Source organism: Ovis canadensis, chromosome 2 (assembly GCF_042477335.2).
Source record: "Ovis canadensis isolate MfBH-ARS-UI-01 breed Bighorn chromosome 2, ARS-UI_OviCan_v2, whole genome shotgun sequence".
NCBI classification, from domain to species: Eukaryota; Metazoa; Chordata; class Mammalia; order Artiodactyla; family Bovidae; genus Ovis; species Ovis canadensis.
In genome coordinates, this window is record NC_091246.1 from 151,855,632 (window position 1) to 151,927,720 (window position 72,089).

Genomic DNA, 72,089 nt, shown 5'->3' on the forward strand with positions numbered 1-72,089 from the left:
AATTGGCCAGCAAGTTGGCATGTCTGCTGAGACAAATCATGGACAACATGTCTCTCAACAACAAAACTTATTTGTTTTCTCTTGCCAACAGATTCATCACTGCCCAGGCAAAACAGGCAAAATACATTAGTGTCATGGTAAACTGATAAAGAGAAGTGCCTCAATCTAGCATCCTCAATGGCGAAAGTCTTAGGGCAGTATTGATCTGTGTTATATAAATCTTGTTTTCTGTCTGCAGAAGTGAATCAGGAATGACCCGTAAGGTTAACAAACATTGTAATGTCTTTCAACTGGGGCGGATGCCTGTGAGTTCCACACATTGTGTTTGGTCAAGTTCCATCTTGTCATTTTTACCTCCAAGGAGCTTAACTAATTGCTGGCAATCATAAGAATGTTTGATGGAAGGAGAGAATTCCTACAATTTTTAACCCCTCTCACATCCCCTCTTTCCCCCCCCCACCCCCCGAAGTCTTAACAAGCAGTCAAAGCCAAGTAGCGGAAAACAATCAACACTGAATTAGTCAGCAGGAGTCTTCACTTAGTTGAAAGTTTATGTAATTGGCATGTCATGTTCCTGCATTGCCAAGAACAGACCTGATTAAGCTGATGCACTTTGTTTCAGTAAAGTATGACAAAGGGAGCTTCTCATCCTTTTGAGTTACATGTCAGGGTATGTGCTTAACATGATTTTCTTCTGTTGAGAAGGGACCCAAGGCTAACTGTATATGCTGTGAACTGATGAAATAAAAATTCTCACCAAACTAAGACTTGACAAGTAAATGTTTTGGGGACAAAACAAGAGCAGATATCAGTAGTGAAAGATATTATCAGAGAAGATTTATTAGCAAAAGTTCAATTACCCATAATAACCTGCTTTATTTTACCAGACAGTGGACTCTTAAAAGAATGACAAATTCTATCATGTTATGGGGGGGGGGGGGGGTTCACCTGACCACAGATGCTTTCTCCACATGAAGTGTTTTATGCTTTTACTTATTAAAAAATTGTCTCTGTAGCCTTAACAAATTTTTACCATAGAATTTCTCTTTAGAGATTAATCAGACATTTGAATTTTGCCTGCTAACTTTTTACAATGCTTTATTAGGCTGTGAATGATGGATTTTGCCCTTATTTGGAAAGTCAGGATTTATGGTGAAAAAAACAAATGCCTAGCATTAGAAGAGACTCTATAAAGCTTATGATATTTCATTTTTATTTGCTCACACTAGTGTTCCTCTTGTCATAACCTTAAATCAAATGATAGATTTGAACTTAGCTTAGATTATTAAAGCTAAAAGAGAGCAGTTGCTGAGAGAGCAGTCCACGCATCTCTTACGTCATAGTTGACAGTATAAAGACGACATTCAGGGAACTAATGGAGTTTCTTTTTCTTCTCCCTTTTTGTCATAGAAAGGTCAAACTAGTTTTCAACATTTTTATGTATGTCATTCTCAATATAGCAACAGAATCTCTTATGGAAAACAATGTAAGTAAATGTCTCCACGATGCTACTAGTCACCTGATCAAAAGCCAATGTTGAAAAACACTTCTAATGACTGTCTCTTATGCATCAGTGCACCTACTAATGAGCTGCCAGAAAAGGCTTTGTAAAGCTTTACTAAGATAGAGCAGGAATGTGAGAAGCCTGAGATATAACTTCCCTGCTGTGATCCCTGCCTTTCTACTAACAGGGAGCCTAGACTTGGAGCTGCTAATGAGCGTGCTGGAAAGAGTGTCCAAACCAATGCAGGCTGGAGACAATTCACCTGTCTGCTTTCAGATCTGGGGTATGATGCATGACAGTAAGACACTTGGTAGTAGCTTTTCTTTAAATAATTTAGATATTTATTGATTTTTCCCTCTCTATCCCCATATTTTTAGTCTCTGCATTTTACTTTTAGTGATTTCTAGCACTAGAGAAAAAGGATTATTCCCTTCATTGCCTTACTTCCCCACCCACACAGATATGAAATTAATGTCATTATGTCATATAATAGTAAAATGGAATAGTAAATTAGTTCTTTGCAGGGAAAAGAAGTATATGCTTTTCAGAAATGATATTTATAAAATGAGTCAGTTGACATTAATACTTTTTAAAAGCCAAAAGATGGCTTATTTGAATTAAAGGAGTTCAAAATATATTTTGACACTTAAAACAATGCAGAGCTTAAGTTAAAGACCTTTCTCCCTCTAGCAATACCTGGTTCAGCATCTTTATCCTCAGTAAATCCTGGCAAGATCTTTATAAAGAATGCTTACTTAACTTGGTTGGTAGAAATTCCTGGCCTATAAATGAAATAGTTAACTGCAGGGTATCTTTCAAGTTCAATGCTAAGCTGTTCACATTACACATTTTGTTGTTATGCTTCCTTTGAGTTTTCCTAGAGGCTGTTTTATTAGTTAATTTTTTTAGTCAAACAAAATTACAGAATACAAACTGTGTAATTTCACCAATTTGCAATGCCACAGTTATCCCAGAAAGAGAATCAACATCCCTATCCATTAATTACAATCCTGACTATCTTCTAGAGTCCCAGGAGGCAGCCTGTGCAGTTCACATGGGCCCGTGCTATCTGTCCCTTCCAGTTGCCAATGTTCCTATTTTCCACAGCTCACCCTTGCTTTTTCTCAGGTTGATGCAACATGCCATGGGAAATCGCAGGCTCCGTGGCAACTGGGGAGATAAGAATGCTGTGTGCCTCAGCAGCCCCTTTTATCCAAGGATCTCCAAAGAGCTTTATAAAAATCTATTTTTTAATCCTCCCGATACCCCCATGAAATAGGTATTAGCCTGACTACACAGCTAGCAGAGTGGAAATCAGGGAGCATCTACCTGCATCTCAGCCTTGAACCCTTCTCACTATTGGATCTAGTATAAGGAGAGAGCTTGAATTCTGAACCCAATTCTGACAATGTGCGGAGAGGACTGGAATACATCTTTCCTGCTAGGAAATTTACGAGACCCCAAAGAAATTGAGCTGCACATAAGTACATTTTTAAAGTGTACTAAACTGAAATACAAATTATATCATAAATATTTGAGGTAACAACTGTATTACAGTTGGCCTGATTTGGAACTTTTTTACCAAGGAATCCTTCCTTTCTCAAACTTAGTACTCTAATGTACGCTATTTTAATTCTTTATTTTGTAAACAACTTGCCAAAAAGGTAGGAGGAAGAGAAGTTACCCAGTAAAGATTTTGGAGCAAATTTCAATTCTGCACAGCTTATAAAAATTAGCTTCTTGCTCTCAGGAGACATAATCTAAGGGGAAAGGAAAGAAATTGTTAAGCTTATAGACATAAATGAAATGCATATCACAAATACAACCTGCTACTGCTAGAAAGTTACATTTTGAGAATTTCACTATTTGTTTTTATAAAATACTGAGAAAAATAACTTATTCTGATGTTTCCTGTGGAATTCTTTCATTGTATATCCACACCTTTTAGAAAAATAAATTCTTCATTAATGTAATATTTTCTAATTAAGTGATCTTGAAATATATGGAATGTTCTGTTAAAATCTGCCAAGCTACCCTAAGGAGCAAAGTAGATACACTGTCATCATCCTTCAAAATTTTACATACACAAAATTTAATTTTAGCATAAAGTTTTATCTTTTAATCTCAGCTATCTTTCAAAATATATATAAATTTTAAATATATAATTTTCTTTGTTTTCTGATCTAAAATATTCTTTACCACTCAGTGACCAAATATTCAGAAACTAGATAAATATCTAAAAAATAAATTATCAAACCAAAACTATAAGAAAACAGGCTTTCCTTACTCTTTATTTTCTTTAGCATCTGTGTTTGTGGAGAAATGCATATAAAGCACAATATTATCTTAGCCTATCAATAGATTAGCTATATACTTCTCTAAGCAGGTGAGTTTACTGATAGTAAGTTAGATACCTGGAAAGAGATGTTCATGTTTTGAGCCACTGGAATCCTGTTATAGGATTCTGAGTGGTGACTTATGCTCAGTTTCAATTTTTGTATTTCTCAATTCTATGAGTAAAATATGTGAGGAAGCATCCTTAATATATACATATTTATGTGTAAATTATATTTCTGCTACTATACTCAATATATAGATATTCTAAAATATACATAAAGAAATATTAAGAAGGATGACAAAAAATAAAATATACATTTCATTTATTAGTTGGGTAAAATATGCTTTGTTTCTAGTAATGATATTAATTATATAATATTTTAGTAAATGATATATAATTGGATACAATTCCTTATTTTTACTTTTGGAATTCATAGTTAAACTCTTGGTGGTATAGCAGCTTCCAAAGACTGGCTCTAGGTTCAGTTTATTTTGATGCTCAGTTTTCGTTGTTAACAGAGCTTGAAATAATACCTTACAGAGTTATTATGAGGAAATGAATTTATGAAATCATTGCAGTGATTTTTAAATTCCACTCCCTCCCCAAAATAAGCAAAAACTTTCATTTGAATGTTGATAGTAAATTTCCATCTGTCTGATGACAATTACTTTTGCATTTAATTGGATTGAGTGTCATTTTAATGTTTTTAATGAAGAGCTTCAACATTGCTAGAATTCTTCATTTGGGAGATTACAAAACATGTTAGAAAATTCTTTCCAAGATTTTTTCTTTTTAAGTAGACAAGTCACCTTGGCCAAAAAAAATCCAGAATGACAAATCATTTCTAAATATCTATTTTTATAACTTTTTATTATATTCATGTTTGTTTCAAAATAAAGTTTCTCAACTATTGATATAAAAGCACTTCTATTTAAAGAGATATAATATGTTTATATATCTTATATCTTATTATATATTATATATTTTTATATAGTATAAACAATATATAATGTGTTTTTTTTAAACAAAGTGGCTAGTTATCATACCGCTTGAGTCATTTGTCATCATTAAAGACTTGCCTTTTTATAAAGTAAAAACACATCTCTTCTAAGAACTTTTTTGTAAGATAACTAGTGAAGATTTTCATGGTATACTTCATTCATTCTAGATTGATTTTGAAGGCAGATAACTGTGTAAGGCCATCTCTTTCAACCACATCAAAGAATCTCATTCATTCCTCAGGTTGGAATACATGGCAATGAGCCTCTTTCCTTTGGACACTGCTGATATCTAGCAAAGCATAAATTCTTCCTGTTTCCTAGATTGTAAAACTCTGTTACAGGGGCTTGCTTCCCTGGTCGCTCAGTGATAAAGAATCTGCCTGATAATGGCAGGAGACGCAGGTTCGATCCCAGGTCTGAGAAGATCCCACTTGCCATGGAGCAACTAAACTCATGCACCACAACTATTGAGTCTGTGCTCTAGACACCAGGAGCTGCAACTACTGAGCCCACCTGCCACAGCTACTGAAGCCTGTGCAACCTATACCCCATGCTCTGCAACAAGAAAAGCCACACAACAAGAAGCCCTCCCATGGCAACTAGGGAATAGAAAAAAATTTCTACTACAATGTCTGATTTTTTTCTTTATATCCTGATTGCATGATATGTCCACTTTGGAGACACAGACAGTCACAGGATGGGGTAAGGATGATTATAAAGCCTAGGAATCTGAATCAAATTTTATTTGGGGCTAAAGCACTATCCAAAAGGTCAGTTTTCATTCCAGTCCTAAAGAAAGGCATGCCAAAGATGTTCAAAGTACTGCACAGTTGCATTCATTTCGCATGCTAGCAAAGCAATGCTCAAAATTCACCAAGCAAGGTTCTAACAGTACATGAACAGAGAACTTCCCGATTTTCAAGCTAGATTTAGAAAAAGCAAAGGAACCAGAGATCAAATTGCCAACAATCGTTGGAACATAGAAAAAGCAAGAGAATTCCAGAAAAACATGTATTTCTGCTTCATTGACTAAGCCAAAGCCTTTAACTGTGTGGATCACAACAACCTGTGGAACTTCTTCAAGAGATGGGAATGCCAGACTACCTTACTTGCCTCCTGAGAAATCTGTATGCAGGTCAAGAAGCAAGAGTTAAAATGGGACACTGAACAACAGACTGGTTTCAAATTGGGAAAAGAGTATGTCAAGACTGTATATTGTCACCCTGTTTATTTAACTTACATGCAGAGTGCATCATGCAAAATGCTTGACTGGATGAAGCACAAGCTGGAATCAAGATTGCCAGGAGAAATATCAATAATCGCAGATATGCAGATAACCCCAACCTTATGGCTGAAAGTAAAGAGGAACTAAAGAGTCTCTTGACGAGAGTGAAAGAGGAGTGAAAAAAGCTGGCTTATAACTCAACATGCAAAAAATGAAGATCATGGCATCTGGTCCCATCACTTTATGGCAAATAGATGGGGAAACAATGGAAACAGTAATAGACTTTAATTTCTTGGGCTCCAAAATCACTGTAGATGGTGACTGCAGCCAATAAATTAAAAGACATTTTCTTCTTGGATGAAAAGCTATGACCAACCTAGGCAGCATATTAAAAAGCAGAGACATTACTTTGCCAACAAAGGTCCGTCTAGTCAAGGCTATGGTTTTTCCAGTGGTCACGTATGGATGTGAGAGTTGAACTATAAAGAAAGTTGAGTGCCGAAGAATTGATGCTTTTGAACTGTGGTGTTGGAGAAGACTTTTGAGAATCCCTTAGACAGAAAGGAGATCAAACCAGTCAATACTAAAGGAAATCAGTCCTGAATATTCATTGGAAGGATCTTTGCAGAAGCTGAAGCTCCAATACTTTGGCCACCTGATGCAAACAACTGACTCGTTGGAAAAGACCCTGATGCTGGGAAAGATTGAAGGTGGCAAGAGAAGGGGACAACAGAGGATGAGATGGTTGGATGGCATCACCAACTCTATGGACTTGAGTTTGAGCAAGCTCAAGGTGTTAGTCAGGCATGGACAGGGAAGCCTGGCGTGCAGCACTTGATAGGGTCACAAAGAGTCTGACATGACTGAGCAACTGAACTGGACTGAATGCACTATCCAAACATAAAAAGAATATAGGTTATTGGAACATTTTAGAAACATTAGAATACAGGAGTCAACAAATTTCTCACATACTGAGAATATATCAAGTTAGAAAATTGAGTGACTTAAGTTGTCATTTTCAGTATTAAACTCAGAGATATAACACCAAAAAAGTAAACCAAAGAGAAACACACAAGATCTACAGAAATAGATGTGTAGCATGTTCTGAAGGACATAGAAAAAAGACTTTAAAGTGTAAAGAGCTCTTGGTTCTTAAAATGAAATGCAGTTACATGGTGGTATGGAAATAGTGGTTACATCTAGCAGCAGGAACACAGTCACAGGTGGGACAGTTACTTTATAATATATATCTTTCTGGTTGTTTAAACTTTTTATCCATGGGCAATTACTATTTTCAGATAAGTATTATAATAACTTGTACTTGTGATATGCTTATTATGTATAGCAGGCAGTGTTCTGAGTACTTTACAAATATCAATTCATTTAAACCTCACTACAACCTCTTGAGTTGAATCATCATTCTTATTTTACAAAGATTAGGAAACTGAGGCACAAGTAGGTTTTAGTCATAGGTCACACAGTGGGTGGCACAACCTATTCAAGTTGTCTGGTAAATTAAGTCCTATCATTTACTTCCTCTCCAGAGTAAAATTTTATTTGTTCCCAAATTTGAGGTGATTTTAATAATTCAAAATAATCAAAGAAATATATACTTATGAACATAAAGTTTAGTTGTGCTAAATATTGAAGAAACTCTATTTATACTGCAGTATATCCCATGTAATCACAAACCCTTCCACAGACCAACAAGCAAAAAACCAAAGCTCGTGAGAATCCATGTAGTCTCAGTCAGCATGCAGAAAATGTCTTTTATTTAATAAGAAATAATGAGAAAATTGTTACAAACTTTGTCTTAAAAATGGTTTATTATTTTCTAACATAGAACCCTTCAACCACATATACTTGCTCCTGCCTTGAGGGCTTTTCTCTGAGTCTAAGCCAACCCCCCCCCAATACCCTCATAACCAATTGTGCTCATCTTTGAAGTATCTTCAAAAATATTACCAGATTAACACATTTTATAGTTATTTTTCTCTAATGTAAATTTCTTATTGGCCACTTGCGTGGCCATTCTTGCTCAGATTTTTCTCTTAGAAAAATATTTTCATTTATATTATTTCTCTTTTTTAAATTATGATTGAATTCTTGATAAATGACTTAATTTTCTATTATGTTTTCTCTACTGCCTTTAAGTACAGAACTCAGTAAATAATAAATATTTATAATTTCTGCTAGATGGTGAGATTGTTAAGGAAATGAATAAACTATTATACTTGCTGTCTGAGTGTTTAAAATTTTGTAGAGAAGATGTTTGAGAGTTAAATATTATATTGCAAGTTAAACATAATAGTAAGTGACTGAGAAAAAACTAAATATCAGTATATACAGTCAGTTCAAAGCTATCTTCCTTAGATTATTTTCTGGACTCCTGATAATACAACTTACATATATATTTCTAGCATTTTTCATAAGATTTAAAAATTCCTCAAAAACAGCATGATATGTAATGTTTAAGTTTAAAAATATGTCAGTCTTATATAATGTGCATTTGTTTCACAATGTTCATTTTTAAACATTTTCTTGAGGTTATTCAACTTACATTTTTTTCAACTCCTTTTTGTCTGTTAAGATCCCAAATACTTATGTTTTGTTCTTTCTTTTAAGTCATGTAGCATAAGCTCCACATGGCTAAATAACAAAGCAACATGTATCCAAATAAAACACAGCTTACTTTGTTTTTTCTTTTCTTCTTGGATGTAATTTCATGGTGCAATACTTAGATAAGGTTATCATTTTAAGGAAACTCAATATTTGTGTGTTAAACTTCTAAGATAACATGAAGTAGGATGCTTGTGGTTTAAAAATATTTTATGCAATGTAAGTAATGGAGAAACCACATATTTAATACACATTTACTATGTACATTTCACTATGTATGCTTCCCTTGTGGCTCAGAGGGTAAAGCGTCTGCCTGCAATGCTGGAGACCCTGGTTCAATCCCTGGGTCAGGAAGATCCCTGGAGAAGGAACTGGCAACCCATTCCAGTAGTCTTGCCTGGAGAATCCCATGGATGGAGGAGCCTGGTAGGCTACAGTCCATGGGGTCACAAAGAGACAGACACGACTGAGCGACTTCACTTCACTTCACTTCACTTATACTGTATACAGGGCTTCCGTTGTGGCTCAGCTGGTAAAGAATCTGCCTGCAATGCGGGAGACCGGGGTTTGATCCCTGGGTTGGGGAGATCCCCTGGAGAAGGGAAAAGCTACCCATTCCAGTATTCTGACCTGGAGAATTCCATGGACTGTATAGTCCAGGGGGTCGCAAAGATTCGGACAGGACCAAACAACTTTCACTTTCACTTTATACTGTATACAAGCTATCTTTGAAAATATGGAACATTTTGAGGGGCCTTCATCAAGCTACATCATGCAAATAACAAAATATATATGCTGAAATTGAGAATAACTTGCAAATAAACAGTGAAGTGTCAATAAATGTCCTACTGCTAAGGAGCACAGGGCTCCACCAGACTGGCTGCCGTTTTCTCCAAGTAGCTTTCTTCCTTGGCTTGGAAATTTATCTACTACATTTGTAACCATACTTTGAAAAGAAATATTAGAGTACAGAAAGACATATAATTAAAAGTGAGTTTTCCTATCAACTCTTTTCTCTCCTTTCCTCCATAACACTAAATACTAAGCTCTCAATTCTACTAATACGTCAACCATAAAGGGCTTCTATTGGTTTCTTATTAAGAAAGACAATGAATTGATCTCACTAATACTGTCTTCTTCTTAAACTACTTCAAATTCCTGAATTATATTTTTACCCTTGGTTATATGGGCTACCTAAAAACCTAATTACTAATGTTTTATTTCTTGACCATAACTTTTCACTGTTATATGTAATACTTCATCTATATGTGAGAAGACATTGATACTCTGTCTTTTTCTCCATCCCGCTTTCTTGTGCCACTCCCAAATTTTATTAGCTGTCATTAGTTTGTATTTTTCTTTCTCTCCCTTTCTTCCTTCCTTTCCCTTTTTCTTTTTCCTTCCTTCCTACCTTCTTTCCTTTCCTTTCCTTTCTTTCTTTTTCTTTTCTTTTTACCCCTACTCCCCCCTTTCTTATTTCTTTTCTTTTATATAATTTTATACTATGTAATAATAGTATATATTATATAATGATAGCACAAAATAAAAAATATATGTATTTATACATAATAATTTAGTTTTCTATACTTTGTACCTATATTAGTTCTAAAAGTTTCCATGAATAGTATTTGAAATATTATTATTATTATAAAGATACTGAGTTCTATAGAGCATAGAATGCAGTATGTAATCATTCAGTCACTAAGTCATGTCCAACTTTTTGCCATCCTGTGAACTGCAGTGTACCAGGCTTCCCTGTCCTTTACTATCTCCCAGAGTTTGCTCAAACTCATGTTCATTTGAGTCGGTGATACCATCCAACCATCTCATCCTCTGTTGCCTTGCCCCTTTCTCCTCCTGCCCTCAATCTTTCCCAGCATCAGGGACTTTTCCAATGAGTCAGCTCTTTGCTTCAGGTGTCTACAGTATTTGAGCTTCAGCTTCCGCATCAGTACTTCCAGTGAATATTCTGCACTGATTTCCTTTAGTATTGACTGGTTTGGCCCCCTTGCTGTCCAAGGAATTCTTAGTCTTCTCCAGCACCACAGTTTGAAAGCATCAGTTCTTTGGTGCTCAGCCTTCTTTATGGCTCAACTCTCACATTCACATTGGTTCTGTTAGAAGAGCAAAATATTTTGAATTAAATATATAATCTCAATATCAAGGTCAATATCTTTTATTTTCTTACCATCAGTTAATGCCCCCAAATTTGGAGCTATGACTTTCTTGAACAGGTGAACAGGTAGAGTTTCTAATTGTATAGTTATCTCATTATAAAAGAGAACTATATACTCTTTATACTATTGGAAGCATCATGAAATTTGGACTGATTTCACTTCAAGGAAATAGATATACAATAAGATATTAAGTATTTGTGAAGAAGAGAATTTGCATTATCCAATTTGCAACTAATAGTATTATAAGTATATTCTGGGATACAGCTATAAGTGAACATTTTCTAAACAGCATCTTATGATCTCAAACTTAATACCTTTTTAGAAAAATCTGGATGTAGGAGAAGAGTTCGGCATGTGTGAGTTTCACACTTAAAAGAAACCACCTATTTCATATCAAAGTCTTATGTAATTGGTTCATTTAGACCTATGGCATTGGGTTCTCAAATGGAAAAGTTGTGTCAGTTAGTAATAGAAAATCAAATCTGCTTTCCTTGGAAATGTTTTACACTGTGATGGATATAAGTGAGTTATAACAAGAGAAAAGTTAACTAAAACTTCTAAGTTATATTTGGTTCCCTATTGTGCTTTGACACAAGTAGGGGTTATTGGCTGTTAAGATTCTTTATTGGCCCTGCTTCTAGAGTTCCTGGAACTTTTAATAAATATCCTTAGCTTGAATTTAACTATGACAAATGACCATTGGTATATCTATTCATTTCCAGTAATTAAGCAGGCAGTCTATAACTCCACATACTATAGATTTGTTGTGTTATAAAAATCTAATTATATTAATGTTATTCATTTGCAATGTTATGTTCTGATAGTGATGTCCCCTTGACTTCTGGAAAAGATGTGAATCGATCACTTAATCCAGCCAGTACATACACATGGTCTTCTGGATTGCTACCATAATCAACATATCCAGAAAATAAAGACTTTAAATATCTATCTCTAAAAGATCTGAATCTCTAAAGTTTTGGTTCGAGGAAAGTATTTCTAGGATTATATTACTAGATTGATCAATCTGGGCTGTTAACCATTTTCTAGGTTCACTGATTTTTCACCTATAAAACAAGTTAATTTACTAATTATTATTTCATATATCTTCTAGATTTAAATTTTCTATGATTGTGAGATTCAAAGCTAACCACAATATGATCATAATATATATTAACATATAATGTATAAACTTAAAGATATTTAAATTTAGATGTATTGCCTCTTGTATGTTTAAAATTATGAGGACAACCCTGCATTATTGCTAAAGGTTTACATTTGAAAACTCTTGAAATTATACTAATGTAAAGCTTTCTTGAAACTCTTCGTCAATTTTGGCAAAAAATTTATTTTTCAGTATAATACTAAAGAACATATTATATGGCTGAAAATGATTAATAAAAGTTGAAATCAGTAATTTCATTAAATAAAATGGGAAATCAGTGTCACAAAAGGTGAAAAGTAAATGCCTCTTCCAGGTCCTCATTTAACTCCTAAATAATGCAATTAGAATTTTGCCTTAAATGTTTATTAAGACCATGTTCTCTTGGAGAACTTTCAGACTTTTTTCTCCTTGTGCTTAAATGTTCAATTTCATTAATATACATTTGACATGAGTAATAAAGTATAAATATTTTACAGAATCAAAGTTCTAAGAAGGACTATGAAACAGTTAGTATGTTTCTTAAAGAAGTTCCCTCCAAATTAATTTAAATTGGCTCTGGAATAAACACTGAAAATTTGCTTAAGGGCCATAAGATAAAGATAATTATAAATGGCAGAGCATCCGACTTAGGGGAGCTGTCTAGTGGGGTGTTTGGTGTTCATCCAAGTTTTTGCTAACAACTTTATTAATTATCTGGAAGAGGAAATAAACAGCATGTTAATTAAATTTGCAGCTGATAATAATGGTGAAATGTTGCCAACTCCAATGTAAGAAATGAAAAAGAAACAAAAAGGAAAACATAATGGGTTGATACGTGATCTGAACTGATATATGATAAGGAAATAAGAAATAACAAATATGATAGAGGAAAATAAAACAATATAATGAATATCAACCACAAAATGATGAAAAGAATACAGTATCAAATACTTTTAAGGATTTCTATAGCTATAACTAATTTTATTATGATATTCCTTTCTCTGGAGATCTTCCTGACTCAGGGATCAGACACGGGTCTCCTGCATTTCAGGCAAATTCTTTATCATCTGAGCTACCAAGGAAGCCCAATATAACTAATAAATATTATGAATTTAAATGTGATAGAGTATGTACATGACCATCTGTAATACTTTCATATCTTGAATATAGGCATCATCAAGGATCAATTCAAGAGGAAGCCTTAATAGAAAGATGCATGGAATCTTGGTGGTTGAGATTTGGCAAGATCAATGTGATACCCAAGGTAAGAGTATTGTTTATCAAACTGAGTCATATTTAGACTTTATTCTATTTAATCTTCATTTGAACACTATCCATCAGTGTTTACACAGCATTTATTCTTGAAGGCTAGCTATCGGGATTTTTTCAAAAATCCTAGGTTTCTTGCTTTTTGAATGACAGCTGTATTATGTGCCATGTGCCATGCATACTGTCAGGGGTTTTGCTCACCAAGAATAGATTCTGTCAAAGAGTCAAGCCTAGCTAGCCATAAAATAGAAGAGAGACAAGGAAAAACAGGAAGTAAATACAAACCTTTAAAGACAAGTTCAAATAAAGATGAAGTTTTTTATTTCTTTGCTCTCCATAATCTATTCCCCCATGATATCCACATTACAGGAAGACTTCACAGATTAAAATTCTCACAGTATCTTAAAATAGATCCTTTACATTACATGTCACATTATATGTTTACCTGTCTGCCTTCACTATATGGGATTCTTGAGGACAGAAACCTTATCTTAAACATCTTTGTAATTTTCAGCATCTAGAGCCATGTCTGGTTTCTAATAAATGCTCAGATGAAGTTTACTGATGCTGTATTTTGTAAATTTTTTGTATTTTGAAAATCTTCCTTGACTACATTAGCTCTATAATATTGAAAAGATTTTTACCTCTAAGTCTCATTCTTCTTATTCCTAAAAGTGGAGAAAATATCTTATTTTACATGAATTTGGATAAATCCTATCTGTAAAATATAGTGCTAGTGCCTAGCCCATAAAACAACTTCAGCTTCCCTCCCTTTTTTCCCTTGTTTTTTTTTGTTTTTGTTTTTTTTTTTTTTAATTTTCTTTCAAGGATCTTACCAGAACCAATCTGGAGAGAGATTATTCCTCTAAAATAATTTAGTTAATTAAAAATGATTTAGAATATTTATGAATATCAGTATTTTAATGAATAGATGCTTCCAAGAGAATTAGGCTTAACCATTATCAAACTGCTACAATTGTCATAGATGTTTAACACTTTTTTCTTGAAATTTATAGTTTTCTTTTTAGATTTTATCCAAATTATATGTTCAACTCTATATGCTTTGTTAAGTAGGTGTTAAGTGACTTACCTTGACTTCTCATAATGATAATATGTGAAAAGATCTTATGATTTATGTATTTGGGAATTTTAAGACAATTAGTTAGAACACTGTATGACCACTCTATAAAAAATACACATCACCATAAAATAACTGCATATGGAGTATTTAATCCTGAACTTCTAAAGATGAAAAGTGAAAGTAGTTGCAATAATCATTATTTTCAATTTTATGTAGTTAAGTGGTTTTACACAAGAAATTAGCCTTCCAAATGACATAGTTATAATGCGTTAATGGCAGCATAATGTGTTATTACATTATGCAACATAATTTCATGGATATTATGTATGGCATTTTAGAAACTCATGTACTTATAGTTATTAGAAGATACTCAATTTTTTAGACTACTTTCTTAACCCTATTACTTAATGTAATCCTTGAGTGGTTCCTCTGCCTTTTGATGAGGCCTTTGTATTGATTGTATAACCTATTTTCTAAGTTTAACTTACTGCTCCCCAATTGCTTTATTATCAAGTTTTTGTCTTATTCTCTTTCCAATTGAATATTTAGAATATTGTCTTAATAGGATCTCAAAGTCGAGAAGTAGTAATGATCTAATGTATACAGTGTATAAAAAGCGTTTTGGTTTGAAAGTTAGCTAATTTATACAGTAAATCTTAATTTATTTAGACAGAATTAGATATTTATTTTATCCTCATTAACACCAAAATAGTGCTTTATTCCTCATAATTTATTCAATTCTTTAATAGCAAATTATCATTTATTAAAAGCTCAACATTCAGTTAAATTCACTACTTACTGAGTACCTGCTTTTTGTGAGACCATGCACATAGTTAAAAACAGACCTTCCTTTAATACACAGTGGGATTGAAATCCCAGATTTGACATAATTCCTGTGTGAATTTAGGCAAATTAATCTCTTCCTAGACTCATTTTTTTATATGTAAAAGAAATTTAGTCATCACTCCAAATATTTTTTAAGGATATATTGAAATAAGATAGCTAAAATGTTTAGCATATGGTACTTGTTCACTACATGATAACAGATATTGTTAATCTAATTAATAATTAAATACATCAAGTGGTCATATTACAAAAGTAAATGAAGAGTTCATAGTTTTCTGGATTTAGAAGCTGAAAAGATTACATAATCAAGTAAGATTAAAGTCTCTGCACTCAAGAAATCCCATGTAGGTTTTGTGGAATAAAGTTAAAAACTGACTACAAACATTTGCACAGCATTAACTTCAGAGGAAGTCAGTATGTTAATTTCTATATTCAATTATAAGAAAGCACTATGGATATTCAGGAGAAGGGAATTGAATGATTATGGCTGAGGAAGATGAGAAATAAGTTTAGAGGGTTGAGTTTGAAAGATACGTGGAAATCAAACTTTTGAAGAAGGCTGGAAGAGTTTTTGAAGCCAAGAAAGAACTGTGGACAAAGTCATGAAAACATTAAGTTATCAAGTGTTTACAAGGTCAAGGTCCCTAATATTCTATGAATGAGAGGTTCAGAGTTCAGGAAATTGAACAAACTGGTGGAGAATTATGCTGAGTGACATCAATGAATGTGACAATATATATGATTTTTTTTCTGAAGAAAATGGGGAAATATTCAATGTCAGAATCATCTCCTCGACTTAAAAGGTGTATTTCTGTATTTGCTTGTGTATGTGGAATATCTGTCTGTGAGAATTATGGCAGTGTTTTAGGTTCTGTTCACAACAGCCCAGAACCTACCCTTTAGCTTCGTACAATCTAGTCAGATTGTCCATTGCAATACACAAATAAAGGACATACAGAAAGTGATCTGACATCTGTTTGAGATGGTAAGTTAGACAGAAGAAGATAATTCTGATGAGTATTTGGATGCAGTAAGGCAACATTTACAGTCTGAGAAGACCCAACAAAGAAGGGTGGGCAAGTGCTAAGCAAAGGGTTTATTTCTCGAAACAGAGGTGATGACAGCACTGTTCCTGGCTTGTTTCCTCTATTAGCTAGTAGTCCTTAATACAAGCATGATGTTTTTACCCCAAGTTTGTTTTCTTCATTCTCTCCTTCAGGCCACTCTTTAATAAGTTTTCCTTTACTTGTTTCCTCTCCTGCTTTTCCTTGGGTATGGTCAAGAAATGTCTCTGGCAAGAAACCTGAAATGAAGGGAATGTCAACTAATAATATAATCTATATGGGGTATTGAGTCAGTATGATCTTTGAACCATGGTTCTCAGCTGTTCTGAGCTGCATCATCTCTACAATGGGGGTATTAATAATACCTCGTTTACAGGATTTCTCTGGGGATTAACTTCAATAGTGTATGCAAAGAACCTAGCACAGTTCCTAGCATGGGCATGTGCTCAATACAATTTAATGTTAATGTTTATTGTTGTCTTAGTGGTGAAGGTGCTATACTAATGCTTTTGGAAATTCTAGTTTCTTCTGTCTTTTCTTCTTATGGACTGACTAACTTAGAGCACGCCATTTAACATTTCTGACATTGAGATCTAAGTTGGTTAACATCTCACCCAGATATAAAGAGCAAATAGAACAATGTGTAAGATATGGCTATTGAACTATGAAAAGTTTTGCAAAGGTAAGATGCTATCTTTATCAATGTGGTTATTAATAATAGTAAAACATGGAGGTGGTCCTAAGATGGCAGAGAAATAGGATGGGGAGACCACTTTCTCCCCCACAAATTTATCAAAAGATCATTTGAATGCAGAGCAACTTTCACAAAACAACTTCTGAACACTGGTAGAGAACACCAGGCACCCAGAAAGGCAGCCCATTCTCTTTTAAAGGAGGTAGGGCAAAATATAAAAGACAAAAAGAGAGATAAAAGAGTTAGGGACAGAGACCTTTCCTAGGGCTGGAGTCGTGAAGGAGGAAAAGTTTCCAAACACCAGGAAACCCTCTCACCGGCAGGTCTGTGGGGGGTTTTGGAATCTTGGAGGGCAACATAACCCAGAGATAAGAAAAAAAAAAACAAAAAAACATGCAGAATATACACCTAACTGCAACTCACAGCGGAGAAGTAGCCCAGATGCTCACGTCAACCATCACTGAGTGGGGGCTGAAAGGGAGGTGTGGGTTGCCTGCTTAGGATAAGGACTGGGCCTGAATGCCCTGAGGCCAATCTGAGAGAGCTAACATGAGATAGCAACACAAACTGTAGGATAGCCAGAGAGAGAAAAAAAAAAAAGAGAGAGAGAGAACTTTCCGTGAAAAGCTCTAACCTAAGGCACAGCCTAGCCAGCTCACAGAACAAAGGATTGAGTGAATACCAGAGGAGAGCTATCCAGCTGTGGACCAGCCCATTCCCCCGCTGGAGGCAGAGAGGCAGGTGGGTGACAGCCAGAGCTGGAAGGCAAGGGGCAATCTCAGCCCTAAAGATAGCATCCACCACCAAATTGTGAGCAGGCTCCCAGTTGCTAACCAAGTCTTCCTGGGATCCTGGACATTGACATCTGCCAGAAGGATTGCAGCCTGAGATCAGCTCCCCAGAGGAGACATACAGCACACCTGAGATGGCACTCTTGTGGTGCACCCAGGAAACCAAGCGGCCAGGGCCAGGGAGGTGATGAAGACGAACAGACCACCTGGGACAGAGAGCTCCCAAAGTACCTGGTTGCCTGAGCTTCTCAGACCTGGGAAGAGCACAAAACACATGCCCAACCAAGTCTGTGCCTTTGTGGAGTACCCGAGAACCTGAACCTGAGCAGCTCAGACCTAGGAAGTGGGCAAAATCCTGGGCCTGCTTTGGACAGTTCCCCTGCAGAGTAACTATGAGCCTGAGCAGTGTAGACCAGGAAAGCACACGTGCCATGAGCTGGGGCAAACCCAGTGTGGTCCATATACTGTGAGCCATCCCCACACACACCAGAGATATTTGATTGCAGTGTTCCTCCCTACCCACAGCACAACTGAACAAGTAAGCCTAAATAAGGGACCATCTTTGCCCCCTTGTGTCAGGGCGGAAATTAGACACTGAAGAAACTTGCAAACAGAGGAAGCCAAAGTAAATGAAGAAGAGGGAACCACTTTGAAAGTGACAGGTGCAACAGATTAAAACCATGCAGTTAGCACTGACTACTAGAAAAGGTCAGTTTTCATTCCAGTCCCAAAGAATGCTCAAACTACCACACAATTGCACTCCTCTCACATGCTAGTAAAGTAATACTCAAAATTCCACAAGCCAGGTTTCAGCAATACGTGAACCATGAACTTCCAGATGTTCAAGCTGATTTTAGAAAAGGCAGTGGAATCAGAGATCAAGTTACCAACATCTGCTGGATCGTTGAAAAAGCAAGAGAGTTCCAGAAAAACATCTATTTCTGCTTTATTGACTACGCCAAAACCTTTGAGTGTGTGGATCACAATAAACTGTGGAAAATTCTTCAAGAGATGGGAATACCAGACTACCTGACCTGCCTCTTGAGAAACTTATATGCAGGTCAGGAAGAAACAGTTAGAACTGGACATGGAACAACAACCTGGTTCCAAATTAAAAAAGGGGTTCGTCAAGGCTGTATATTGTCACCCTGATTATTTAACTTATATGCAGAGTACATCATGGGAAATGCTGGTCTGGATGAAGCACAAGTTGGAATCAAGATTGCTGGGAGAAATATCAATAATCTAGATATGCAGATTACACCACCCTTATGGCAGAAAGTCAAGAGGAACTAAAAAGCCTCTTGATGAAAGTGAAAGAGGAGAATGAATAAGTTAGCCTAAAGCTCAACATTCAGAAAATGAAGATCATGGCATCTGGTCCCATCACTTCATGGCAGAAAGATGGGGGAACAGTTGAAACAGTGTCAGACCTTATTTTTGGGGGCTCCAAAATCACTGCAGATGGTGAGTGCAGCCACGAACTTAAAAGATGCTTACTCCTTGGAAGGAGAGTTATGACCAACCTAGATAGCATGTTCAAAAGCAGAGACATTACTTTGCCAACAAAGGTCCATCTAGTCAAGGCTATGGTTTTTCCAGTGGTCACGTATGGATGTGAGAGTTGGACTGTGAAGAAAGCTGAACACCAAAGAATTGATGCTTTTGAACTGTGGTGTTGGAGAAGACTCTTGAGAGTCCCTTGGACTGCAAGGAGATCCAACCAGTCCATTCTAAAGGAGATCAGTCCTGGGTTTACTTTGGAAGGACTGATGTTGAAGCTGAAACTCCAATACTTTGACCACCTCATGTGAAGAGTTGACTCATTGGAAAAGACCTTGATGCTGGGAGGGATTGGGGGGCAGGAGGAGAAGGGGACTTTAGAGGATGAGATGACTGGATGGCATCACCGACTCGATGGACGTGAGTCTGAGTGAACTCTGGGGGTAGGTGATGGACAGGGAGGCCTGGCAGGCTGCGATTCATGGGGTCGCAAAGAGTCGGACACGACTGAGCGACTGAACTGAACTGAAATCATCGGAAAGGGCCTATCAGTTCAGTTCAGTTCAGTTCAGCCGCTCAGTCGTGTCTGACTCTTTGCGACCCCATGAGTTGCAGCATGCCAGGCCTCCCTGTCCATCACCAACTCCAGGAGTTCACTCAGACTCACATCCATCGAGTCAGTGATGCCATCCAGCCATCTCATCCTCTGTCGTCCACTTCTCCTCCTGCCCCCCAATCCCTCCCAGCTTCAGGGTCTTTTCCAATGAGTCAACTCTTCACTTGAGGTGGCCAAAGTACTGGAGTTTCAGCTTCAGCATCATTCCTTCCAAAGAATTCCCAGGGCTGATCTCCTTCAGGATGGACTGGTTGGATCTCCTTGCAGTCCAAGGGACTCTCAAGAGTCTTCTCCAATACCACAGTTCAAAAGCATCAATTCTTTGGTGCTCAGCTTTCTTTGCAGTCCAACTCTCACATCCATACATGACCACAGGAAAAACCATAACCTTGACTAGACGGACCTTGTCTCTGCTTTTGAATATGCTATCTAGATTGGTCATAACTTTTCTTTCAAGGAGTAAGCATCTTTTAATTTCATGGCTGCAGTCACCATCTGCAGTGATTTTGGAGTCCAAAGAATAAAGTCTGACACTGTTTCCACTGTTTCCCCATCTATTTCCCATGTAGTGATGGGACCAGATACCATGATCTTCGTTTTCTGAATGTTGAGATTTAAGCCAACTTTATAGACCTAGAGAAAAGGTATAAGTTGGAACAAGGAACTAACTGAAACTGAACTGACCCCACACCGCCCTCAAGAGCTTCAGACAAATTCCTAAATATATTTTACTATTATCATTTTTTATTTTTTTTTAATTTTTAAGTTCTCTATTACTCCTTTAATTTTCATTTTTATAATGCACTATTACCTTGCCAAAAGACCCTATTTTTAAAGCAAATTTTGTGTATATATACTTTTTATAATTTTTGTGATTTTGTTTTGTATTTTTAATATTGTATTTTTGGGAGTCTAACCTCTACTCTAGATTTTCAGTCTTTGCTTTTTGGTATTTGTTATCAATTTTGTACCTTGAAGAATCTAATTTTCAGTACCCATTTTTACTGTGGGGTGTGATTATTGGCTTGATTGCTCTCTCCCCTTTTGACTCTACTTTTTCTTACCCAGGTTATCCCTATCTCCTCCCTTCCCCTTCTCTTCTCTACTTAACTCTGTGAATTTCTCTGTGTGTTCCAGGCTGTGGTAAACACCTAGGAAACTGATTACTGGCTAGATCGGTCTCTCTCCTTTAACTCCTCCTCTTCTCCTCCTGGTCACCTCTATCTACTCCTTCCCTCTCTCTTCTCTGTGTAACTCTTTGAACCTCTCTGGGTGTTCCAGACTGGTGAGCACATAGGGAATTGATTACTGGATAGATTGATCTCGCCCTTTTTTATTTCCCCTCTTTTCCTCCTGGTCACCTCTGTCTCCCTCCTCCCTCTTCTCTTCTCCATTTAATTCTGTGAACCTCTCCAGGTGTTCCTCACTGTGCAGAATCTTTTCACCATTAACCTAAATGTTTTATCATTGGTGCTGTATGGATAGAGAAGTCTTGAAGCTATTGTAAGAATAAGACTGAAAGCCAGAGGCAAGAAGCTTAAATCCAAAACTTTAGAACACCAGAAAACTCCTGACTCCAGGGAACATTAATTGATAAGAACTCATCCAAAAACCTCCATACCTACACTGAAACCAAGCTCCACCCAAGAGCCAACGAGTTTCAGAGCAAGACATACCATGTTAATTCTACAGCAATGCAGGAACATAACCCTGAGCATTAATATACAGGTGGCCAAAAGTCACACCATACCCAGAGATACCTCAAAACTCACTATTGGACACTTCATTACACTCCAAAGAAGAGAGATCCAGCTCCACCCATCAGAACACCAAATCAAGCTTCCCTAACCAGGAAACCTTAAAAAGCCACTCATCCAACTCCACCCACAGGGAGGAACCTCCACAATAAAGAGGAACCACAAAATTCCAGCATACAGAAAGGCAAACCCAAACACAGCAATCTAAACAAAATGAAAAGGCAGAGATATATACAGCAAGTAAAGGAACTTGATAAATGTGCACCAAACCAAACCAAACCAAAGAGGAGGAGATAGGAAGTCTGCCTGGAAAAGAATTCATAATAATGATAGTAAAGATGATCCAAAATCTTGAAAACAAAATGGAGTTACAGATAAATAGACTGTATAGAAGGATTGAGAAGATGCAAGAAATGTTTAACAAGGACCTAGAAGAAATAAAAAATAATCAATCAATGAATAATACAATAACAGATCAAAAGCACTCTGGTGGGAACCAACAGTAGAATAACTGAGGCAGAAGATAGGATAAGTTATGTGGAAGATAGGATGGTGGAAATAAATGAAGCAGAGAGGAAAAAAAGAATGAAAAGAAATGAGGACAACCTGAGAGACCTCTGGGACAATGTTAAATGCCCCAACATTCAAATCGTAGGAGTCCCAGAAGAAGACAGAAAGAAAGGCCATGAGAAAATACTTGAGATAATAGTTGAAAAATTCCCTAAATTGGGGAAGGAAATAGCCACCCAAGTCCAAGAAACCCAGAGAGTCCTAAACAGGATAAACCCAAGGTGAAACACCCCAAGACACATATTAATCAAATTAATGAAGATCAAACACAAAGAGCTAATATTAAAAGCAGCAAGGGAAAAACAACAAATCACACACAATGAGATTCCCATAAGGATAACAGCTGATCTTTCAATAGAAACTCTTCAGGCCAGAAGGGAAAGGCAGGACATACTTAAAGAGATGAAAGAGAAAAAACCTACAACCCAGATTACTATACTCAGCAAGGATCTCATTCTAATATGAAGGAAAAATCCAAAGCTTTACAGACAAGCAAAAGCTGAGAGAATTCAGCACCACCAAACCAGCTCTTCAACAAATGCTAAAGGATCTTCTCTAGACAGGAAACACAGAAAAGATTTATAAACTTGAACCCAAAACAACAAAGTAAATGTCATCGGGATCATACTTATCAATAATTACCTTAAATGTAAATAGGTTGAATGCCCCAACCAAAAGATGAAGATTGGCTGAATGGATATAAAAACAACACCCATATGTGCTCTACAAGAGACCCACCTCAAAACATGGAACACATACAGACTGAAAGTGAAGGGCTAGGAAAAAATATTTCACACAAATGGAGACAAAAGAAAGCAGCAATAGCAATACTCATATCACATAAAATAGACTGAAATACAATTATACAGAGTGAAGTAAGCCAGAAAGAAAAACACCAATACAGTATACTAACACATATATATGGAATTTAGGAAGATGGCAATGACGACTCTGTATGCAAGACAGGAAAAAAGACACAGATGTGTATAACGGACTTTTGGACTCAGAGGGAGAGGGAGAGGGTGGGATGATTTGGGAGAATGGGAATTCTAACATGTATACTATCATGTAAGAATTGAATCGCCAGTCCACGTCTGATGTAGGGTGCAGCATGTTTGGGGCTGGTGCATGGGGATGACCCAGAGAGATGTTGTGGGGAGGGAGGTGGGAGGGGGGGTCATGTTTGGGAACGCATGTAAGAATTAAAGATTTTAAAATTTAAAAAATAAAAAAATAAATAAATTAATTTAAAAAAAATAGACTGAAATAAAGGCCATGAAAAGAGACAAAGAAGGACAGTACATAATGATCAAAGGATTAATCCAAGAAGAAGATATAACAGTTATAAATATGTATATGCACCCAACTACCACACAATTGCACTTATCTCTCATGCTAGTAAAGTAATGCTCAAAATTCTCCAAGCCAGGCTTCAGCAATACGTGAACTGTGAACTTCCTGATGTTCAAGCTGGTTTTAGAAAAGGCAGTGGAACCAGAGATCAAATTGCCAATATCTGCTGGATCATCGAAAAAGCAGGAGAGTTCCAGAAAAACATCTATTTCTGCTTTATTGACTATGCCAAAGCCTTTGACTGTGTGGATCACAATAAACTGTGGAAAATTCTGAAAGAGATGGGAATATCAGACCACCTGACCTGCCTCTTGAGGAACCTGTATGCAGGTCAGGAAGCAACAGTTAGAACTGGACATAGAACAACTGACTGGTTTCAAATTGGGAAAGGAGTACACCAAGGCTGTGTATTGTCACCCTGCTTATTTAACTTCTATGCAGAGTACATCATGAGAAACGCTGGGCTGGAAGAAGCACAAGCTGGAATCAAGATTGCTGGGAGAAATATCAATCACCTCAGATATGCAGATGACACCACCTTATGGCAGAAAGTGAAGAACTAAGGAGCCTCTTGAGGAAAGTGAAAGAGGAGAGTGAAAAAATGGGCTAAAAGCTCAATATTCAGAAAACTAATATCATGGCACATGATCCCATCACTCATGGCAAATAGACAGGGAAACAGTGGAAACAGTGAGAGACTTTATTTTGGGGGGGCTCAAAATTCACTGCAGATGGTGATGGCAGCCACGAACTTAAAAGATGCTTACTCCTTGGAAGGAAAGTTATGACCAACCTAGATAGCATATTAAAAAGCAGAGACATTACTTTGTCAACAAAGGTCCATCTAGTCAAGGCTATATTTTTTCCACTAGTAATATGGATGTGAGAGTTGAACTATAAAGAAAGCTGAGCACAGAAAAATGGATGCTTTTCAACTGTGGTGTTGGATAAGACTCTGGAGAGTCCCTTGAACAGCAAGGAGATCCAACCAGTCCATCCTAAAGGAGATCAATCCTGGGTGTTCACTTAAAGGTCTGATGTTGAAGTTGAAAGTCCAATACTTTGACCACCTCATGCAAAGAGTTGACTCATTTGAAAAGACCCTGATGCTGGGAAAGATTGAGGGCAGGAGGATAAGGAGACTACAGAGGAGGAGATTGTTGGATGGCATCACCAACTCAATGGACATGAGTTTGGGTTGGCTCTGGGAGTTGGTGTTGGACAGGGAGGCCTGGTGTGCTGCAGCTCATGGGGTTGCAAAGAGTCGGACACGACTGAGCAACTGAGCTGAACTGAACCGATGTATGCAACATAGGAGCACCACAATATGTAAGGCAAATGCTAACAAGTATGAAAGGAGAAATTAACAGTAACACAATAATTGTGGGTGCCTTTAATACTGAACTCACACTTATGGACACATCAACTAAACAGAAAATTAGCAAAGAAACACAAACTAAAGATGCAATGGACCAATTAGACCTAATTGGCATCTATAGGACATTTCACCCCAAAACAATGAATTTCACCTTTTTCTCAAGTGTACACAGAACATTCTCCAGGATAGATCATATCCTGGGCCGTAAATCTAGACTTGGTAAATTCAAAGAAATTGAAATCATTTTAAGCATCTTTTCTGATCACAATGCGTTAAGATTAGATGTCAACTACAGGAAAAAAAAAACTTAAAAAAATACAAACATATGGAGACTGAACAACACACTTTTGAATAACCAAAAAATCACAGAAGAAATAAAAAAAAGAAATCAAAATATGCAGAAAAACGAATGACAATGAAAACACGACAACCCTAAACCTATGTGATTCAGTAAAAGCAGTGATAAGGGGAAGGTTCATAGCAATACAAGCTTACCTCAGGAAACAAGAGAAAAATCAAATAAATAACCTAACTTTACACTAAAGCAGGTAGAAAAAGAAGAAGAACCAAATGGTTAGTAGAAGGAAATAAATCATAAAAATCATAAAAATAAATCATAAAAATTAGCAGAAATAAATGAAAGAGAAACAAAGGAGACTATAGCAAAAATCAACAAAACCAAAAGCTGGTTCTTTGAGAAGATAAATAAACCATGAGCCAGACTCATCAAGAAAAAAAGGGAGAAGAAGCAAATCAACAGAATTAGAAATGAAAATGGAGAAATCACAACAGACAACACAGAAATGCAAAGGATCATGAGACTACTATCAGCAACTATATGCCAATAAAATGGACAAATTGGAAGAAATGGATGAATTCTTAGAAAAGTATAACTTTCCAAAACTGAACCAGGAAGAAATAGAAAATCTTAACAGATCCATCACAAGCACAGAAATTGAAACTGTTATCAAAAATCTTCCAACAAACAAAAGCCCAGGACCAGATGGCTTTACAGCTGAATTCTACCAGAAATTTGGAGAAAAGCTAACACTTATCCTATTCAAACTCTTCCAGAAAATTGCAGAGGAAGATAAACTTCCAAACTCATTCTATGAGGCCACCATCACCCTAATACCAAAACCAGACAAAAAAAGAAAATTAGAGGCCAATATCACTGATGAACACAGATGCAAAAATTCTCAACAAAATTCTAGCAAACAGAATTCAACAACATATTAAAAAGATCATACATCATGACCAAGTGGGGCTTTATCCCAGGGATGCAAAGATTCTTCAATATTTGCAAATCAGTCAATGTGATGCACTGCATTAACAAACTGAAAGTTAAAAACCATATGATTATCTCAATAGATGCAGAGAAAGCCTTTGACAAAATTAAACATCTATTTATGATAAAAATCCTCCAGAAAGCAGGCATAGAAGGAAAATACCTCAACATAATAAAAGCCATATATGATAAACCCACAGCAAACATTATCCTCAATGATGAAAAATTGAAAGCATTTCTCCTAAAGTCAGGAAAAAGACAAAGGTGCCCATTCTCACCACTACTATTCAGCATAGATTTAGAAGCTTTAGCCATAGCAGCCAGAGAATAAAAAGGAATAAAAGGAATTCAGATTGGGAAAGAAGAAGTAAAACTCTCACTGTCTGCAGATGGCATGATCTTCTACGTGGAAAACCCTAAAGATACCACCAGAAGATTACTAGAGCTAACCAATGAATATAGTAAAGTTGCAGGATATAAAATAAACACACAGAAATCCCTTGCATTCCTATACACTAACCATGAGAAAGCAGAAAGAAAAATTAAGGAAACAATTCCATTAAGCAGAAAAGTGATTTACCCTAAAACATAAGGATAATTTATGAGGTTTTTTCATAGGCATAATACTAGTCTCCATGAAAATAAAATATCATTGCTTTTATTCTAGTCTAATTAACCATCATATCTGCCTTATCAGTAAACCTATATTGGTATAATAAGTATTTTAGATTGTGGAAAGTTAAAATTTTCAATCAAAATGTTCTTTTTATATCATTCTCTTATAAGTAAATTTCTTAACATCTCATCAGTTAGTAAAGAGGCTTCATTGACCTGAAAGATTGAGAAAAGATCAGAATGTATCGCCCTTGATTCTACCACTTTGAGAGGCTCTGCTTCTATTGAGAATTCCTATTTGAGTAGCTCTTTAGCCACTGTTTTTTTAATTTTTTGGCTGTCTTTTTCTTTAAAAGTTCATTTGTATATTTTTGAGTTTTCAGAACAATGTTTTCATTTTCCCCCTTAATTCTTAAATAAAAAGGATAGGAATATACAAGTGCTTTGTTTGGTCTGAAATCTTGAAAATGTTCCTCTAACTACTTACCTGAGGTAGCTTTAGGTTGGGGCTGTTTCAAGAGAACCTCTGTCCATCCCAGGAGTTACCTTCTAGTTTTGGATACAGACTCCCAATTGATCTTTCCAACCTGGACTTATTCTATATGAATAATACCAACATCTTTTTCTCCCCATGGTTAAAAGCCCTCAGACCAGCAAAATATCTCCAAAGTTCTCTATTGGAGGGATCATTTATTTTTAATTAGAGGGTAATTTCTTTACAGTGTTATGTTGGTTTCTGCCATTTATCAACATGAATCAGCCCTAAGTATACATATGTCCCCTCCCTCTTGAACCTCACTCCCACCTCTCATCCCATCCCACTCCTCTAAGTTGTCACAGAGCTCTGGGTTGAGCTCCCTGTGTCATAGAGCGAATTCCCACTGGCTGTCTGTTTTGCATATGGTAATATATATATTTGGGCTTCCCAGGTGGCTCTAGTGGTAAAGAACCTGCCTGCCAATGCAGAAGACATGAAACTCAGGTTTAATCCTGGGTTGGGAAGATCCCCTGGAGGAGGGTATGGCAACCCATTCCAGTATACCTGCCTGGAGAATCCCATGAACAGAGGAACCTAGCAGGCTACAGTCCATAGGGCCACAAAGAGTCAAACATTACTGAAACGACTTAGCATGCTTGCAATATGTATGTTCCAATGCTACGCTCTCAATTCGTCCCACCCTCTCCTCCTGCTATGTCCACAAGTCTGGTCTCTATGTTTGCATCTCTACTGCTGCCTTACAAATTAGTTCATCAGTGCCATTTTTCAAGACTCCATATATCTGCATTGATATATACTTTTTTTTCTCTCTCTGACTTACTTCATTCTGTATAACAGTCTCTATGCTCATCCACTTCCCTAGAACTGACTGAAAATTCATTCCTTTTTGTGTCTGAGTAATATTTCATCATATATATGTACCACAACTTCTTTATCTATTCGTCTGCTGATGGGCATCTATGTTGCTTCCCTGTCCTGACTATTGTAAATAGTGCTGCAGTGAACATTGGGGTACATGTACCTTTTCAGATTGTGGTTTTCTTGGGGTATATTTCCAGTAGTGGGATTGCTGGGTCATATGGTTGTTTTATTCCTAGTATTTAAAAGAAATCTACATAGTGTTCTTCATAGTGCCTGTATTAATTTACATTCCCACCAACAGTGCAAGAGAGTTCCTTTTTCCCCACGTTCCTCTCCAGCATTTATTTATTATTTGTAGATTTTTTGATGATGGTCATTCTGACCAGTGGGAGGTTATATCTCATTGTAGTTTTAATTTGCGTTTCTCTAGTAATAAGTCATGTTGAACAGTTTTTCATGTGTTTTTATTAGCCATCTGTATGTCAGAAAAATATCTACTTCTGCCTTATTGACTATGCCAAAGCTTTTGATTGTTGGACCACAAAAAAAAACTCTGGAAAATTCTTAAAGAGATGGGAATACCAGACCACCTGAGCTGCCTCTTGAGAATTCTGTATGCAGGTCAGCAAGCAACAGTTAGAACTGGGCATGGAACAACAGACTGGTTCCAAATAGGGAAAGGAGTATGTCAAAGCTGTATATTGTCACCCTGCTTGTTTAACTTATATGCAGAGTACATCATGAGTAATGCTGGGCAGGATGAAGCAAAAGCTGGAATCAAGATTATCAGGAGAAATATCAATCACCTCAGATATTCAGATGACACCACCGTTATGGCAGAAAGTGAAGAGCCTCTTGATGAAAGTGAAAGAGGAGAGTGAAAAAGTTGGCTTAAAGCTCAACATTCAGAAAACTAAGATAAAGCATCTGGTCCTATCACTTCATGACAAATGAATGGGGAAACAGTGGAAACAGTGACAATCTTTGTCTTTTTGGGCTCCAAAATCACTGCAGATGGTGACTGCAGCCATGAAATTAAAAGACACTTGCTCCTTGGAATAGGTTGGAATGACCAACATAGACAGTGTATTAAAAAGCAGAGACATTACTTTGCCAACAAAGGTTCATCTCATCAAAGCTACTGTCTTTCCAATAGTCATGTATGGATGTGAGAGTTGGACTATAAAGAACACTGAGGACCATATAATTGATGCTTTTGAACTGTGATGTTGGAGAAGCCTCTCGAGAGTCCCTTGGACTGCAAGAAGATCAAACCAGTCAATCCTAAAGGAAATCAGTCATGAATATTCATGGGAAGGACTGGTGCTGAAGCTGAAACTCCAATACTTTGGCCACCTGATGTGAAGAGCTGACTCTTTTGAAAAGACCCTGATGCTCGGAAAGACTGAAGGTGGGAGGAGAAGGGGACAGCAGAGGATGAGATGGCTGGATGGCATCACTGACTCAATGGACATGAGTTTGAGTAAACTCTGGGGTTTGGCAATGGACAGGGAGGCCTGGCATGCTGTAGTCCATGGGGTCGCATAGAGTCGGACATGACTGAGCGACTGAACTGAGCTGAACTGATGTCTTTGGAGAAATGTCTGTTTAGGTCTTCTGCCCATTTTTTATTGGGTTGTTTGTTTTTCTGATATTGAGCTGCCTGAGTTGCTTGTATATTTTGGAGATTAACCCTTTATGGTTTGTTTTATTTGCAATTATTTTCTCCCATTCTGAGGGTTGTCTTTTCATCTTGTTTATGGTTTGTTTTGCTCTGAAAAACCTTTCATTAGGTCCCCACTTTTTTATTTTTGTTGTTATTTCCATTATATTAGGAGGTGGGTCATAAAGGATCTTCCTGTGATTTGTGTCAAAGAGTGTTTTGTTTATGTTTTCCTCTAAGAGTTTATATTTTCTGGTCTTAAATTTAGGTCTTTAATCCATTTTGAGTTTATCTTTGTGTGTGTGTGTAGAACACTAGGAAGTGTTCTAATTTCATTCTTATTTATGATGTCCTTCAGTTTTCCCAGCACCACTTATTGAAGAGACTCTCCATTGTATATTCTTGCCTCCTTTGTCAAAGATAAGGTACCCATAGGTGCATGGGTTTATCTCTGGGCTTTCTATCTTGTTCCATTGGTCTATATTTCTGGTTTTTTTTGTTTTTGTTTTTGTTTTTTTTTAACTGTACCATACTGACTTGATGACTGTAGCTTTGTAGTATAGCCTGAAGTCAGGCAGATTGATCCTTCCAGCTCCATTCTTCTTTCTCAAGATTGCTGTGGCTATCTGGGGTCTATTTTGTCTCATAAATTGTGAAATTTTTCTACTAGTTCTATGAAAAATGCTATTTTTAAGTCAATAGAGATGTCATTGAATCTGTAGATTGCTTTGGGTAGTATAGTCATTTTCATAGTATTGCTTCTTCCAATCCAGGAAATGATATGTGTCTCCATCTGTTTATGATGTTTTTGATTGCTTTCATCAGTGTCTTGTAGTTTTCTGTATACAGCTGTTTTGTCTCCTTAGGTAGGTTTACTCCTAGGTATTTTATTCTTTTTTATTGCAATGGTGAATGGGATTGATTCCTTAACTTCTCTCTCTGATTCTTCATTGTTAGTGTATAAGAATGCAAGGAATTTCTGTGTATTCATTTTGTACCTAGCAACTTTATTAAACTCACTGATTACGTCTAGTATTTTTCTCATAGCATCTTTCGGGTTTTCTATGTATAGTACCATGTCATCTGCAAACACCGAGAATTCTACTTATTCTTTTCCAATCTGGATTCCTTTCATTTCTTTTTCTTCTCTGATTGCCAGGACTAGGACTTCTAAAATTATATTGAATAATAGTGGCAAGAGTGAGCATCCTTATCTTATCTTCTTCCTGATCTTAGAGGAAATATTTTTAGCTTTTTACCATTGAGAATAGTGTTTGCTGTGACTTTATTTTATATGGTCTTAATTACGTTGTTAGTTTTTTTCTATGCCCATTTTCTGCAGAATTTTTTTTTATCATAAATGGGTACTGAATTTTGTTGAAAGCTTTTCCTGCATCTTTTGAGATTATCATATGATTTTTATTTCAAAATTTGTTAACATGATGTATCACATTGATTTGCCTATACTGAATCCTTGCATCCCTTGGACAAATCCAACTTGGGCTTTCCTGGTTGCTCAAACAGTAATGAATACACCTGCAATGCAAGAGACCTGGGTTTGAACCCTGAGTTGAGAAGATCATCCGCAGGAAGGTATGGCAACCCACTCTAGTATTCTTGCCTCAAGAATCCCCAAGGATAAAGGAGCCTGGCAGGTTACAGTTTATGGGTTGGAAAAAGTTGGATGCAACTGAATGACTCAACACATAGCACATGATCATTTTAATGTGTTGTTGAATTTCATTTCTTAGAATTTTGTTGAAGATTTTGCATCTATGTTTATCTGTGATATTGACCTGTAATTTTCTTTTTTTGTGACATATTTGTCTGTTTTGCTATCAGGGCGATGGTGGCCTCATAGAATGGGTTTGGAAGTGTCCTTCCTCTGCAATATTTTGGAACAGTTTGAGAAGGATAGGTGTTAGCTCATCTTTAAATGTTTGGTAGAACTCACCAGTGAAGCCAACTGGACTTGGGCTTTTGTTTTTTAGATTTGTTTATCACAGTTTTTATTTCAGTGCTTGTGATTGGCTTCTTCATAATTTCTATTTCTTCCTGGTTCAGTCTTGGAAGGTTGGACTTGTCTAAGAATATGTCCATTTCTTCCAAGTTGTCCCACTAAAATGTTTTAAATTCTTCAAACAAAATTATTTCAGAAAATAATGTTAAATCATTAACTATTATGTAGAACTATTCTGTGACACTATTTACATGAAAAAAATGATACTTTGTTATGCTTTGAAGTTTTTACCACTTTTCTTTAGATAACTTATGTTTTTCTCTGTATAGTTCTCCTTAAAAGATATCAGTCAGGTATAAGGTTATTCTCTTTGCAGTTTCCCTTTTGTGATGAGAAAATTATCATCCACAGAATTAAATAAATTATTTGAAACATTTTAGGCGTTGCATATTTTTGCTCAACAAATACCTAAAGAGACGAAATCAACTGAAACAGCAAGTAATTTGTTCTCACCATCTGTTCTCTTTATTTCAACAACTGTGCACCCTCATCATGCCTTAATTTCAACTTTTGTTATGTGTCTTATGAATAAATAAGCTATAGAACAGCTCATACTCCCTATGTACAACTGTGTCAAATGGGTAATCTAGTAAGGTGCATTGACAGATTAAGGAGAAAGAATAAATATCTTTAGATAAAAGCCAGGAAAATCCAATTTATTTTAAATAAACCTCATTTAAACCTATAATTCATTAGACATTGCAACTTAAAATAGATGATTCTAAATCACCTGTCACCTTCTGCCAGAAATATGCTGCAGACAATTCTTGAAATGTGAAGAATGGCCTAATGAAAATGTATTAATAAAATCAATTAGTTGATGCTCTGCCTTTCTTTCCTCCACTCAGAGGATTAAATTGTCTACCTCTCACAAGGGCTAATCATATGAAAGCTTCTATAGATGACTTGTTTACTGTTTACCTAACTCCTTTCTCAACTCCCTTCTCCCTGTCTACGCCTCACTACAGAGACTGAAAGGTCTAGCTAATTCTTTCCCAATCTCTTGTAGACTAGAAATAGTCATATGATCAGTTCTGGCCATTGAACTATTCAAGGACTTGTTCTCTAAACCTTCTGAAATGAGTTTTCATCCTTGATGAAAAAAGAGAGGCCCTCCTGTAAAGGTCTCATGTATGCCACTCTGCTTCCCACCTTTGGGTGTGGTTGTATGATAATATAATAATTAGAGCTGTAGTTATAAAAAAAGGGGGGATACATAAAAATATTGAGTGTGTTAAAGATGGATATAAAGTTTTGATGATAACATTGAGCTCATTAAGTAACCCTGGTATAGCTTGACTCCAGACTGATCATCCAGTCAACCATAAACACCAAATTTCTGTATACAACAGTTCGGAAAGTCTTGCTGCTAAAGTGTAGTCATCATCGACATCATCTAGGAATATGTAAAATGTAGACTGTCCATGACCTCCCCAGACCTACTGAATCAGAAAAACAGTTTAATAAGATACCCAGGTAATTTGTATGCACATTCAAGTTTAAGAAGCTCTGATGTAAGCCCCTGAGATGTGGCCATGATAAAGAATCTGGCTGTAATGTGAGAGACCTGAGTTTGATCCCTGGTTCAGGAAAATCCCCTGGAGAAGGAACTGGCAACTCACTGCAGTATTCTTGCCTGGAAAATCCTATGGAAAGAGGAGCCTGGTGGACTGTAGTCCATGATGTCACAAAGAGTCGGACACAACTGATCTAACACACACCCACACAAGGTGTCCATGGTGTTATTTGCAGTTGCAAGTTACTTTAAGTGACAGAACCATTCAACTGCCAAGGTCCTGTGGTCCTCTCTATTTAGTATATGTATGTGTGCACTTAGTCGCTCAGTTGTCTGACTCTGTAACCTCATGCACTGTAGCCCTCCAGGATCCCATCCATGGGGATTCGCCAGGCAAGAATACTAGAGTGAGTTGCCATACTCTCTCCTCCAGGGAATCATCCCAACCCAGGGATCGAACCCAGATCTCCTGCATTGCAAGCAGATTCTTTACTGTCTGAGCCACCAGCAAAGCCCATTTAGTATAAGGTACACCACATTTTGGACATCCCTGGTGGCTCAAACTGTAAAGAATCTGCCTGCAATACATAGAACCTGGGTTCCACACCACACTTTAACACTTCTATTTTCCCATGTTAGAATCAAAGAAATACTAGAATTTTGTGGTTCTCACTTTTTCACAGTAAAGGATACATATAATTTTAGCTTTTCTTTCTTCTCTATTTTCTTTTGCTTCTTCCTGCTTACTAGAAGAAAAAAGCTTTCACTCCATCTTTCTTTTAGTTCTGTTCAGTTCAGCCACTCAGTCGTGTCTGACTCTTTGCGACCCAATGGACTATAGCCAGGCTTCCCCGTCTACCCTAATTCCTGAAATTTGCTCAAACTCATGTCCACCAGTCAGTGATGCCATCCAACCATCTCATCCTCTGTCATCCCCTTTTCCTCTCACCTTCAATCTTTCCCAGCATCAAGGTCTTTTCAAATGAGTCAGTTTTTCACATCAGGTGACCACAGTATTGGAGTTTCAGCTTCAGCATCAGTCCTTCCAATAAATATTCAGGGATGATTTCTTTTAGGATTGACTGGTTGGGTCTGCTTGCAGTCCAAGGGACTCTCAAGAGTCTTCTCCAACACCACAGTTCAAAAGCATAAATTCTTCGGTGTTCAGTCTTCTTTATGGTCCAACTTTCACATCCATACGTGACCACTGGAAAAACCATAACTTTGACTAGATGGATCTTTGCTGACAAAATAATGTCTCTGTTTTTTAATATGCTGTCTAAGCTGGTCATATGGAGAAAGCAATGGCACCCCACTCCAGTACTCTTGCCTGGAAAATACCATGGGTGGAGGAGCCTGGAAGGGTACAGTCCATGGGATCGCTAAGAGTCGGACATGACTGAGAGACTTCACTTTCACTTTTCACTTTCATGCATTGGAGAAGGAAATGGCAACCCACTCCAGTGTTCTTGCCTGGAGAATCCCAGGGATGGGGGAGCCTGGTGGGCTGCTATCTATGGGGTCGCACAGAGTCAGACACAACTGAAGTGACTTAGCAGCAGCAGTAGGCGGGTCATAACTTTTTTTCCAATGAACAAGTGTCTTTTAATTTCATGGCTGCAATCACCATCTGCAGTGGTTTTGGAGCCCAAATAAAGTCTGTCACTGTTTCCATTGTATCTGCATCTATTTGCCATGAAGTGATGGGACCAGAGGTCATAATCTTCATTTTCTGAGTGTTGACTTTTAAGCCAACATTTTCCAATCTCCTCTTTCACTTTCATCAAGAGGCTCTTTAGTTCCTCTTTGCTTTCTGCCATAAGGGTGGTGTCATCTGCATATCTGAGGTTATTGATATTGCTCCTGGCGATCTTGATTCCAGCTTGTACTTCATCCAGCCCAGCATTTCACATGATGTACTCTGCATATAAGTTAAATAAGCAGGGTGGCAGTATACAGCCTTGACATACTCCTTTCCCAATTTGGAACCAGTCCATTTTTCCATTTCTGGTCCTAACTGTTGCTTCTTGACCTGCATACAGATTTCTCAGGAGACAAGGAAGGTAGTCTGGTTTTCCCATCTCTTGAAAAACTTTCCACAGTTTGTTGTGATCCACACAATCAAAGGTTTGGTGTATTCAATAAAGCAGAAGTAGATGTTTTTCTAGAACTCTCTTGCATTTTGATGATCCAACAGATGTTGGCAATTTGATCTCTGGTTCCTCTGCTTTCTTACATCCCATTTGAACATCTGGAAGTTTGCAGTTCAAGTACTGTTGAAGCCTAACTTAGAGAATTTTGAGCATTACTTTTCCAGCATGTGAGATGACTGCAATTGTGTGGTAGTTTGAACATTCTTTAGCATTGCCTTTCTTTGGGATTGGAATGAAAACTGACCTTTCCAGTCCTGTGGCCACTGCTATGTTTTCCAAATTTGCTGGCATATTGAGTGTAGCACTTTCACAGCATCATCTTTTAGGATATGAAATAGCTCAACTGGAATTCCATCATCTCCACTAGCTTTGTTCATAGTGATGCTTCCTAAGGCCCACTTGACTTCGCATTCCAAGATGTCTCTCTAGGTGAGTGATCACACCATCATGGTTATCTGGGTCATGAAGATCTTTTTTGTATTGTTCTTCTGTGTATTCTTGCCACCTCTTCTTAATATTTCCTGCTTCTCTTAGGTCCATACCATTTCTGTCCTTTATTAGGCCCATCTGTGCATGAAATGTTCCTTTGATATCTCTAATTTTCTTGAAGAGATCTCTAGTTTTTCCCATTCTACTGTTTTTCTCTATTTCTCTGTATTGATCACTGAGGAAGGCTTTTTTAAAATCTTTCCTTGCTATTCTTTGGAACTCTACATTCAAATGGGTATATCTTTTCTTTTCTCCTTTGCATTTAGCTTCTCTTTTTTCAGCTGTTTTTAAGTTAAGTCCTGCTCAGACAGCCATTGTGCCTTTTTGCATTTCTTTTTCTTGGGAATGGTCTTGATCCCTGCCTCCTGTACAGTGTCATGAATCTCCATCCATAGTTCTTTAGGCACTCTGTCTATCAGATCTAATCCCTTGAATTTATTTCTCACTTCCACTGTATAATCATAAGGGATTTGATTTAGGTCATACACAAATAATCTAGTGGTTTTCTCTACTTTCTTCAATTTAAGTCTGAATTTTGCCCTAAGGAGTTCATGATCTGATCCACAGTCAGCTCCTGGTCTTGTTTTTGCTGACTGTATATAGCTTCTTCATATTTGACTGCAAAGAGTATGATCAATCTGATTTCAGTATTGACCATCTGGTGGTTTCAGTATTGACCATCTGATGATTTTTCTTTCTTTGCATCTTTCTTTGCCTTCCTCATTCTTTAAATAATTTTCATATTTGGGGCTCATACCAATATACATGTGATATATATACATATATACACACATATATATAATATAAATACATATACTATAAACATGTTCATATTAAAATATATTAAATATGTAATGGGCTATATATTTATGTGGGCTTCCCCAGTGGATCAGTGGTAAAGAATCTGTCTGCAATGTAGATTCAGTCTACTTCATTGGGTTGGAAAGGTCCCCTGGAAAAGGAAATGGCAACCCATTCTAGTATTCTTGCCTGGGAAATACTATGGACAGAGGAGCTTAGTGGGCTGCAGTCCATGGGATAGCAGAAGAGCTGGATATGACTTAGTGATTAAACAACTATATATTTTTGTATAATATAAGACCTATAGATGTATGCTAGCACTGCCATTAAAAATTAAATAAGACATGGATCTTACTTGTAATCAAGATGCTAGTCTTCCCTTATGTTATTAAACAGCTCATATCTTTTTTGAGGAAACCCAAATATAAATTTTGATAAGAGGAAAAGAAATACATGAAACTAGGAAAATAGTGTCACAGTGAAATAGGAATAAAGCAGTCCACCACCAAAACCTTAAATGTATTCCATGTAAAATTTTCACAAGAGATTTCATTTCCTGGTCAGTTGTTTTTAATTAATCTTGCTGTTTTACTCAAGAATCAAAATTAAAGAGACATAGTACTAAAAGCAAAATTTATTTTTTCAATGATATCTAAAAGGTATGATATTTTAAAGAGGAATTTACTTTTATCCCTGAAAGATTGCCCTATTTTAAATTCATAAAAGCTAATGATTTTGTGGGTTGACCTGGAACCTTCATCACTACTAATACATCTTTGAAAGAATCCATTCCAACTGACTGATTCATAAACAAGTTTGGGGAGTTCATTTCTCTGGTAGCAAGATCGACTCTATTGCCTAGAATTTTGGTATTTGCCAGTTTAATACCATTTAAGTCAAATTGATGGGAACTTATTATTTACTATTCTGAGTAAAGAAAATTACCACTTAGGGAGGGTTAATTTTGTTTGAACTCCAATTCAACACACTTTGCATGTATTCTGTATGTTATTCTTCACAATATCATTATATTAGGAACTAGTGTCAAAGATGATGCAACCCAGGATAACAAATGATTACATAACAAAAGAGACTTGTTCATTTCCACTATGAATATGAATTTCAAGAACCAAAGAGATTTATTTTTAAAGTGAATATTTTTGTTAGGTAAGCAATTGTATTTATTTATTTATTTTTGGTGTTCAGGAAAGCTTACTTTGATTGAAACTGATAATGCTATGTGACTTCTGGCAAAATAATTAGTTTGTGTCCTGTGGAGCTTTATGGGCTTCCTTGGCTTGTCCCTTGAGACAGAGTTGGGAGGTAGGCAGAGCTATTCGAAAAAGCCTGCAGAATCAGGCTCTCCATGGCTGGTGCCCTTTCTACCTGCTGTTCTGGACACCAGATGCTTCTCTCTGCTGTTGTGACAGTTGGGAAGGCACTGTGTCTTGATTCTTTTCATCATCCTGCTGAGCCTGTTCCTGAACTTTTGACAGTAGCTGCTGCTTAATGACAACAAGGCTGTTGGTGAAATGGCTGTTGCTTGTGTTAAATGATCTATGAATCTATGATCAAACACCGTGGTCTGGAGAAAGTGGGTGTAGAGCTATATGTGGCCTGACCACATAAGATGAATTGGGAAAATGTTGTAAGGGAAACCAAATACAAACAAGGCTTAACAAGATGGTCATCAGAATGTAAAGACTTCCTTATTACAGCATGGGGATGACCTAGCTGATGTTTTCAAGTTCAGCAGTGAGTCACATTTTTGATTGAGTTTCAGGAGTCAGAGGGACTTCCCAATGAGCCCACTTTTTAGTGACCAAATTCTACTTACACACCTCTTCTCTGCATGCCACATGTCCCTATGATTATATTGGGCAAAAGAAAGAAAGAAAGAAAGTGAAGTCTGTCAGTCATGTCCAACTCTTTGCGACCCTGTGGACTGTAGCCCACCAGGCTCCTCTGTCCATGGGATTTTCCAGGCCAGAATACTGGAGTGGGTTGCCATTTCCTTCTCCAGGGGATCTTCCCAACCCATGGATTGAACTCGGGTCTCCCGCATTGCAGACAGACTCTTTACTATGTGAGCCACAGGGAAGCCCAATGTTGGGTAAAGCAGATTATTCTATACTTCATAAAAATTCATTATTAAGAAGGTTTTATGTTTTACCATTCTAAAGATTTCAAAAAGGCCATTGCAAAAAGCTGTGTGAATATGCAAACTGTAAAGATTGAGGAGGAAATCACTGTTATTATTAAGCTATAAAATCAATGATCGGATCTGTACACTGCAGACACTTAAATGAACCTCAAAACTTTCCCCCTCTGCTTTCAATTAAAACTAGATGTTTTAAAGCCAGATAAAGTCTAAGATAAACAGAAATAAGGGCTTCCCAGGTAGAGCTAGTGGTAAAGAACTCACCTGCCAATGCAGGAGACATAAGAGACTCGGGTTCAATCCCTGGGTTGGGAAGATCACCTGGAGAAGGAAATGGAAACCTACTCCAGTATTCTTGCCTGGAGAAGCCCACTAACAGAGAAACTTTGTGGGCTAAGGTTCATAGGTTTGCAGTTGGACACAACTGAAGCTACTTAGCACATAAACGGAAATAAATTCATGCTTTGTAAATCTTGACCAGACCTTTGGTGCACAACCTGTGACTGCTGGTTAGGACCTGCAGCACCCAATAGATTGAGTTCTTAATACTGCATATGGACAGAGAATGGCAATGTGACCTTCAGTGTCAAATTGCCTACAAGTTGTCTTGAGTCATATTACACCACATCTACTCTAACAGATGTCAGTTGACCTGCAAGAGAAATGTATTGGCTTGAAGAAGTTACATTAGTCTGAAAATAATTTTTGTTTTGTGTTGTTTGGTTAAAGGAGTATTAGAGGCTAGATTTTAAACAGTGTCAGAGAGCCAGAGAAAATGAGGGGCTAGGAAATAAGTTCCTCCTAATCGATTCCATAGCCAGTTGCTGGACAGGCAGACCATTTCCATAAAATTTAAATGAGACATTTAAATTGGCTCACTGTATAAATTACTCTACGTAGATATTCTCTTATCTGACATACATGCTGATTTAGATCAGTCTTGCTGCTACACAGAGTGTAGTTTATGTAAAATGGGTAAGGATTAAAAAAAAAAAAGTTAGGTTGGCCCAGTGAGCAGGTTAAACTAGAATAAGAGGAGAGAATATTTCTCCCAAAGCTTACATTGCTCATAAAATTAGATGCAAAAATCTTACATTAATGAAAAATTAAGTTTGAGCTCTTCATTACAGAGATACAAGGAATTTACAAGTTACAGTAGGATGATTCCATAATAGGAAAAACTCTGGGTTCCAAGAGCCTATAGTGCTTCATTTGAAGGAAAAGAAAAAAAATCATCAGCAACTAAGGACAAAATGGAATCCAAGTTTGGAAATTGAATTTAATGACTCTCCTGAGCCCCAAAGCTTTCCTCTGCTGAGAAATGGAACATTCTCCAAAGAGCAAGGTGTGAGGGGAGTAGGCTCACCCAATCTGTCATATCCTTCCTTTGGCTTCCTGCCTTCCCCAAATACACTGAGGCTGATTTTAATCTTCCCTTCCTGCCTCACCTTTGTTGCAGAAGTAGTACAATAGCTTCGGATCTGAAACTTCAACTTAATCAAAAATAAAATGTTTGCCCTGAGTTTACTATTTTAAAAAAATGGCATGAGTTCTTCCAAATAAACACTTGGTCTCTACATAATTTCATCATTAACATGGAAATACTATAAAAACAGAGGTGTTTTTAATTACTCTATGTTTGTTGTTTCTTTAAATATAAGTTCTTTTCTTATTGAAATATAGAAAACAATTCTCACAATTATGTTGATTCTTTGAAAAATTAGAGTATTCTCATATATTTGATTTTCTAAAATATTAGAATATTAGAATATACATTCCTCACAATTTACATTTTGCATCTTTAAGTACTCTAAATTTATATTTGGAAAAGTATTTAGAAATTCAAGTAGTAATCTTTTTTAACTTTTCATTTTCTATTGGGGTATAATATGTAATAATAGTAATGAACTATATTATATTCTCCAACTGAATGATATATATACTGATAGAATACCAAGGAATTAGTGAATTTTGAAGGATATAAACATTATGATGATTACAAGTCAGATAGTTTAGTGATATCTGAGGAAATCTGGAACTCAAGATGCTTGAAGGTCATATAGACTCCAGGAGTTTCATATGTCTCCTCTTAGGGACTGAACTGTATCTTTCCTTAATCCCTATGCTGAAGTCCTACCCCCACCCCTGGCTACCTCAGAAGGTGACTGGATTTGGAGACAGGGTCTTAAAAAGGTAATTAGTTTAAAATCTGGTTATTAGAATGGACCTTAATCCAATCTAACTGGTGTCCTAATGAGAAGGGGAAATTTAAACACAGACACATACAAAGGGAAGACCATGTGAAAACCCAGGGAGAAGACAGTCATCTACAAGCAAAGGATAGAAGCCTCAGAAGAAATCAGCCTTGACAATACCTTGATTCCACAATTTATAACCTCTATAACTGTGAGAAAATAAACTTCTATTTTTTAAACTACTCATTCTGTAGTTCTTTGTTATGGGAGCCTTAGCAAACTAACAAAGTACTCCAGGGATTAGAAAGAGGTAATGTCTTCCCCCAATTGCCTTGCATATTCCCCCCAAAATAAATAATAATAATAATAGATAATCTAGTTGATTCAGTTCAGTTTAGTTCAGTCGCTCAGTCATGTCCGACTCTGCGACCCCATGAATCGCAGCACGCCAGGCCTCCTTGTCCATCACCAACTCCCGGAGTTCACGCAGACTCACGTCCATCGAGTCAGTGATGCCATCCATGATTAACTCCCTCAATAATTCACTAATTAATTCATACTTTCAACAAATAAGCACTAATTCATTATATTCTATCCACTGGTCACTTGCTAAATTCTGGAATAAGGATAGCTTCTCAAGTAATTCAGAGCCAGCAAAAGATACAGACATGCAGAAGTAATTGCTGTCAACGTGGGAGATGTCAAAGAGAATGTATTTATCTGTTTATACATTCACTCGTTTTCCAATTCCAATGCACAGTTGTTGAGATTTTACCATGTGCCAGCATTGAGCTGGAGGAAAATTGAACTCTCATTGGGAGATATTTCAATAAAGTTCTCTCTAGTAATGTGTTCATTCTCTAATGAAGAAGGAAGGTTTTATTCAAAGTATTGTAGTGGCTGTCATCTGGTTATCCCACCAGTATCGCATGCTGAAACCTCCCTAACGGTGCTATTATCTTCCCCCAACTGAGTCTGTTCTTCTTGCTGATTCTCATCATGTTCTGTGGCTCATCCATCCAGTCACTCAAGTCAAAACCTGAGCTTAACCTTGAGACCTGTTTTTACTTTAGCTCCATATCTATTAGATCATCAAATGTGAGGACTTTCCTCAAATATCTCTAAATGCTTCCTTACCATACCTTATTCTCCATTGCAAGGCTTCATCATCTCTTGCTTCAATTAGGTTAGACTTAATTATTGTAAATCTTAAATCTGTGATTTAGATTATTATCTTCTTTAGTAGGAGGACTTCTACCTCCTATTGTCTCTCATGCTAATCAACCTTTCATGTTGACTCCAGAATTATATTTCCAAAGCAAAAATATAGGTATGTAACTTCCTTTCATAATATTTTCATGAATGCTGATGAAATGTAATAAGAATTCCTTAATTCAAAATACTATATTACTATATACGATATCAACCATACTTTCTATCACTTACCAGAACGCATCTTATAAACTTGTCATAAGAAAATTAAGATTTTGATATTTTAAATATAGACTATAAGCCTGAATAGAAATAGGGGGGAAAAGGAGGATTTTTTTTTCAGTAATAATCACACTAAGGAAAAGATGACTGTCTTAGATCATAACATTTGTGTGCCTCTTTAATATATATGATCTGTTGTTTATTAAACTACATGTTCTTATTTAGGCCTTACTTATAATTATTATCATCATCATTCTCCCTGCAATATGCATATAAGACTTTGATGAACAGAGTAAATCAGTTCAACATGTTTTCCTCAATTTTATTTAATTTTCTGGGAGAAATCTGACTATGCAAAGTCATATAATGGACCCATTAAAAATGTTTAATCAAATTAAAAATCTCCATATTCTTTTCTCACATGACAAGGAGTTTTCAGTAAAGAATATTTTAAAGGAAAATTAAATTATTCAAACTTTTAATTTGATGAAAGCAATAGCAAAAATTGTAGTAGTGTTTTCATGAATAGTAATATACGTATTACTTTTCTTATCAGCTTCCCTAGTGGTTCAGAGGTAAAGAATCTGCCTGCCAATGCAGGAGATGCAGGGTGCATCCTTGGGTCTGGAAGATCCCTTAGAGGAGGAAATGGCAACCATTCCAGTATTCTTGCCTGGGAAATCCCATGGACAGAGGAACTTGATGGGTTACAGTCCATGGGGTCACATGAGTCAGACATGACCTAGGGACTAAACAACAACAATATGTGTATTATGTCTTATGATCTCCAAATTTTATGTGCTGTATATAACTCCAGAAGGAGAATCAAGGAGTTACTGAATATAGCTAAAAATGTTTTCCCCTTATATTAATCAGTTTGCAGTTTGCTCAAATGTAATTCAGGAGCCATTTCTTCAGAATAATAAATATTTGGGGAAAAAATGGACATATTTTAAGTCAACCAAAGAATAATTTTCTCAATTATTGATAGCAAAAACTGACACTCTGAGTCTTTAGACATTGCATTCTTGGTTTTTTTTTTCCCATCAAAAATCAAATTACTGATATTTCTAGCTTCCCATTTTGGCATTGTTAGAAATCAATAAATATTAAGAAATTCTTTTCAAAAACCCAATAGTTTCTGGCCATCCAGCCATGAACAGTGTCTTTAGACTTTCAAGCCTTCAAGAGCTGCCATGAAATTCATGCATGTTCTGGGAGTGAACCATCGAAAGACTGTAAGGATGTCTGAGAATAAAGTTCCTAAATATTATGCTAAGAAGCACTGATCATCAAAGAGAGAAAAAGAACCTAGCTTGATTTTAATGAAATCTTTTTAAAGTGTAGGAGAGGTGAGGAAATGTGGAAAACATCAGTGATTTGGGAAGCAGATTGGAGGAGACCTCTATTTTATTCAGAAGACTACTTCATACCAGAAAATAATTAGACAGTCTCTTGGAAATGATTTAATGGATGACCCTTGTTCTGGACTGATACATTCCTGTCCAAACCTGAAGTTATTAACCCAAACTGGATCTGTTAAAACGCTCTTTCCTACACTAGTTGGGATTGGAGGTAGAAGTCTCTCATTGCCATTCCCAGGGCTTCTTTTAAAAAGGCTTTTCCTACTCTACAGGTTTTGAGGCTAAATGGAAGTTTCCAGCCTCCAGGGCTGCTAATTTAACAGCTTTTGTAAGTATTAGAGTTCAAGGAAAATAATCCTTTTAAAAAAACTGTACATTAAGTGATTTCTCACTAAATTATGAGAAAGGCCTTGTCTACCAATTTCTAAGTATTAAAAAGTTACCAATTACTAGGGGCTTTCCTGACAAGGTCATTTATAAAAGAATCATTCAATTTAGCTAGAGAAACTACTGCTGAGAACATAGCTAAAAACAATTCTTCAGCTAAAACCTAAGGAAATTAATGTTTCTGTTATCTATATTTATATTTAGAGAAGGAACGGTGAGAATGTTTCATCCTTGAACTGAGAAACTACCTCTGAGCTCTTTGCAGAGAAAAAGAAGAAAGTTTGATTGCAACGGCAAGCTAGAACACTTTGGATGTGCAGGGTATTGATTTCTCTCCTGCATTTATTCTATTCTTGTGTTAGGAAACGTTAAGTATCTGGAGAGAGATGGCAAAGTGGACATGTTAAAAACAGTTTGACATGATTGAGTCTTCATATTTGTCAAGGTGTTTAGCAGCTCTATAAAACTGTTTTGTTTCACATTTTTGTTCTCAATAGATGTCATGTCCTTGAATTGTGGCAGATTCATGTATCTGAAGTATCAGTTTTTCAGTTTAACACCAGATGCAGTCAGTTCTGTATTAGGAAGCAGTGGTATGCTGATGTACCCACAAGTTTTTGCTCCCTTTTTTACTAATAAAACAGTTGGTAAGTGTAAGGAATTGTCTATATTGTACTGTTAAGCACATGGATTGAACACCCTTCTTAGCACTGTATTCTACCAGCCACGGCCATTCTTTAGTCATGTCTCAAAAGGTACCACCATTCCCAAGTTGGTTTCTCTGGGAACTGTAGAGACAGTTGAATTACAATTCATAATTGACCAGTCACTGGCCCTAGGGATTTTTCTTCATCTGCCAAGTTTCCATGAGTCCTGTGGAGTGTGGAAAGTGGTGGCCCCTCCCAGTTTCCTGAATCCTTTGAGACAGAGCCAGTGAACCACAACCCTCTGTGTTCTGATCACTGGAAGGGTTTTTTTTTTTTTTTTCTTTACAATTCATTCAGAACTGCTTTGATTTTCTTAAAAGACTGTTATCCCAAAGAACAATGCTGCTTGTTTTGGATTGTTTTGTGTTCTTCATACCTGTTGAGCTCAAAATATGCTAAAGCTGCCAAATCATTTTATAAAGAGTCATCCAGAAAACAATTTGAAAATGTCAACTTTTTGCTTCCTTTACAAACTTCACTCCAATATGACTCCAATATAACCCAATATAATGGGAATGATAACTTGTTAGGCTCCTAAAATGTCTCTTAATTATGCCTCATATGAAAGCTATTTCAGATAAACTGTTTCGAGTTCAAGAAATTACCAGACCATATCTTAAATATATGTATGGAGAACTCCTTCTCAGCTCTTGATAGATTATTTTGTATATTTCTTTCTAGGTTTATGTATAAGAAGTGTTGGCATCTGAAAATGTGCTAGTTAATTTAGTCACTGAAAGTCTGTTAAATTTGTCACAAATATAGAATAATTCCAAATAAGCCTAATAACCAGAAACATTATGTATTTTGGGATATATCCAAGTACATTCCTCCATTGGTTGATATATAAATAAATTACCAAATTTAGATAACTAGGATTTTTGCATTTGGAATTATAATTACTCAGAGTTGCATTAACATTTATTTTTTTTTTATTTTCCATGAATATAAATTTCATCTAATTTGATGACAATGGTAGACTGATATGACTACTTACCATTTTAAGTTCACATCAGGGTCTGTACAGTGCCTGGACTACGTTCAGGTCAGAAAGGGTGTGGAATCACCATTCTTCAGAGAAACAGAGCCGGTAAGCACCAACGTGACAGAGGCAACTCTAATGCCACTAGGAGAGAAACACTTCTTTTGCTTACCATCGTCAGTCACCTTATTGATCACTGGTACCCTGAGAGGAAATGTTACTATCAGTGGTACAAATTAAGCTAGAGAAGTAACTCAATTAACATGATTTCAATGCCACAACCACTTTTTCAAGACATGGTCTTGCTCACTCAGTGACTTTCCGGTTTCATTGATTCTGGGCACTTGGGTTCCCTAAGAATACCAAGTGCTCTTTCTTTTGCTCTTATGGTTTACCATGGTACAAATTGCTGCAGATGTGAGTGTTCTTATTGGCATACATGGAAGAATGACTTTACTTTTTTACTGTTATTATAAAAGCACAGTTTAAACCAGCCTTTCAATTTTTGTGTGACAGAAGAAGGGGCTAATCTTATGGGTCTTGACCTCTCTTGAGCATTCAAATTATTGATGACAGAGCACAAGGCTCTTTACATTCCCTGCTTGTCATTTTCTTGGCCTTAGATGTCTTCCAACCCGTTTCAGTGCATATGGCTTATTGATGTCCTGCGTTGGGGGGCCGTGCCTCTTCTCAGCCTCAACATCTCTGGTCTACTCTTCCATAAGGATTAAGGAAAGAAACAATCTTCCTGAGCCCCAGACCCAGCTTTCTACATCTCTAGTTCACAACAGTAAAAATACTACTAGATGTTACTGGTGTAACATCTCTTCCCTTATTAATAAGAATACCTCATCAATGCATTATTTCAGGCACCTAGTTGACCATCCAGTTTCATCACCCACATTTGTTCACTAAACTGGATCTTTCTTGGAGACAGTTTTAATTTCTTTCCTCGCAGATGTCTCAAATCAGTTTTGCATTTATTTTTTCCTGAGGTTTCAATGAGGATTCCAGCTCCTATGCTTATTCTTCCCTTATTCATTATCAATACTCTATACAGATATAAGCAGGAACATTTTCTAATGCCTCACAAGGATGCACAAGTGAAAAATATAAACTTCTTAGGGATATATTACAGGCAATAAAAAGAGGTTGTAAATAATACTCAAAGGGGGCACCCTAAGCCATCTGTCAGTTTCATGGTTTTCCTTGGAGATTCCAAGGTCCCTGCTACTCCTGCATTCCCTCAGAGGGGTTCCTTATGCAGGTGACATCACCACTTTTACCATATACAATTAGCCCCAGAGTGTGTACTGGACACAAAGACACGCACATAGAGTCTGGTCAGCAGAGTGTACGTTGTCCTGGCGAGAGCATTTTTACCAACTGGGTTGCCTTAAAATGGATGAGACTGACAGACCCAATCAGATTTTCATCTCTTTTGTGAAGTTTGAATGGGACATTCAAAGAAAGGCTGAAGACAATAGGGGGGTAAAGTTGCTGAGAGATACACAGAAAGGAAGCAGTAAGCAGAAACTATGGGGATGTAGGACTCAGGGTTAAAAAAATGCCTCAATAGAGAAAAGAATAATGAGGGTCAGCTTGCAAGTGACAGCAGGGGCTGTAGATGCAGAGAGAGAATGAGTGAGTTGGCATCATGTGCAACAGCAAAACAGAGAGGAGGAGTGACTTGTGCTGAGGAGAAAGCTTACTTCTCTAGAGCTATTTTTACTCTAAATGATCGTCCAGTTCTCCATGGGACCCAGCTGTGTGGTTGTGGTATATTCTGACAGTTGTTTCTGTCACCATCAACCAAGTTAGGCACCTGTATTGCTCCTCCACGTTTCCCAATTTATCTTCTCAAAAACAAAAACAAAAAATGGTCAGAGGGTATGACTATTCTTAGGAGACAGGAAAAACTGGCGCATAGTCAGTCACTTTTGGTGCGGGGGAAGGAGTGTAGATGATCCCTAGCTTAGATTACTTGCAGTCATATTATTGAGAAAAGTTACAGATTTGGCCAAAAAAGTGTTTACATTAAAAGTGGTAGTCAAAGAATTGTCAGGGTATGTATTTCCTAACTGTTTCCTGAGGGACATGTATTGAGGCAATTCTTAATAATGAGAGTTTAGAATGAGGGTAGTGTGTTAAGTCTGGAAAAGATTTAACATGTATATTAGCTTACTAAAAGCTCTGTAAAGTCTTGTAATGAAGAACAAATATCACTTCTGTTTAACCTAGGTTAAACTTCTGTTTTGGAGAAGGCAATGGCACCCCACTCCAGTACTCTTGCCTGGAGAATCCCATGGACAGAGGAACCTGGTGGGCTGTAGTCCATGGGGTCACTACGAGTCAGACACGACTGAGCAATTTCACTTTTAACCTACCTTTTCATAGAGCAACAGATAGTATTTCACCAAATTATTTTTTCTGTGGTATGCAGTTTTTAAAACTTCAGTTTATACAAATGATCTTAATATATTACATATTATAAAAAGATAGCTGTCCTTGAGATTGAACTTAGCTGTGAATTATTCTAAACTTTGAAATTTTTATTGCTTCTGATGTCATGCAAGAGGTCTTAGAAATGATACTAAAGGTATATTGGTTATTGAAATGTCTATAAATACCAGTGTGAAAAATTTCTTTCTGTCTCTTCCAACCCACCCTCTGGTTTTATGTAGTAGGAGATTTCCTTTGTGGATTGTTAGTGCAATTTAGAGGTTTTGTAGGTAAACTTTCTAACCTGAGAAAATTGGAAGAGCAGTAAGAACAAGATGTGAATATAGTCATCTTAAGCTCTTTGAAACAATGTAATAAAGACTGAAGGGAAAAATAGTGATTAGATAAACACATGTTTCATAGCCCTTATGTGGCTATCATTGGATTTAAATACTACTTATCACAAGATATTAAAATACTGGGTATTCTGAAGTATGCAATTTGACACAAAAAGTAAAATACCCAAATTTAACATTTCAGTAAAGAAGATGGTAATTAACACTATTTTAATCAGTCTAATTAAGGGGGAAAAAAGGAAAAGAATTTTAATTATAAAAGCAATTATTAGTTTAATCTAAATAAGATTTTTAGTAATGTGAAAGTAGAAAATCAGTTATAAAACTTTGTGATATCTCCTTAATAACTCTAAAAATAGAATGGTCAATAAAATATAGTTACAGGCAATCTTTATATAATCCAGTAGCTTTTAAATCTAATAATATTTATATGTAGAGTTGTGTGGGGGAAAGCAAGAATATTAAATTTTTCTGACTGTTGAAATAACAAATGTACATTTTTAAAATTTGGAGCAGCGTAAAAAAGAATTTGCCACTCATAATTATAGTGTTTAGCATTATTGACTCATTTCTATTTGGCAAGTATTTTCTTCTAGTCTTTTTGTATGAATATAACCTTTTACAAACTTGAGATGTTGACTACATAATTTTCCAGTTTTGCCTGTGCTATATTTTTATGAATATTTCCACATTTTTATACAACTTAACCAAATAAAGATTATCAAAATCTCTCCAATCCTCATCTTAAGAGTTACTTAATAGTACATTGTAATTTAGTTAATATTTCTCTAGCATTGGTTAATTCAGGTTGATTTCTATCTGAATAATTTAAAATATGTTTTACCAATAATACTGTGAACTGTGTAAATCTTTTTTTCCTTAAAAAATATTTACTTTGGGGTAGATTCCAGCAAGGAGATTAATGGGTCAAATGTTTCAATGTTTCAAAAACTTGAAATATATATTTCAAATATTTTGTTATAACTCTTGTAAAATTTAACATTCTTTTCTATAATGTAGAAAAGAATTTTTTCTTTGTGAATTTACTCTTTGTGAATTTCTTATTAACATCCTTTCTCCACTCACCTATTGGCTTTGCATTTTTCTTGTTGGTTCTATATGAAGTTTTTCATACAATTCTTATTTTGCATATTGAATAAAAGTATTGCTAAATATTTTCTTAGATTATTCGCTTTTATGTTATTTTAATAAATAAAATATTGGTGATTATGTTCTAAAAGCTATTGATATTTCTGTATTTTTTTTCCTTGTAAGCTTGCTGCTGCTGCTGCTAAGTCGCTTCAGTCATGTCCGACTCTGTGCGACCCCATAGACGGCAGCCCACCAGGCTCCCCCGTCCCTGGGATTCTCCAGGCAAGAACACTGGAGTGGGTTGCCATTTCCTTCTCCAAAGCATGAAAGTGAAAAGTGAAAGTGAAGTCACTGAGTCGAGCTTAGTATATCTAATTGTCCTAGGACTTATGCAAATTAGGGATGAATCCTCTCTCTAGGCTCTTATACTGGCTGCAAGAGAGAATTTCTGAATGCATACAGAGAGACTAATAAATAGGTCTTATTGCTTATGTCTTAGAATGTTTTTTTTTCTTTTTGGAGATGGGGAAGAGGCTTTCTGAACTTAATGCTCTATGGTAACATCTTATGAAAATTCTCAACTTTTCAGTGCAACCAAAGTTTTCTCTAGCCTTTCACAGAATCAAAAAGAGTAACTTGCAGTACATGTAAACAAAGAAGATTTGAACATTAGGTGAGAAAGAGGTTGTTCTCTCTCCCATAAATGCAGTCTACTACTTAGAAAAGCAGCCATGAAATTAAAAGATGCTTACTCCTTGGAAGAAAAGCTATGACCAACCTAGATAGCATATTCAAAAGCAGAGACATTACTTTGCTGACTAAGGTCCGTCTAGTCAAGGCTATGGTTTTTCCTGTGGTCATGTATGGATGTGAGAGTTGGACTGTGAAGAAGGCTGAGCGCTGAAGAATTGATGCTTTTGAACTGTGGTGTTGGAGAAGACTCTTGAGAGTCCCTTGGACTGCAAGGAGATCCAACCAGTCCATTCTGAAAGGGATCACCTCTGGGATTTCTTTGGAAGGAATGATGTTAAGGCTGAAACTCCAGTACTTTGGCCACCTCATGGGAAGAGTTGACTCATTTGAAAAGACTCTGATGCTGGGAGGGATTGGGGGCAGGAGGAGAAGGGGACGACAGAGGATAAGATGGCTGGATGGCATCACAGACTCAATGGACATGAGTCTGAGTGAACTCCGGGAGATGGTGATGAACAGGGAGGCCTGGCGTGCTGCAATTCATGGGGTCGCAAAGAGTCAGACACGACTGAGCGACTGAACTGAACTGTACTTAGAAAAGCAGCATCTAAATCTTGGACAAACTTGTTTGTGGAAAGTGGGTAATAGTCACAGATTGTTTATTTCATCTGATTCATAATACTATCTCTTATATTAGCTCCTTTGTAGGGTCTGTTTCTAGACTATTTTATTCTATCTTATTAACCTGAGATTTATTCTAATATTATTATCACATTTTTTATTGTATAATTTTATAGTTAAGTCTAAAAATCTTCTATGGTGAATTCACTACCATTATTTTCTTTTTACCAATTTCCTAACTATTCATGTTTTTTTAATCTTTCTAATAAAATATATCGGTCTCTAAAATCATCCCTTTGAGATTTTTGTTGGATTTTTATTAAATATATACATTGATTTTAGAAGGATATTATAATAATATCTTTTAATAGTTAGCAGAATTTACAAAAGCCAGAATTTGTGATTTTGTAAAGTATAATATATAGTGGATTGAAGTTTATTGTAGTTGAAAGAATAGTGGGTTAGGCATAGGAGATCTGGTTCCTGGGATTTTCTGCCTTTGTGAACCTGGGAAAATTAATAGACTGCTCTATAGCTCAGTTTCTTTATTTGAATACTGAAGAGGTTGTACAATACATGGCATTAGAAGGGTCAATGAGTTCCATTCCAAACTGTGAATATAATGAACATCCGATATTATTAAAAATAGTTATCTTCTGCCCACTGGCTTCTTCAGAATACCATCTTAGTTCAACAACCACTCCTTCTCCAATTTTAGCACTCCTCTTCTAGGTAAAGATATATTCCATAGAAATGGCTAGAAATTACTATGCATTAGAAAATTATGCTTGCCATACAAACAGATTACCTAATTTCAAGAGGAATGGCTATGCATATTATACATATCAAACAAGCATCCTGATTTTGATTGGCTTGGTTTATAATAACATAACCCCACTGTTCCTATGATATCTTGTACAGAATTCCAGTATACAGAAATTAATCTGATGGAAGGAAGTCATAAATAACCAAAAAAAAAAAAAAAAGCTGCAAAATAAACAAAACTAGTAAGAGGCTACAAAATGTATTTAATGTAAAACAAAACATGGTTAAAATGGTTAAACATGGTTAAAATCCAATATTTAAAGCACATTTATAATTTTAAAGACATTAACCTAACATATAAAAATAATGCTTTATAAATACTAAAGCAAGGTGTTCTAGCCATTGTAACTAAAGAAACCAGATTTTCAGTGTCGTAATACAGTTAAAATTTACTGCTCTCTATGTCATCATTCAATGTGGGGTTGTCCCTTGCTGTCATTGAGAGACTCAGGGTCCTTACCTCCTATACATGCAACATCTTCTGGGTCCTCATTTTTCTCTACATTTAATAGTATGGATGAGAAAAAGATGTAGGAGAAGGCATACCCACGCTTTTCCACCTAAACCTGGGGATGACATATTACTTCTCTTCTTTCTTTTCTTTTCCTTTCAACTTTTCCTCAGTTTTATGGTTCTATGTAATTGCAAGGGAATCTGGAAAATAGATACCAATGCGGGGCCAAGAAAGAGTGAACAAACACATTTAATGGTAAGAACTAGCAACCTATGCCATAGTCAGCCATTTTGGCCATGAAATATTATCTCTTTTTCTCAACATGATGAGCACATTCCAATATTGAACACTGAATCCAGTCTTTGCTCCCAGTGCAAAGCCTAAGCCATCTATAGGATGGACAGCACTCTGCATCAGTCCAATCATGGCTCTAAACCTATGCACTAAACAGAAAAGTTTCCTGCTCTTTCCATACCCAGTGGGCAGGTGTGCTTAATGTTACCTACCCCAGTAATCAAGATGTTAGTGCTCTAGTTAGGCTCATGCTACTCTCTGGAAGGGACTCACTCACCCATTGCTATTGGTGTCCCTTCTCCCTTACTTCTGAAAGCTTTTTCTTCATCAGTTATTCTACATACCACATCTGAGGTGGACATTTGAGAGTGTGTCCACATTGGAGACTGAGCAGTATTTTTCCAATTCTTTTTAGTGGAATGAGCTTGGGTGCCCAAAATTTGTTTGACCATTTGAACAATCCAAGGCTCATGGTTTTATTGTTACCATTAGAGAGTTTTGACAAAACATGGTATGACTAAGACCCATTGGCTTCTAATATGATCCATGTTCCAGTAACTATATTTCTTTCTAGACAGTTCTTCAACTTGATTTATTTCTGGCTTTTTTTCCCCTCTCATTCTTCTGTGCCTCAACAATGCTAACTTGAGGTCATCTAAAATCAAACTCTCATCTTTGCCACATTGCTGAATGGCTGCCTTCAACTGCTAATACTTCTAAATCTTCATTATTACTCAGTCTTTTCACATATTATCTCTTGTTATTGGCTGCCTAGAATCCAGTTCCAAAACTTCTGATTTTCTCAGCTCCATTTCATTTCTGTCAATTAATTACTTCTATAGCTCATCTATTTCATTTGCTACCTGGCCAAGGTCACCCATAGCCATCTAATAAACACTAATACAGTGCTTCTTTCCAATTTTCCCAAAGCTTGTGCTGTTCAATGGCACAAGACCTACCTTCCAGAGTATTATGCAGGCAGTTTTACCAAATATTTTGCCAAAGAATATCAAAGCTTTCCAGCCTATTGGCCTCCAATATTAATTGGTTCTTCATTACACATGGCACACTCACTAAGCCTATTGCTGAATATTTTTGGGTATTTTATATTAACATCCCTCTTTTACTATTATCTTCTCTCTTGCTCAGCATATGTTAATGGCAATAACAACTCCAAATTTTTACTATCTTAAATCAATAAAGCTTTATTTTTCAAATATCAAAATCTAATATGGTTGGCACTAGAGTTCTGCTTCACAAAAATAGAAGGCTTATGTAGCTCAACCATTTTCTGGGCCATTGTTCTTTTCTGTGCTGAATAGATGGATGGGGAAATAGAGTGAACAGAAAGTACACATATTTTTAATCGCCTTGATCCCCAAAATGATACCTATCACCTCTATTCACAGCCCATTGACTGGAAACCCATTGCACCACTGTGATAACTGTAGTAGACTCTGGGGAATGTATCCGAGATGTATTCCCAGGGAGAAGAAGAACCCAGAAACTCTGCCACAAGCCTACAAATTACTTAATGAAAAGGATAAAAATGTAGCATTTGTTAAAATTGTCTACTATCACCTCTTCCTTAGCTCAGCTCACTTCTAATATTAGAACAGAAAAGTGTACAGCAATAATATAGTTCCATCTCTCCACTTTTGTATGATTTCCTTCCCTTTCATTGTTCAAGTATCAAAATCCTGAAACCTGGGAACCTCTAGCTATCCCTTGCTTGCCACAATCCCTACTCCATTCTCAAAGAGAATTGTTGGTAAAGGCAGGTGGCACTTTACTTGGCAGATGCAGGGAAAAGAATAAATGATGGCTGTTTTAGGCCACTGAATTATAGGATGTTTTCTTAAGCAGGAATAGTTGATTGATACATCCCTTAACAGGTAACAAAACGGACTGTCATAAAAGTTACTTGCCAAAATCAAGAGCCAGGGTATATAATGGGATGATTTTATTTCCAGGTAGGTAAGCTTTAGAACATTACCTTCAGTTCAAACTTAGTTTCTATGGGAAAATACCCTATGCCATGGCTTAAGTTCCAAATGGCAAAGTTTATATACTCTCAATGCAAGCAGAATCAAAATGCTATTAGAGAATGAAGCTTTGTTTATGCTTTTTTGTTGTGGTTTTCTAGAGTGTACTTTAAGCATTGGCTACAAGCCACATTGGGACATTAAGTAATCACAATACTAACACATTTCAACATTCAGCTGGCAACAAGGCCTACAATTATAGTTAAGCTTTTATTCTCTGTGTCTGCAATTACCTAACCAGTGAAAGGAGATTTTCATGATTGCCATTAAGGGTTTAATTATGATGAGTCAGATATGAGAACAGTTCTTAGCTAGACATCTAGGCATCCCTGTGGGTAAATTGGCCCATCTGAGGACATGCCTGGAAGGATAGACCAACACAGTAAAGGCAGCCAATCTGCACTGCTGTGAACTCAGGACACATTGCTGAGGCTCTAGTTCTCTTTCAGCAGCTTCATAAGGTACAGACCATCAGTGGCCTTAGTGCCTTGAAAGGGCCAGTTGACCTCAGGTGAAAAACGCTCTTTCCTGATGCAGTTCTCTTGCTCTAGGAGTCTGGCTACTTACCCCATAACAAAGGGTAAAATAAAATTCTTAGCATCTAAGTAATAAGAAACAAAGTAAACACTTTGAATTACTTGAAAAAGAACTGTAAGACTGGATATCACTAATTCACTGGTTTTGTTTATTGAATGTTCCTGTCACTTTAATAGCCCATTTACAAATGTAATCCAACATTGAATATTTAGTGGCTTTGTTATAAATCATATCAAACTATTTAAATCTAAGCATGTCAGAGAAGAATGTCATTGGTTTCCTTTAGTTGTTTGACAGCCGTGTTTGTTGTCAGATAATAAACCAAAAGTGCCATTGTTTTTTAAAATCTGTGGAATCCAGACAACACTATGCACAAAGGAACAACTAGGAAACAGCTGAGAGAGAGTTATTATGGAGTGTTTTCAGAAGCTAGTTAGAAAGTATGCTATATCATAATGAAACTAAGCAAAGGTGATCTTTTTTATCTAAGTATCTAAAGTACATATTGTTCTGATTAGATGTTTGTAAACAGGACAGTAGTAATTATAATATAGACCAAAAAAAATCCCTTCAAGTTTTTGTTACATCAAGGGAAGAACAATTATTCATTGTCCATATACTGAATTTATTTTAACAAGGACCTGTAGAACCACTTTTATAACTCCAGGATATTTTTTCTTCAGCTCAAACCTGTTCTACCATTTCAACTATTTCAAAAATAAGTTTGATGAGTTTTAGAATATACTAGAGTATGAAGGATTCTCAGTGGGAATTTCATGCTGAGTTATATTTTTAGAAAATGTTTAAAGTTAACTTAAGTCTGGAAACATGAATTTAATATTTCATATTTAAATTTTTCCTTAATTAATTAATTTTCCTTAAAATTAATTTAAAGCACAATTTTAAAATATTTTGTCAGTAATCAAGTTAATCAGAATTATGCTTTAAATCAATTTTAAAATGTTTAAATTAATATTTACTAAGTTCTTAAAAGAGAGCATGCCTCTGTGGCCAGTATTTCATGAAAATTGCATATTAAATTTAAAGTGAAAAATTTGCAAATCTATATTAATTGTAGAAATAGGAAAAGATAAAATGCCCCAAATAGCAAAGTCAACATAAAGTCACATTAGAAAGATGGTCACATGACTGAAAAAAAGGGCAAAAGTCTTAGAAATTAAAACATGAAAAGAGAGCAACATCTACATTACACAGTGATAAGATACAATGTATATGAGAGTAAAGAGGCCACTCTCCAGAAGTCTCCAAAATAGATATCTTTTCTACTATACAGATTTTTAAAAGAAAGCATGATTGCATTTGCTCATCTAATTATTCTTTTTTTTGTTTTGTTTTCAGCACACATTTTTGTAGCCCTCACTATAAACAGGTTATAGCCACTAGCTAGGTACTTTATGGCATCAATTTTTGTGACTGGAAGAAAAGTTATGACCAACCTAGAGCATATCCAAAAGCAGAGACCTTACTTTGCCGACTAAGGTCCATCTAGTCAAGGCTATGGTTTTTCCAGTAGTTAAGTATGGATGTGAGAGCTGGACTGTGAAGAAGGCTGAGCGCCAAAGAATTGATGCTTTTGAACGGTGGTGTTGGAGAAGACTCTTGAGAGTCCCTTGGACTGCAAGGAGATCCAACCAGTCCATTCTGAAGGAGGTCAGCCCTGGGATTTCTCTGGAAGGAATGATGTTAAAGCTGAAACTCCAGTGCTTTGGCCACCTCATGCGAAGAGTTGACTCATTGGAAAAGAACCTGATGCTGGGAGGGATTGGGGGCAGGAGGAGAAGGGGACGACAGAGGATGAGATGGCTGGATGGCATCACTGACCTGATGGATGGGAATCTGAGTGAACTCCGAGAGTTGGTGATAGACAGGGAGGCCTGGCGTGCTGTGATTCATAGGGTCGCAAAGAGTCGGACACAACTGAGCGACTGTACTGAACTGAAGTAGCTCTTCTTCAGCTTTACTGATCGGGGCATAGACTTGGATTACCGTGATTTTAGATGGTTTGTCATGGAAACTAACAGAGATCATTCTGTCATTTTGAGATTGCATCCAAGTACTACATTTCGGACTCTTCTGTTAATCACGATGGCTACTCCGTTTCTTCTAAGGGATTCCTGCCCACAGTAGTAGATATAATGATCATCTCAGTTAAATTCAACCATTCCAGTCCATCTTAGTTCGCTGATTCCTAGAATATCAATGTTTACTCTTGTCATCTCTTGTTTGACCACTTCCAATTTGCCTTGATTCATGGACCTAACATTCCAGGTTCCTATGCAATATTGCTCTTTACAGCATCGGACCTTGCCTCTATCACTGATCACATCCACAACTGGGTGTTGTTTTTGCTTTGGCTCCATCCCTTCATTCTTTCTGGAATTATTTCTCCACTGATCTCCAGTATCATACTGGGCACCTACTGACCTGGGGAGTTCATCTTTCAGTGTCCTATCTTTTTGCCTTTTCATACTGTTCATAGCTTCCTCAAGGCAAGAATACTGAAGTGATTTGCCATTCCCTTCTCCAGTGGACCACATTCTGTCAGACCTCTTCACCATGACCCGCCCGTCTTGGGTGGCCCCATATGACATGGCATAGTTTCATTGAGTTAGACAAGCTGTGGTCAGTGTGATCAGATTGGCTATTTGTTTTGTGATTATGGTTTCAGTCTGTCTGCCCGGAGTAACAGGCAAATTTGGCCTTGGAGTACAGAATGAAGCAGGGCAGAGGCTAATAGAGTTTTGCCAAGAGAACGCACTGGTCATAGCAAACATCCTCTTCCAACAACACAAGCGAAGACTCTACACATGGACATCACCAGATGGTCAACATCAAAATCAGATTGATTATATTCTTTGCAACCAAAGATGAAGAAGCTCTAAATAGTCAGCAAAAACAAGACCAGGAGCTGGTTGTGGCTCAGATCATGAACTCCTTAGGCCAAAAGTCAGACTTAAATTGAAGAAAGTGGAGAAGACCACTAGACCATTCAGGTATGACTTAAATCAAATCCCTTATGACTATAGAGTGGAAGTGAGAAATATATTTAAGGGACTAGATCTGATAGACAGAGTGCCTGATGACCTATGGATGGAGGTTCGTGATATTGTACAGGAGACGGGGAGCAAGACCATCCCCAAGAAAAAGTATGCAAAAAAGCAAAATGGCTGTCTGGGGAGGACTTACAAATAGCTATGAAATGAAGAGAAGCAAAAAGCAAATGAGAAAAGGAAATATATACCCATTTGAATGCAGAGTTCTAAAGAATAGCAAGGAGAGATAGGAAAGCCTTCCTCAGCAATCAATGCAAACAAAATCACTGTAGATGGTGACTGCAGCCATGAAATTAAAAGACGCTTACTCCTTGGAAGAAAAGTTATGACCAACCTAGACAGTATATTCAAAAGCAGAGACATTACTTTGCCAAAAAAGGTCCATCTAGTCAAGCCTATGGTTTTTCCAGTAGTCATGTATGGATGTGAGAGTTGGACTGTGAAGAAGGCTGAGCACCGAAGAATTGGTGCTTTTGAACTGTGGTGTTGGAGAAGACTCTTGAGAGTCCCTTGGACTGCAAGGAGATCCAACCAGTCCATTCTGAAGGAGATCAACCCTGGGATTTCTTTGGAAGGAATGATGCTAAAGCTGAAACTCCAGTACTTTGGCCACCTCATGCGAAGAGTTGACTCATTGGAAAAGACTCTGATACTGGGAGGGATTGGGGGCAGGAGGAGAAGGGGACGACAGAGGATGAGATGGCTGGGTGGCATCACAGACTTGATGGTTGTGAGCCTGAGTGAACTCTGGGAGATGGTGATAGACAGGGAGGCCTGGCATGCTGCGATTCATGGGGTCGCAAAGAGTCGGGCACGACTGAGCGACTGAACTGAACTGAGCCTTTCTCTTCTCCAGGGGATCTTCCCACCTCAGGGATCGAACCCAGGTCCCCCACATTGGTAAAGATTCTTTACCAGCTGAGCCACAAGGGAAGCCCAAGAATACAGGGGTGGGTAGTCTTTCTGTTCTTCAGAGGATCTTCCCGACTCAGAAATTGAACCAGGGTTACCTGAATATAATTGACAAATTATGGTTCCACTGGTTGAATAAGATCATATGTGTCTCAAAGCAAAAATATTTTCCCCCCATTTTTTTCCTTTAGAAGAGAGATCATACCTTATAATTGAGTTCTTTCATTATCAGTGTTAGTTTTGGATAATTACAGAGCTTACCTATAATCTCTAGACTTTTTCAAGGAGGTAAATACAAGTTTACTTATTATCCTTGGGACTAAAATCTCCCAATTTTTTTAGATTCCATTTTATGTAAATCTTTTACAGCTCACTTTCAAAATCAAGATAGTGCCTGACTGTGTTACGGAGATCAAGTACTATAAAAATCCATTACTGAAAAAAAAAAAAAAGTAAAATAATGACAGCAACACAGAAATCAGAAACTTTCCAAATGTTATACAAATAGGAAGTTACAACTTAGGATGAAAGCTCCAAAGACAGCATGTGCAATGCTGTCTATATCATATAAACTACCTATAAAAAACTATAGAGAGTTTACTCTCTATATCATATAAACTACCTAAACAAAAAGATAGAACTTTCTAGGACATCTTTACAGATGACAAAGACCCAACTCAGCTGGCAACAAAGTAACTGATCTTGAAGGTGCACAAGATGCATAAGAAAATCGTTTTGTGGAATATAAGAGTGGAAGATGTTTCTAAGTTTAAACGTCGTTTTCAGCATGTGGAATTAACTCATATCCATAATTAAATATTTAAAAGAAAGACTGCAAATAGACATCTGACTTTCTATTCGTAATCTTAAAGGCTTATATCCAAATTTTTTTCTTCTTATATGTGTTAATTATATAGTTTATGATATGTAGAATTTGTGTATATGATCTTAAATATTTAACACTTAGAAGTTATTATCTTTAGCTGCTGTTCTCATTGTTTGAACAGTAGAAATGAAATTAGGAAATTTGCTCCACTATATTTTTATCTCATTCTCTGTTCCGTTGAGTACTGCTCATGTTTAAGAATCTTAATAAATATTAAGTGATAATATTGACTCTTGTACTCTACCTTTAAATATACTTTTGAAACTTGCATTAAATCAGTATACATTCATTTATATTAATGTATACTTATTTCACAATTAAGATTTTTCATATGTGTGTGCATATATATATATATATATGTATTTGTACTTGTGTGTGTATATTCTTCAGTATTCCCAGTTTTAAGCTATTAGAAGAATTGGGCTCACACATTTTTTCTCTGAACTTGTGTCAAATACTAAATGTGTTACACCATAGGCTTGAAATGTTTGAAAAGCACAAAATAATGAAGCTCTAATATTCTTATAGAAAGAAAAGCAGGTCCCTCAGCAACTGTAGACCATGCTTTGTAAATAACAACCTTATCATTAGGTATTTTACAAATATTTCATGTAAAAATAGTGTTTATGAATGTGCCACAAAATACAGACTTATGTGCTGGAGGAATGTAGATTTAGATTTATTTAAGAGGATAATTCCTGGGAAGAAATTTAAAGAAATTGATTAACACCAATGAACAATCGTTCTCTAGGGGCAGATATTACAAGTATTAGGAAAAGGGCCTTACAAGTAACAGGAATTCTCGTAATGTCTTTAAACGATAAAAAATGAGACTTGTTTGTCTGGAGAGAAAAGAAGTCACTGTGTGTGTGTGTGTGTGTGTGTGTGTGTGTGTGTACATACGCCAGTGTCTTGGAATTAAGATGAGGATGGAATTGAATATCAAATTAAGATTTATATTTAAACTAATACATAATGGGATGTTCATGGAAGATGTTGATTGATAGAAAATACTTTACAGAAATGGTGATGACATGAAAATGGCCTTAAGTAAAATGATTCCTTTGATTGGGTGTATGATGAACTAAAATAGGAAGAAATCAGATCCTTGGTGAAACGGTATAGGGAGATGTCATATCAGTATAATGCAGTCCATTCACGAGATGATAAGACGAACAGGTGAATGGTGTCCATCTTGGACGAAAGTGTATATGTTGTCAGGACAATAGGGATGGTTTAGAGGTTCAATTTGTAATAACTAATTATATACAAATATCCATTGGAGAGAGGAGCTTGGCGGCCTATACTCCATGGGGTCACAAAAGAGTCGGGCACGATTAGTGACTAACAACAACCATTAGTCAGTCAGTGGGCTCCAAATTTGCATTTTCTTCAAATTAAGGAAGCACTATTCCATGCTTAATTACCAGATTGTAAGAAAAAAAATAGATACAAAATTTTTATAAGAAGGTGAATTATATAAATCAATCTTGAAGAGGTAAGAGAGAAAAATACTTAAACACAAACACTCCGAAGAGGCTGGTCCATAGTGCCACCTTGTGTTGATAATCTAGTTTTGTTTTGTTTTGTTTTGTTTTTTTGGTATTTGTTTTCAAAGACTTCTTGGCACTAAACCACATACAGAAGTTAATATGGGTGATTTTGCCCTAATTTCAGATTAGCAAAGTACTGAAATATGTAGCAAATACATACTTAAAAATAATTCTTGTCCACTAGTCAACTTCTCTGCCCACACTGTCACAAATTATTGTTGTTGTTGTTGTTTTTAACTAAAATGTGGTCAATCTATGCGGGTCTTAGAAAGGAGTATTGGGAACAGATGGATTCTGCACAGAATCTAAGGGCAGAGCTAATCAAAGTGTGTTGTTTTAAAGAATTTGCAACCAAAGAAGGTACATGATTAGTGTATGCACATTCTAACAAAACACTGTAATTCATTTTCATTGGGTAGTTTCTACTTTTTTTAACATTTTTTTATTAATGGTTGCAGGTTACTGATAACTGTAATTAAAAAAACTTTGAAATCACTGTTTTGGAAATAATTGAAATAGCAACTGATCAAATCTGTCTTTAGCAAGTCTTTCATTTCATCTCTGCCTTCATTATTTGAACCAACGATTGAGTACTATTTTTTAATTACTGTCCAAATGAGAGATTGTCCATGAATTTCTGGGGACCTAGTATATAAAACGCTTGAGGAAGATTATGAAAAATAAGCTGCAAGCCATATTTCTAAAGCTACTCTCCAGAATTGTCTCATGGCCTACAAGTCTGTGGATGCCTTCCATTGAACACTTTTTCTTCCTAGAATAGCATAGTAATTGTTTCTTTCCTATCTTCTCTGTCATAATGACTGATTCATTTAAGGGAAAATAAGCTTGAATTGGCTTTTTGTACTTTCTTTTTCCTCCTGTGGGGTGACCTTTATGTCCTTAAACAGAGACTGTTATCAAATTAGAAAATAAAAGAAATGTATGTAATTTATTTAGAATGTAATCTACCAAAATACAAGACCTGTCCTTGAAAAAAAAAGTAGACTCCTCAGATTCTAACTTAATTCACTTAAACCACTTAATTACAAATTTAGACACATCAACATGACTCTGGAGTCTTTATTTTTTATAGAGAGACAAAAGTGTTAATGTCATATATACACATACACATACATACAATATGTGTGTGGTATTGTCTGTGTACCTAGTCGTTCAGTCTTTTCCAACTCTTTGTGACCCTACTGACTGTGCACCAGACTCCTTCATTCATGGGATTTTCCAGGCAAGAATACTGGAGTGGGTAGCCATTACCTTCTCCAGGGGATCTTCTCAACCCAGGGATTGAACCCTGGTCTCCTGTATTGCAAGTAGATTCTTTACTGTCAGAGCCACCAGAGAAGCCAATAAAACACACAAAGGTGGTTCAGTGATAAAAAAAAAAAAAAATTTGCCTGACAATGCAGGAGATATGGGTTCCATCCCTTTGTCAAGAAAATCCCCTGGAGGAGGAAATGGCAGCCCACTCCAATATTCTTGCTGGGATATCCCATGGACTGAAGAGCCTGGCAGGCTACAGTCCATGAGGTCACAATATATATACATGATATATATTACAATGTTTAATGATATGTAAACTTAAAATGGTTAGGTTTTACTGTATGTATAAAGTATATATACACACGTATATAACATATGTATATCAGTCTACTGAAAATTTTGTATCTCTGTGGTTTTGGGATGTATAATTAATAGTATTATACATTCTATATCTTCAGCAATATGGATAATGACATTTTTATAGTGTCTGCTAGGAAATAACTAAAGCATATTATCTGTCTAATAAGGATAATTTTTGATTCTATGTAAGTTTTACTACAGGCAACATTCTTCCCTCTAGCACTCAAGTCAAAAATATTTTATTTTTAGTGAGTTGGAGTATATTAATTAAAAAATCATTACTCTTATGACCAATTCAACAATACACTTAATTATTGTCAATGAGTCTTAGCTCTCTATAAAAGTACATTTCTTAAATGACAAACAAGGCATTTGTCACTAACAATTATTCAGGTTGTCACATCTTTCCTTTTCATCATAAACATTTCTGTCATTCCTTTGCAGAATACATATTTTTGTCTGTTTGAAATACATTATTTTTAGGAGGAAAGCTGCTCAACAGATTAGGGAATTTGAACTAGCCAGTGGAGAACTTAACTGCATAAGCCCACTACATCTAATTATAAAAGATGAAGGTTTTAAAATTTGCATAATTGCAACTATTGGTAGGGGTCGGTAACATATTTGCATTATCTACTTATGTTCCACACCAACACTTTTAAGCACCACTTTAAAAAGTCTGCTAAGTCAGATGCTTGTAGATGTCAGAACATTATAACCTAAAATGCAGGCTACGCCTTTCTCTACCTACACCCCTGGGTTCTAACAGCTTTCTAAAATCAACTTCTAGGTTTGGGTACTATTTCATCTTCCAAATTCTGAAACATTCTTTCTCTCTGTTGTGGCATACAGCAAGAGAAATGCCTGTGCCTCTAAATCACATCCTAAGTACTCATTTATTCCTTTTGAAAATAATCATTTTGTTTGCTATAATTCCTAATAACTAATACTTACAGAAATGGCATTTACACAATAAAAGTGCAGAGATAGTCAAGAGAAGTGGTTTGTTATAGAAATTTCCCTTGTCTATCCAGTAAAATGAGAACATTTAGCTCTTATAAGGAAAATGTTTGTTTCATACCTCTTGAATGTAATATTTAGATTTGATATTTGTGTTTATGCAGAGAAAATTAAAAATTTCTACATACCATTAGAATACTCCAAAGAAGGAAAAGTGATGGCATCTTAATCTACAAAAATAGAAAAAGCTACAAAAAATATGATTTTTAGTTTTTATATTTTCCCATCAGTTTTCATGGAAAGCAACTAGCAATAACTATAAAAATATTTTAAATGAAAGAGGATAGTTAACATTGCAGCTAGATATATCCTAGCCATCTAATTATTGCTCCAATTATGGTTTTAGTTTGTCTATTGTATTTTTGGTAGTCTCTTCTTAATATTTTCTTCTCAAAGTACTCTATCTCAGAGCATAGTTTGTACTATTTAATTGAAGTGAGTAATTTGGTTTATTTTAGTCAATCTGTGTTAGTAATTTACCTATCCTTAGAACCCTGCTGTCTACCTTTTGTATTGAGGCATTTTCCCCTAAATTCCTATTCTGATTTTTTGTTTGCTCATTTTTATGAAATTTCATATAACCTCCTACCTATTATTTTTAACTGCTGTAATAATGTTTAGTTTTTATTGCAATACTCCAGGCTCTGCTCACTTCCTATTTGATATTCCCACTATGGCTATAGTAGCATATTGCACAGAGCAGGTAGTCACTATTAGTTGAATAAGTGAAGAAATAAATGAAATGCACTTGCTATTATTTTGAAGGCAGCTAATCTGTACTAGTAAAAAAATATTGAAGTGATGATCTATCATATTAACATTAGATTATTAAGGTTCTGCCACAAAGGTATTATTCATAAAATATAGTTGCAATTTTGTGTGAAGAAGGAAATGTGGGATAATAGAAAAACCATGGATGGACTCCAGAGTCAGAAAAAAGCAGATTTAAATCCAGGTTTAATTTCTATCAACTCTGTAAACTTGGGCAAGTTATTGAATTTCTCTGAGCTTCAGGTTTGCCTTTTATAAAACAGGGGCAAAATTTATGTCTTATTGGGTTTCAATGAGGCTAGAAATAATATTGCTAAATATTATTAAATATATTTAAAATAATATTTCTGAAGAGTCTAGATCCTGAATATGCTCATGCTCAGTTACTTCTGTCATGTCTGACTCTCTGTGACTCTGTGGACCATAGCCCACCAGGTTCCTCTGTCCATGGGATTCTCCAGGCAATAATACTGGAGTGGGTTGCCATTTCCTTCTCGAGTATAAAGTATGAAGTGAGTGGATGTGAGTGAAGTGAAGTCGCTCAGTCCTGTCCAACTCTTTGCGACCCCATGGACGGTAGCCTACCAGGCTCCTCCATCCATGGGATTTTCCAAGCTAAAGTACTGGAGTGGGTTGCCATTTCCTTCTCTGGAGATCCTGCATATCACTTCAGTTCAGTTCAGTCGCTAAGTCGTGTCTGACTCTTTGCGACCCCATGAATCTCAGCACACCAGGCCTCCCTGTCCATCACCAACTCCCAGAGTTCACTCAGACTCACATCCATTGAGTCAGTGATGCCATCCAGCCTTCTCATCCTGTGTCTTCCCCTTCTTCTCCTGCCCCCAATCCCTCCTAGCATCAGAGTCTTTTCCAATGAGTCAAATCTTCCATGAGGTGGCCAAAGTACTGGAGTTTCAGCTTTAGCATCATTCCTTCCAAAGAAATCCCAGGGCTAATCTCCTTCAGAATGGACTGGTTGGATCTCCTTGCAGTCCAAGGGACTCTCAAGAGTCTTCTCCAACACCACAGTTCAAAAGCATCAATCTCTGGTGCTCAGCTTTCTTCACAGTTCAACTCTCACATCCATATATAACCACAGGGAAAACCATAGCCTTGACTATACCGACCTTTGTTGGCAAAGTAATGTCTCTGCTTTTGAATATGCTATGTAGGTTGGTCATAACTTTTCTTCCAAGGAGTAAGCATCTTTTAATTTCATGGCTGCAGTCACCATCTGCAGTGATTTTGGAGCCCAAAAAATAAAGTCTGACCCTGTTTCCACTGTTTCCCCATCTATTTCCCATGAAGTGATGGGACCAGATGTCATGATCTTTTTATGAATGTTGAGCTTTAAGTCAACTTTTTCACTCTCCTCTTTCACTTTCATCAAGAGGCTTTTCAGTTCCTCTTCACTTTCTGCCGTAAGGGTGATGTCATCTGCATATCTGAGATTATTGATATTTCTCCCGGCAGTCTTGATTCCAGCTTGTGTTTCTTCCAGTCCAGCATTTCTCATGATGTACTCTGAATAGAAGTTAAATAAGCAGGGTGACAATATAGAGCCTTGACATACTCCTTTTCCTATTTGGAACCAGTCTGTTGTTCCATGTCCAGTTCTAACTGCTGCTTCCTGACCTGCATACAGATTCCTCAAGAGGCAGGTCAGGTGGTCTGATATTCCCATCTCTTTCAGAATTTTCTACAGTTTATTGTGATCCACACAGTCAAAGGCTTTGGTGTAGTCGATAAAGCAGAAATAGATGTTTTTCTGCAACTCTCTTGCTTTTTCCATGATCCAGCGGATGTTGGCAATTTGATCTCTGGTTCTTCTGCCTTTTCTAAAACCAGCTTGAACATCTGGAAGTTCACAGTTCAAGTATTGCTGAAGCCTGGCTTGGAGAATTTTAAGCATTTCTTTACTAGTTCCCTGGTGGCTCAGATAGTAAAGCGTCTGCCTGCAATATGGGAGACCCAGGTTCGATCACTGGGTTGGGAAGATCTCCTGGAGAAGGAAATGGCAACCCACTGCAGTATTCCTGCTTGAAGAATCCCAGGGACGGAGGAGCCTGGTAGGCTACAGTCCATGGGGTCGCCAAGAGTTGGACACAACTGAGCAACTTCACTTCACTTTACTAGTATGTGAGATGAGTGCCATTGTGAGGTAGTTTGAGCATTCTTTGGCATTGTCTTTCTTTGGGATTGGAATGAAAACTGACCTTTTCCAGTCCTGTGGCCACTGCTGACTTTTCCAAATTTGCTGGCATATTGAGTGCAGCACTTTCACAGCATCATCTTTTAATATCTGAAATAGCTCAACTGGAATTCCATCACCTCCACTAGCTTTGTTCGTAGTGATGCTTTCTAAGGCCCACTTGACTTCACATTCCAGGATGTCTGGCTCTAGGTGAGTGATCACACCATTGTGATTATCTGGGTCATGAAGATGTTTTTTGTACAGTTCTTCTGTGTATTCTTGCCACCTCTTCTTAATATCTTCTGCTTCTGTTAGCTCCATACCATTTCTGTCCTTTATCAAGACCATCTTTGCATGAAATGTTCCCTTGGTATCTCTAATTATCTTGAAGAGATCTCTAGTCTTTCCCATTCTGTTCTTTTCCTCTATTTCTTTGCATTGCTGAAGAAGGCTTTCTTATCTCTTCTTGCTGTTCTTTGGAACTCTGCATTCAGATGCTTATATCTTTCCTTTTCTCCTTTGCTTTTCACCTCCCTTCTTTTAATAGAAGATATTAAATTAATGGCAGCTATTTGGCCACCTCATGTGAAGAGTTGACTCATTGGAAAAGACCCTGATGCTGGGAGGGATTGGGGGCAGGAGGAGAAGGGGACGACAGAGGATGAGATGGCTGGATGGCATCACTGACTCAATGGACGTGAGTCTGAGTGAACTCCAGGAATTGGTGATGGACAGGGAGGCCTGGCATGCTGCGATCCATGGAGTCGCAAAGAGTCGGACATGACTGAGTGACTGAACTGAACTGAACTGATGATCATCATAATTTTTACTATCATCATAGCAAATACTCAAAGCCAATTTATCAATCCCCCATTTCCATTTTCTAATTCAGTTATTTCAAACATTATTTAGCTCTTTAAACAATAGCAGGTACAAATAGATGTTTACTCTTCTAAGGTACAAGGATTCTTTTAGCCTCCAAATATAAAGGCTCTTATGATGGATGCACAGACTTCCTGGGATACTATTAGCATTTCTGGTCTCCATACACTTAAGGATTTTCATGCAGATGGAAGAGAAGCGGCTGAAGAGTGCACCAGGCATTTTTTCTGAATGTCTCTGCCTATGATGGGAAATTTCCTCTGTCTTCTATTCTCTTTCCCATTGAAATTTATGACAGGCTTCTCTTATACTAGGAAAATGTTTTGATGGGATGGGGAGAAAGAGTGGTATACAACATAAAGGTGATTTCTATTAAATATAAAAGTCCAAGTATTTAATTCAAAGTGTGTGATGACCAGGGCACCAATGCAATCACAAACTTCCATTCTCTAACACACGGAATCACTGGAGACAGATTACTTTGGCATGACTTTTGAAATTTTCTTAATATAAGTTTAAACTTTCAAAGTTATCGTCGGCATGCAAAGAAATAGAAGAGAGAACTAAAACCATTGACTATTAAATCTAAAAATAACCATTATTAGAAATCATTTCATAGTTGAGATAACAGTTTTCAAGGGATTGAGTGATTCCCTTCAGCTGATTTGCAAAATGAAAATGGTGAGGATTGGAATATAGGTCTTCCTTTATACTGCACTAGATGTCTTCAGCTGGGCTATATTTAAGCACATAACTGTGAAGCAAATAAAACTGATTATTCTCCAGGATTAGTGTAACTTGAGACAGCAAGTAACTCAGGGAAAGTTCAACTCAGATATGGGCATCTCCAAAATCTTGGCCTCTGTGTGACCGGGCTTGCTACTTATGTTTTGTCTCCCAACAGATTCACATAAGCCATTTATTGATGCAACATTGTGTGTGTTTTAAAGTCGTGTGCCACTTTGATATTAGAATATTTCTAAGAGGAAACATTTTAATTCTAGTTTATATTTTTAAAAACTATGTCATTCTTGGCCAGCACAACATTTAATCAGATGTAAAGACTTAGAGAAACAATTTAGGAAAAGGAGACTGAAGGGGGGAGAAAAGCAAAATGCATTTTATTTCCACAGTGAGTCATACTTTGTAGAGTAAGAGTGTGGATAGTCAAACGGTCTTTTTTTTTTTTTTACAATACAAATGTAGCTGGAAGATATGTTATTCAGTCATAATGCTATATTCATCAAAAAGCCAAACAATGTTTGCTTACAAATAAAATATGACAAGAAGATACATTTCCCCAAAGTAAAATTGCTTGTGGTATGCTAGCAATTCCCAATAATCAAAATTTCACAGGAGTAAGGTTGTTTGAGCTAGCTTTTGGTGAATGCATACATTTACTTCACACTTACAGTAAATATTGAGATTTTTTACTTGCACTACCCAAGTTCCCTTCAGTTTCTGCTCTCCTGAGGTAACTCCCAAGCCTGACAGTTTCTGTAACTTGACTCCTCAACACTTTCCAGGAAAGAAGGCTATCAGTGGGCCTCTGGTTTTATTGTTAACTCCTTCATAATAGGATAAAGTCTTTTCATCATTTTCAGCTTTTTTAGTCATAGGAATAAAAAGAAAATATCTGGCCACATTTTCTTTTTTACATAAGGTTAGACTATCACCCCTCAGTATAATAAAATCTGTACTCAGATTTCTCAGAGCGAGCATCAGATATAAGTGTATGTGCATGCCTGTGTACATGGCATGTATTTCCTCTCACATCCTCACCTTGATGATAACGATAGTGTATGGCTCCACATGAGTGTTTTTCTTACCACAGATCTTTATTTTCTGGTTTCTGAACTCTTGACAAATTTGGTGACACTGTGGCTGATCCACTTTATCCCTGCTTTGTTTGGGGATGGTCTTGCTCTCTGAGGCTTCACTTCCCCCATTTTCATTGACTTCAGGCAAAGGTTCATTAAGCCTGATCTCTCTCAGTCTTTTTTCTTCCTCCCCTTTCTTCTCTCTTCTCCACACTGGACTCTGGGGCTCTTTATTCCTCAGGTCCCCTATAGGTTAAGCCTAAGCTCTTATCCTCTCTTCTCTTTAACTCACAGTCAGCACTGGCATCTGTATTCCATAACCCTCCATATGAATAAATAAAAGCAGGTACCAGCCTCCCAAATCTCCAGGTCTGGCCAGACAAACAGCCTGAGTCACAGCTCCTGTCAAAGTTTTGTATCGCCTTGAAGTAAAAATTCCCTAATGCCACTGAGACTCTTCACTTCAATTCCCTGATGTTTAAATTTGCCAGACTCCTGTGGAACCTCAAATAATTAACATCGAAAGAAAGACAAATTATGGACATAAATGAAGCATACTAAGGCAGAAGGAATGGATGCATTAGTTTCTGAGATCAAATAATGGTTTCTTTGGAGACTCTATGCTCTTCAGAGGGTCTGATCTGTAAGAAGGCAACTAGGGTCCCAGCCAGTTTGAAAAGTTGGAGAGTTAGTTTGAACTTGCCAAGATTTTCCACTCTTCGTTCTGTGTATCTGTGCTTCTTGTTCTTATAGAAATGTTGCATTTGTAAAATAGCATGTTGCAGACAGTCAGACACGACTGAAGTGACTTAGCAGCAGCAACAGCAGCATGCTGCTGTTAGGTAGGTAGAACAGGAAAAAAGGAGTCCAGAATGGTAGTGGCTAAAAGACAAGGAAGGGAAAAACCCGTGAAAATAAGACAAAGGAAGTTTCGAGGACTAGAGTGAGGACCTCAGGTAGAACAGACAGCTCTCCTTGCTAGCCCAGTTTACACAGGGCAGGCCCAGGTGGAGGAGGAAAAACGTATAGAAGAGGAGCCAAAGGGCCAGGTATCTCTCTCCTCTTCACATCTGTATGCCCTCACGTCTCGAGGATGTATTTTCCTTTATTTTCTAAATAAAACTGAGCTGTAACACGGAGCTGTAACGCTGATCTGTCTGAGAGCCGTGACACGCTGAGGGCTTTAACGTCAGTTGTTTCAAATTTTTGTCATGACGAGACAGAATTAAGGAAATTACACACTCCCCTGACACTACTTTGAAATTATTCCAAAATGATTATTGTCTGAAGAAGAAACTGGTGGGTGTGGGGAGGGTTAGTATTCCAGATCTTAGAAAGTTTTCTTTTTGTTTCTGTTTTTAAACTTGAGATTTAAACAAAGCTGAGCCATTCATATTACCAGTTCACAAAACATTATCATCCTGTGTGTAAACAAATCCCCTATCTTGGTAAATTGGTTGGTTGTTGATTTGTTGATTTTTTAAAAATTACTTTTTTTTCATCCCTTAACCACTCCCATCACTCCCTGAATGGGCAACCATATGGATGTGTAACTTTTTATTATATTGTGTTCTTGCAAACTGTGTATTCTGTTATGTGCATGTATTTTAATATAACTGATACTGCTACATAACTCTGTTTTCTACTTGAATCTTCTATGTTTCTAGCATCAATCCTTTTTTTTTTAGGTATAGCACCTGCTCTTTATTTTTAACTGTTCCAAAATGCTCTTGATGTGTTCCTACCACATTTGCCTCTTTATTAGAGGTCTGAGTTTCACTTCTGAGTAAAGAAAAATAAATACCCTAAAGTTTCTTCCTTCTTTTTCTGTTTGCTCTTGGAGATGTTTTCTTTGTCTGTGCTGGATAAAGGAAATCTAATGACCTAATTTAAGGATGAAAACAAAAGGAGAAAGGGT